Here is a 63,867-nt window from a genome sequence, read left to right as displayed (position 1 = left end):
GGGGGTTTTGTTCCGGGGGTCTGATGACGGGTCGTCCCCCCTCCATGGGTTTCATCTCCGTCCCTAAAAAGCAGCGGTTCCTGTCAGAGGTTATCGGGGTCCCCCCCCCCGGGAGCCCCGTGGCGAGAGGGAATCGCCCCGGGGTGACGGGGGGTCTCAGCCACCGAAATTGGGGGTGATGGGGGGTCTCCACCACCAAAATGGGGGGAGATGGGGTCTCCGCCATGGAAATGGGGGGTCATGGGGTCTCCGCCATCAAAATGGGGGGTGATCGGGACTCAGCCACCAAAATAGGGGGTGATGGGGTCTCCACCATCGAAATGGGGGGTGATGGGGTCTCAGCTGCTGAAATAGGGGGTGATGGGGGTCTCCACCACCAAAATGGGGGGGTGATGGGGGTGTCCACCACCAAAATGGGGGGTGATGGGGACTCAGCCACCAAAATAGGAGGTGATGGGGGTCTCTGCCACCAAAATGGGGGGTGATGGGGTCTCCACCACCAAAATGGGGGGTGATGGGGGTCTCCGCCACCAAAATGGGGGGGTGATGGGGTCTCTGCCACCAAAATGGGGGGTGATGAGGCCTCCACCATCAAAATGGGGGGTGATGGGGGTCTCTGCCACCAAAATGAGTGGCGATGGGGGTCTCAGCCACCAAAACGGGGGGTGATGGGGGTGTCCACCACCAAAATGGGGGGGTGATGGGGTCTCTGCCACCAAAATGAGGGGTTATGGGGGTCTCAGCCACGAAAATGGGGGGGTGATGGGGACTCAGCCACCACAATAGGAGGTGATGGGGGTCTCCGCCACCAAAATGGGAGGGTAATGGGGTCTCCGCCACTAAATGGGGGGTGATGGGGGTCTCCGCCACCAAAATGGGGGGAGATGGGGACTCAGCCACCAAAACACGAGGTGATGGGGGTCTCCACCACCAAAATGGGGGGAGATGGGGTCTCTGCCACCAAAATGGGGGGTGATGGGGGTCTCCGCCACCAAAACACGAGGTGATGGGGGTCTCCACCACCAAAATGGGGGGAGATGGGGGTCTCTGCCACCAAAACACGAGGTGATGGGGGTCTCCACCACCAAAATGGGGGGAGATGGGGTCTCTGCCACCAAAATGGGGGGAGATGGGGGTCTCCGCCACCAAAACACGAGGTGATGGGGGTCTCCACCACCAAAATGGGGGGAGATGGGGGTCTCCGCCACCAAAACACGAGGTGATGGGGGTCTCCACCACCAAAATGGGGGGAGATGGGGGTCTCCGCCACCAAAATGGGGGAGATGGGGGTCTCCGCCACCAAAACACGAGGTGATGGGGATCTCCACCACCAAAATGGGGGGTGATGGGGGTCTCTGCCACCAAAATGGGGGGTGATGGGGTCTCCGCCACCAAAATGAGGGGCGATGGGGGGTCTCCGCCACCGAAATCGGGGGGGGGGGCCATCGGAACCGGCGCGTCCCCGGACTCACGTTGCGGGATGTGCGCGGGCGGTTTGATGCTCTCCGGGTGTTTCGGCGGATCTTGCCGCAACGGGGGGCTGAAGGTCTCGTTACGGATGACGGGCGAATGCATCTTCTCCTCCTTCCCCACCAGGGGTTGGGACTGGACGACGGAGGCGGCTCTCATCTCCTGCCGCCGGGGAAAAAAAGCCCAAAGGGTCACCAAACGTTCGGGGACGCCCTTCCCTCATTCCCCCCCCCACCCCCCTCCAAGCCCATCCCCAAATTCCCGATGCAAACCGCTGGCCCCTGGGCTTTCGGCGCTCGCTCCCAAGCCGCTGGTGGGAAGACGATGGGTCCCCGTCGGTCGGGACCCCCGCGGTTGGGTGCTCTGCTTTCCTTTTTACCTGTTTTTTTGGCTGGATAGTTTGTTGAGGTGGCGACTGGTGGACCAAACCCTGGAACTGCGGCATCTGTGGGGAATGCATCATGAGAGGGGAAGGGGCTTCCCTCAAGTGACCTGGGAACAGTTTGGCATCAATCAGTTAACCGTCGTCACCACCGGGTACGCCAAACATCACCCGAAAAAAGCCGGTCGGCGCACGCCATCAACCCGTGGGACAAACCCTTCCCTGGACGAAGCGTGGTGGCACCGGGATGTCCCCAACGGACCCCAGCCACCTCCTCCCAGCCGGTACCGCCGCCGCGAGCCAACGCCGGAGAGCAGAAGATGCTCCAAGGCTGCGCGGTGGCTCGTCCTGCCTCGGTGATCCTCGTTTGTGGTGTCCCCCCCATAATTCGACCCTTTCTGCTCCTTCTCCTGGTGGTCCATCAACATTCCCGGCTGTAAAACCGCTCCCCTAGGACACCCAAGCGTTGACGCTGCCCTGCCTGCGCTTCCCCCTGCCTGCACCTCTCCCTGCCCGCACTTCCCCCTGCCCGCACCTCTCCCTGCCCAGCGCCACGGAGGCAGGACGCGTTGGCTCTACAAGCAACGGGAGGTTTTTGGGAGCCGGCAGGCTCCACCTCGGGCACCGTGTCCACGTTTGCCACCTCGGGCATCACGTCCAAGCTGCCTGCAGCAGCTCTGCAGGCAGGAGAAGCGGCTCCAAAGCGCTGCCTGCCCTCACCTGGCTCCATCCCTTCAAATCCATGGATTTTGTCCTACCTACGCCCACGGGGGTGACTTCGGAAGCGAAGACCCAAGGGGCCACAACCCGAGGAACCACGCGGCCAAGCAAAAGCAGGAGCGAGACATCCCCAAACCGCAGAGGTTTTATGGATGCCCGGTCTCGGAAGCACGACGCTGCCGGAGTTATCCCGGCCGGAGACGTTCTCCATCGGGAACGTCGGTGGTGGCACCACCGAGCTCACGGCTATCGTGGAGATCTGGGATCTCCCAAGCCAACCTTGAAGGCTGAGCCCCGTGGCCACGTTATCCCGGCTGCTTCCTCTGATTTCTGGGATGGCTGGAGGGCATCGCACCGGGTTTCCCCGCCCCAGATCATTCCTTCTCCTCCGCCCGGCAGCCAGGCAGCTGCGTTATCGGAGGCCGCGCGCCGAAAAAACACCGGGAAACCCCCGCGGGGCAGCCACAGCCCTGACTTGGTCTAAGACCGGGGCGGGGGGGGAGCAGACCCCCTGCCTCCGTGAGAGAGACCACCCAACGCTGGCACCCAGCCAGGACGGCGACAAACGCAAGGCCAGCGCTCTCCGACATCAGAGCCGCGCCGAGACTCAAAAGACCTTGAGGTCTTCAAAGATTTGAGAACCTCGAGACCCTCGAAACCTTCGAGAGCCTCAAAAATGAGATCCCTGAGATCCTCAAAACTTTGAGATCCTCAGAACTTTGAGATCCTCAAAACTATGATATCCTCTAGATCCTCCAAAACTTGAGATCCTCGAGATCCTCAAAACTTTGAGATCCTCAAAACTATGATATCCTCTAGATCCTCCAAAACTTGAGATCCTCAAGATCCTCCAAACTTTGAGATCCTCAGAACTTTGAGATCCTCAAAACTATGATATCCTCTAGATCCTCCAAAACTTGACATCCTCGAGATCCTCCAAACTTTGAGATCCTCAGAACTTTGAGATCCTCAAAAATATGATATCCTCTAGATCCTCAAAAACTTGAGATCCTCAAGATCCTCCAAACTTTGAGATCCTCAGAACTTTGAGATCCTCAAAAACATGATATCCTCTAGATCCTCCAAAACTTGACATCCTCGAGATCCTCAAACACTTGATATCCTCAAATTTTTGAGGATTCGGGATGGAAAGAGGCCTCGCCGGGCGGTTACGTCAGGCTCCGGCTAACTGGGGCTTGCTGCGCGCCCACCGTCGTCTACCAACGGGTGCTGGCGGAGCTCAGAGGACGCACGGAAACCGCCCCGCCGCCCCGTACCCCTTCCTCGTTCACGCAACGCAACTTGGCTTCAAGCCGTAGACTCAACCGCCGTCCCCGACTCCCGCTCACCGGTCGAGTAGGGATCAGGCTTATGGTGCCGCGGCGACGGGTGATGCTGGATGACCTGCTGCGGTTTGGCCGGCTGCGGCGGCGGGGGCGGCGGGGGCGGTTGCGGGGGCGGATGTTGCTGCGGCGGAGGTTGGGGTTGGGGGATGTGGGATGGGAAGGGCATGGGTTGCATGTGCATGGGCCGCGGCGGCGGCTGGTGCTGCAGCTGCTGCACCGCGGGGTGAGCCGGCGGCTGCAGGGGCGGCTGCGGTTGCGACTGGACCTTCACTGAAGGGAGAAGAGGAGTCTGCGGCTGCACTTTTTGCAGCTGCTGAAGGTAGAGCTGCATCTGGCTGGTGCTCAGAGGCAGGTTGTGGTGCGGCGGCGGAGGTTCTTCGTCCTCCAGCAGGACCTGGGGAGGTTGGGGCAGAGGCGGTTGAGGAAGCATGGGTTGCTGGCTGATGGCCGGCGAGACGGCCGGCGGACGCGAAGGCTTCGGGGGTAGCGCCGCGGCTCGGTTGCTGGGTCTCGAGGGCTGCTGAGGCAGAGCGTTGTGCAAAGCTGGGGAGAGAGGGAAGGACACGGTGGCACCGCGGACGTCGGGAGTGGAGAACCTCCCCTTGCCCGCCCACCGCTCCTCCATCCCCGTCATCCTCCGGGAGGAAGAGAAGCCCACCCGACGCCATCCTCTTCCTCCCAGCTCGAGGAAGGGCCCCGCGTCGGGCTTGTTGCCAAGAAGCCGCGCTCACCTGGAGGAGACACCACGGCATGCTGGTTGAGGTGGGGAGGAGTGCTGTGCTCGGGCGGCTGGGGGAGATGGGGCGGCATCTCCGGTTGAGGGAGATGCATGATGGGTTGGGTGAAATGCGTCATGGTGTCGAACATATTCCCCGGCAGCGGGTGCTCCAGGACGGGGACTTGGGCGGGGACGAAAGGCGGTGGAGAAGACTTCATCGGCGGAGGAGCTTGTTGAGGGACAGGCGGCGGCGGGGGCGGCGGCGGAGGCTGCTGGGGCGGTAAGGGCTGCGGCGGTAAGGGCTGCGGCGGCGGAGGGGGCGGAGGGGGCTGCTGCGGTTGCGGCGGCGGCGGCGGCTGCGGCGGCGGCGGTTGCTGCTGCATCGGTTGATGGTGGTGATGGTGATGCTTAAAGGAGGAAGAAAAAAAACCAACACCGGTGAGTTACCAAAACACTTTCTCGGTCAACCAAAACATCTTCCCCATCACCAAAATGCCTTCCTGGTCACCCAAACATCTTTTTGGTCACCAAAATGCCCTCCCGGTCACCGAAACTCCTTTTTCAGTCACCAAAATGCCCTCCCGGTCCCCCAAACACCTTTTCGGTCACCAAAATGCCCTCCTGGTCACCCAAACACCTTTTTCAGTCACCAAAATGCCCTCCCGGTCACCCAAACACCTTTTTCAGTCACCAAAATGCCTTCCTGGTCACCCAAACACCTTTTCGGTCACCAAAATGCTCTCCCAGTCACCCAAACACCTTTTTCAGTCACCAAAATGCCCTCCCGGTCACCCAAACACCTTCTTCAGTCACCAAAATGCCCTCCCGGTCACCAAAACGCATCTCCGGTCACCAAAACGCCTCCCCAGTCACCGAAATGCCTTCCCGGTGTACTTTCAACCATCGCCCCCAATTCCGGGCTGGCATGGGACAGCTTCCAAGCAAAGCAAAAGCCTCTTTGGCCGAGCACGGGGAGGGCATCGACGCAGTCGAGCGCGCCGGCAACGGTTCTGCCGGCGTTCCCGGCGCTGCCGAACCTCCCCGGGGATTCAATCCCAACTCAAACAAGATGAGAAGGACGCCGCGTCTCCTACCTTTTTTTGCTCTCGTCCCGAATGCCCTTTCTTCTTCAATTTCGGTGCCATTTCTGCCAAAAAAGAAGGGGAACAGAGCAAACGTTAGTACCCCAAGCAGTGCCGCTCTACCCCATCGCCCCCGTAAAAACTCAACGGCACCGATTCGGTACCAACGACGGCAAAGGAGAAGGTTTTAGGCATCAATCAAGCCGGATTTCCCCGGAGACCTCTTGCCCGGAGGCTCGGGGTTTTCACCGCCACGCTGTCGCAAAAAGGAGGAGAAAATTGTAGCGAAAAGGAGAAGAAAATGAAGGCGAAGACCCCTGGTCTCCTTCCACCGGCATCGTCGCGGTGGAGAAGGACCCAACGGCCAAGAAAAACCATTGCTCAACCAGACTCAGCTATTCCAGGAATGCCGCCTTGCTCCGAAGGGGGAGATAAGGAGCGAGAAACTTGGCAGAAGGAATAAAAAAAATAAGATATCAAATATCCCGGCTACGCAAACAGCAATTTTCCATCCCCCTTTCCTCCTAAATCCGCGGGTTTGGGTTTGCTGGCTTCCCGCGGGACGATCTCTCACGCCTCCTCCCCTCCGGAGATATTTTTAAAGCATCGTCATCGAAAACAACTGGTTTGAGTTTGGGTCCAGGGCGACGATTTCCCAGGATTTCCTCCGCAAACCATGCCAAGAAACGGCGAATTAACAAAAATACATTGTCCGAGATTGCTTATCCAGCCACATAAATCCCTCGGCGGTGGGATTTTTGCCTTTATTTGGCGCGGTGTTTGGATATGCCCGGCTAAACACGACGGATAAAACCCTCGCGGCGACAATTTTTTTTTGGGGGGGAAAGCTCCCGATCCTCAGGGATCATCTCCCAAATGGGATTTTCCCTTAAATCCCTCCTGAAATTAGATTAATTTCTTAAATTTACTCCTTCACCTCTGCTTTTTTTAATTATAAGGCAGCACCAGTGACCGGTATCAGCACCGGAGTGTGCCCAGACACCTGGTGACGGGCTGTGTTGGGCCAGTGGTGCCGTTTTGAAGCCGAAGTAGATAAAAAAGTAGGGTTTTTTGGGGAAAAATACCAACCAAAAAATGGTTGGGAAGGGGAGAAAGGAAAATCTCAGCCCCGGGCACTCAGCTCCTATTAATCTGCCTGCAAATGTTTGGTTTTAAATATAAAAAGTATTTGGTTGTGAGGTGGAAAAGGCTTTTTGAGCCCGTGGTTGCCGATTCCCGACATTACAGCCTGGATCCGGCGGATCCACGGATAATGGAAAAGCGGGCGAGGGGAAGAGGAAGGTTGCAGGGGATGCCGGCATCCAGGGACGCGGTGAAGAGTGAGACGGGGATTAAAATGCCGCCGGGGTGTTGGGAAGAGGAGAGGTGGGATTCCTCGGAGCATCACGGTGACGGGTTGGGTGCTCACGGATTTGGATGGGCATTTGTGGCTCCAAATGGGTGCCCATGGATCCGGATGGGCTTCCAGGGATCTGGAGGAGCATTCCTGACTCCGGATGGCCATCCGTGGCTCCAGATGGCCATCCATGGCTCAAGATGGGTGGCCGCTGCTCCGGATGGGCGTCCATGGCTCCAGATGGGCATCCGCAGCTTCAAATGGGTGTCCACGGATCTGGATGGGTGTCCGCTGATCCCGACTGTCATCCACGGCTCCGGATGGGCGTCCACTGATCCAGACGGGCATCCACGGCTCCAGACGGGCATCCACAGCTCCAGACGGATGCTGGCTGTGAACCCTCCTTCCAGAAAGACCAAGACCTGACGTCTTCTGCCATCAAGAGGGAAAAGTGCTTTGCAGGACTTCACTGCTCGTCCCACTGATGCCGGGGAAGAAGCAAGGACAAGAAGCGGAGAGAAGTTTCTCCGGCAAACGCTCCCTACGGATAAGAGACGTGTGGGCGCAGCTATTGGGGAGTGGAGGCGGCTTCACAGAGCTCCCCCCAGTTTCCGTCTCATCCTATTTAATCAAGATAAAAGCGCTCACGGGACGGTAAAGAAAACCCAGAATCGGGAGAAACACGCAGAGCGCAGGTGTCGGGTGGGAAGAGAGAAGAAAAGCTGCGGACTAAGCCGGGATCAGGAGGGATTAAGCATCGGTTCCCAAAAAAAGCCAGGCGATAGGGCTGAGCACATCCCTGCTCCCATTTTGGGTGGGAAGAGGAGCTGCTACAGCTCAACCGCGAGCATCTGCTGCTCCAAAACCCACTTCTTCTCCGGCGTTGCTCCGTCGGGGAAGACGGTTGCGCTCTTCTCCATCCATCCTCTGACGTGCCACGACCCGGCTGTTCTCCCAGGGGAGCTTTTTTGGCGTAGGCTTTGCCATCGTTCTTGGTACGAGCCAAATATCGCCACAACGAACCGAGGCAAGACCTCGGAGCAGGATGGGTGAATCCTGCCACTTGAATCGCCCAATCAACCGTGACCGCGGCTGAAAGCATCTGCCGGTGAACGGACGCTTTGGGAGACCCTTCACCAAGAAGACGAAGCCAATGGAGACCATGAGTGGCAAAGCCACAACGGTCCTGGGGGGATCACCCGGTGGCATCGGTGATTTCAGAGACGCAATGAGCTTGGCTAACCCAACCGAAGGACGAACCTTCTTCACCGGTGAAGACGGTTGTTGGGTTACAGTCGGTATCGCGTGGTTCAGCATCTCCCCGGGGAGCAAGAGCACCGAGAAGAAGCCCCGTCCCATCTCCGACCCCGACGGCATTTCACGCTGGCCAGAGATGTCTCCACCGAGAAGACGAAGCCAACGGAGACCACGAGCGGCAAAGCCACGATGGTCCCGGGGGAATCACCCGGTGGCACCGGTGACTTCGGAGATGCCAACCCCACCGAAGGATGAAGCTTCTTCACCGTTGAAGACGGCTGCTGGGTTACAGCCGGCGCTGTGTGGTTCAACATCTCCACCGGCGTCTCCCCGGGGAGCAAGAGCACCGAGAAGAAGCCCCGTCCCATCTCCGACCCCGACGTTGTTTCACGCTGGCCGGTTAAATCTCATCCGTGGGGCTAAAAATCACTGGGATTAAAGAAAAAGGTAATTTCCGTGATGTCATTTCGAGATGTTTTTAGAGCAGAAAGGTTAAATCGGTGCACGAGGCTCCGCTCCTGCCGGCGTGCTGGCAGCCACGTGTATGTATTTTATTTTACCCTAAATCCTCATCTTTTACTCCCACCCAAATTTACCCAAAATAGCGAAACACCGACATACAGTTCGCTATCAGCATAATTTCCACATTACTGGTTAAAATTCCATGATTATACAAAAAAGTGCATTTTCCGTAGCAAGCCACTTTATTGATTTTATTATTTAAAAATAAAAATATCAAAGCTATACAGTTTTTCTCTTTTTTTGGGGGGGGGAGCAAAGAAGCTGGTGGTTACATGGCTGCGAAATCCCGAAGCATGCAAGAGAGAATATAAAAATAAACAGATTTATATAAAGTATTTGTAGCAGATCAAGGTTAAGTGGAAAAAAACAAATCTAAATAAAAGCGGTTACGGAAACAGCTTGTTCGTAGTTAAATTCATCCCGATTTTCCAAGTCTGGTGCGTTCAGGAAAAAACTAGATCTAAAATTACAAGTTTGCTAAAAACATGCAGTTACACATTCCAATAAAATCACGATCCCACGTTAATTCCCCCTGCGTCTCCCGGGAAAATAACAAACTCATTTGGGGAAAATGTAACAAATGCTAAAAGCGACTCGAGTTTAAAAAAAAAAAACCCAAGCCCACCCAAAAAGCAACTTTTCGATATGATACGGGTGACAAATATCGGTTTTTTGGATAGGAAAGGGACTCCCTATCCGGTTTCAGGGCAGCAGAGCCGCGACGGGGCCTCCTGGATTTGGCAGCGGATGACGTTTTTTTACTGGAAAATATTCATTTTAACTAATTCTGCTCTTGGAGACCGGAGCGGTGGCTTCATTCACCCCACGGACCCCGCAAATCCCCCCAAAACTGGGCACGCCGGCGACTGCGGCGCTGCCGGAAGAACGACCGGGTTGGCTGTTATTCTCCAAATCCCATTAAATACACCAAAATTTGCCTAATTTGACCCAAAAGCTGCTTGACCGGGTGCTGGATACTACACCCAAGGAGGGGATGCTCAACCCGGAGCCGCTCCGCCGCAGCAAAGACGCGTCGCCGCCGGCAAAGTGGGACCCCGCAGCGTAACCGCGAGGTGCCGTACGGCGCTTGGGCGTCTTTTCGGTGAGACTCAACCTCAAGCAAAGCGATCGGGAAGCGTTTTTAGGGTAAAACTGAAGGGATTTGGGTTTTTCTCAGCACTGTTATCGGCACCGAGGTGCTGCCTGCAGGCAGGGCTGCCTGCGGCGGTGTAAAGCCACGTGATGCCTCGCTGCCTGTTGCCTGACTCCCTGCCTGCACGCCAACCATCCGCCGACGATGATTTGAGTTTCTTCTAAGTCAAGGTTAACCGGCACGGCCGCGGTTCCTGCCTGTACCTGTGCCGTGGCACCTTGCCGTGGGGCAAACGCGGCTAAACCGAGCCTAACAGATCTCTCTCCTCTCCCGCCGAGCGCCAAAGCTGGCGATGAGCTGGGGGAAGACTGCCGTTAGACCAACGAGGGACTCTTAAATCCTTCCTATCGTACACCACGGCCGAGAAACCGAGCCTGGGAAGGGGGCAAAAAGGAGCAAATTATTTCCACGGGCACAAATCGACTTGCAAAACTAAACGCTCGGGTTAAATCAATCCACCTCTCTCTCAAACTCCAAGGAAAATGGATCGAGGACTCAAACTCACTGGAAGAAACCAGCGCACGGAGGACGCGGGGCGTACCGCGGTGGCTGGGACTGAGCTGCGGCAGCACCCACAGCCGGGGGTACCCGCGGGTTCAGCCCGGGTGCCTGCGATTTAAACCGGGGTAGCTGGGAACGAAACGCAGGCACCTGCGGATTAAACCTTTACATTAAAGCCAGGTGCCTGCACATTGAACTTGGGTAGCTTTGAATTAAACCCGGGTAACTCTGAACTAAACCCGGGTATCCACAAATTAAACCTGGCTACCTGCGGATTAAACCCATACTCTGAATTAAACCAAGTACCTGCGAATTAACCAGCATCCGCAGATCAGGTCTTTGAATTAAAACCAGGTACCTGCGAATTAAACCCAGGTCTGAACTCCGCAGATTACCAGGTACTTTGAACTAAACCCAGGTATGTGCGAATTAAACCTGAGTACTTCTGAATTAAACCCAGGTACCTGCAAGTTAAACCCGAGCACTTTCGAATTAAACCCAGGTACCTGCGAGTTAAACCCGAGTACTTCTGAATTAAACCCTGGTACGTGCGAATTAAACCCGAGTACTTCTGAACTAGATCCAGGTACGTGCGAATGAAACCCGAGTACTTCTGAACTAAACCCAGGTACCTCTGAATTAAACCCGAGTACTTCTGAAGTAAACTCAGGCACCTGCGAATAAAACCTGAGCACTTTCAAATTAAACCCAGGTACCTGCGAATTAAACCTGAGTACTTCTGAATTAAAACCGAGTCGAATACCTAGTTCGAATTAAACCCAGATACCTGCGATTAAACCGAGTACTTCTGAACTAGATCCAGGTACGTGTGAATTAAACCCAAGTACTTCTGAACTAAACCCAGATACCTCTGAATGAAACCTGAGTACTTCTGAATTAAACCCAGGCACCTGCGAATGAAACCCAAGTTCTTTTGAATTAAACCCAGGTAGCTGCGAAAGAAACCCGAGTACTTCTGAACTAAACCCAGGTACGTGCGAATTAAACCCGAGTACTTCTGAACTAGATCCAGGTACGTGCGAATGAAACCCGAGTACTTCTGAACTAAACCCAGATACGTGCGAATTAAACCCGAGTACTTCTGAACTAAACCCAAGTACCTCTGAATTAAACCAGACACTTCTGAATTAAACCAGTACTGCAAATTAATCCGACTACTTTGAATAAACCCAGGCACCGAGAATTAAACCTGAGTACTTCTGAAGTAAACCGAGGTACCTGTGACTTAAACCCGAGTACTTCTGAACTAAATCCAGGTACCTCTGAATTAAACCCGAGTACTTCTGAAGTAAACCCAGGTGCCTGCGAATGAAACCCGAGTACTTTCGAATTAAACCCAGGCACCTGCAAATTAAACCCGAGTACTTTCAATTAAACCCAGGTACCTGCAAATTAAACCCGAGTACTTTCAAATTAAACCCAGGTACCTGCGAGTTAAACCCGAGTACTTTCGAATTAAACCCTGGTACGTGTGAGTTAAACCTGAGTACTTCTGAATTAAACCCTGGTACGCGCAAATTTAAGCTGAGTACTTCTGAATTAAACCCAGGTAGCTGTAAATTAAACCGAGTTCTTTTGAATTAAACCCAGGCACCTCTGGATTTAAGCAGGGTACTTCTGAACGAAAACCTGGGCACCTCTGAAAGAAAACGTGGCTACCTGCAATTTAAACCCAGGTGCCCCCGCATGAAAGCCGGGTACTTTTTGAATCCCAAGAGGTACCCGCTAATTAAATCCGACTCCTTGCGATTTAAACCCGGATACCTCCGAAGGAAACCTGAGGGATCTTCAGCGCCGCGACGCCACGACGTCCCAGCCGGCGATTAACCCAGCCGGACGTTAACGCCTCTCCTCCTGCAGACAGGGCCGGTAACTGCTTAGCAGAAGCACTCAAAAAAGATTTGCTGAAAGCAGCTCCCCGACCCCAGAAACGGGTTTTCCGGCATCGCTGAGCCAGCTCCAACCCCGACTTCTAATCCTTCACACAGCAGAACCGCGCTGCCGCAGCCTTCGGCAAGCTGCAAAGCCTTTTCCTTTACGCAACCGCGTGAACCACGGCGGATAAATGCAATTTTCCTTCGGGAAATTTCAGCAGGAAAGCAAAATTAGCAACCGCAAACTGACTGAGGCGCAGATTTAATCGCTGAAGTTTTAATCGCCGCTATTAGTCACTGCAGCTGCGTGATTTCTCTCCCCGACCGCTCTTTCGGGGATCCTGGGAAGCATCTCCCAAAATATCCGAGGGATAAAATAACCCCGCTCAGCCGAGCGGCGAGGACGAACAGGCAGAACCCGCCTGGTTTGCCGTTAAATAACCCCAAATTTGGTGCCTAACCGAAAATAAGCCAGGTTTTACGTTGCCCGAGCCCCACGACAGCGGCACTTGCCGAACCCCGGCTAAACCGCCGTCCAGCCCAAGCGCCAACGCTTGAAGCCGGGAGAAGCATCCGAGATGCTCGGAGAGCTCATTCCCAGCCGTTTGCAAGCAAAAAAAATCCTACCTAGATGCTTCCAGGACGGCGTTTGGGGTCATTTGCATCCGCTAATTGCTAATTACAACAAGTTAAACCGGAATAACTCTCTCGATCGGCACCTCTGGTTTCCCAGAGCTCAAGGCAAAGGCTCAGTCCCATCTCCTACGCTACAAAACCGGTATGGGTTTTTTTTTTTCCCCCTTCCCTTTGAAGCCTCCCATTCGCAGAGTTTCAGCAGATTTTCGGCAAAACGCTCCCGATTTAATAAAACAACGTGTTTAACTGCCAGCTACCCGGAGGGACGGAGACGTCGCATGGATTCCAGCGGGTAAAATAAAAAGAATTCCGCTTTTAAAAGCTCTGCGTTGCAAAAAGGCAAGAGGCGGGCTCACGGGAGCCGCCGCCGAGCGGCAAAGCCACACTTGACCGAGAATAAAATGGAGCCGCAATTAATTCTAGCTTACAATTCCATCGCGTCCGCGTTCGCTTAGATGCGTTAGCGCTAACCGCCTCTTTTTTTTTTTCTCCGATAAAGCCAAGCAAATGCAAAAATCAAGGTTAAAAAAAAAAAATCAAATCCACGTTATCGACTTCCGCCACCCGTTTTCAAATCACAAAGCTCCGCCGCACAACGGAATCCCACCGCACAGCGGCTCGGTGGGCAAATAACAGCTTCGTTAATAGAAAATAAACGGTTAAGATGCCGGATCTTATTAAAAATTGCAGGGTACATTTTGAAGCTTACCAGCAAATTTTAAATCTAATTCTCCGCTTACGGCAGCGCAGGTATTGCCACGATTATCCTCCCGGGAAAAGAAAACAACCAACCATAAATAGATGAGTATTTTACAACAGCAAAACGAACCGCCTCGTCCCGCTCGGGGTCGTTAAGAGACCGTAAACTAACAGGACAACGCTCGGTGTCAAAAATACGTCTGAAAATGTCTTAAAACTTCTTAAAAGGTCTTTTAGAAGGTCTTAAAACCTCTTAAAAGGTCTTAAAACCTCTTAAAACATCTTAAAACCTCTTAAAAGGTCTTAAAACCTCTTAAAAGGTCTTAAAATGTCTTAAAACACAACTCAAAAGTGATTGAATGGTAACGTTGCAAATACCGGGATGGAGAAGATCTACCGGATTTTGGGCAAATCCCTGCGGTCAAGGGTTTTCATCGTGTATTTTACCCGAAAGAGGCGGAAAAAATGGTTTAGGAGAGCAAAAACTCATTGGCATTGGAAATTAATTGAATCAAAGAGATTAATTCTCGTAATTAACCTCCTACCCGAAGCGTTACGGGTCGGATTCGTCCCCCGATGGCGCTAACTCCGGCGTAGACCGAGGGTATCCGTGCCGGAGCCGCGTTGGTTAAGCCTCTTCCAAGCACCGGGGCGGGAGCCCAACCTGGATAACGTCGGTCTACGTCGGCCAAACAAATCCTAAACGCTCACAGCCAGGACGGCAAACGCCGGAAAGATGTCGGATTTGGGGAAAAGCGGCCAAAAAGAGGACAAAAGGATTTAAATACTCAAACGCAAGAGCAACCCGCCCTCCTCCGCATCCACCCAGCCACCGTTTGGGGAGAAACACTCAAAAAAGAGCATTTTTCCGTTCTATCGGAAGCTGGCTTTGCCGGAGCGAGAGCGGCACGGAGGAGATTTTGGTGCCTTTCTGGGTTTTAATTAGCGCCGCTCATTGTAAACGAGAAGGGTTTGGCACCGGCGCATCCTGAAAATTCCCACCTTACGTCTCGCATCCCCGCCGCCGCGCTCCGGAGGGATCCCCGAGATCATCCCTATAAATCATCACGCGAAACACAACCTAGGGCGAGGATCCTGCTACGCGGCTGAGGATCCGTCATCGGCTTTGAGGGGGGGAAAAAGAGAATTTTAAATAAAAACGCAATTTGGGGATTCGTAGCGGACGGGTTTAGCGGGTAAATTTTATCGGCCGGGTTCCATTTGGAAACGGGACGCCGGGATGAAGGCTCTGGATCGGGGAGGAGTTGACGTTGGCCAAGATGAAGGTGACAGGGTAAGGTGGGTCGCAATCGGCTGGTCGCTCCGGTTTATTTTGGTTGATGTGATCGCGAGCGCGGCGGAAATAGAGAGAAATCAGATAAAAACGCGGGGAAGGGCATAACTACGGCAGCTTTGGCTTTCCTCCGTCAAGCCAGGGCCGAATTTAGCGCCAAATAATTTCATTTTCTGATTGCCGAGAGTCAACCCTCAACACTCCATCAAAACCTTTCAATTTCCTTTAAAAAAAAAAAGAAAATAAAGCCCGATTCGATTCAAAATACATTAAAGCAGGTAAATATGTTCAAAGATAGCAGACTCCGGACTTATCCCAGACAAACACAGCCCTACAAAGCGGAGGATCGCTGGGAAGCGTTGCTAACACCGGCTCAAAGGCGAGTCCGATCAAATCCTGCTTTCTTTTTGGGGGGTTGATTTGATTTTGGGGGGATTTCTGCTCCTTTTTGCAGTGCTGTTTGCCCAATGCACCCAAGCCAGCTACGAAAAGAAATCCAAATTATTTTCTGCCATGTGCATCTCCTGATTTTCCAACCCGTTGGAGATGCCAAAGCCTTACCGTTGACTTAAATGCTGCGGTAAGCCCAGCTTAACTTCCGGAGTCCGAGCTGAGTTAGCAGCTAGGAGGAAAAACCGGCTTTAAGTGACGGCACAAGCTTTGCTTCCCTAAAAGCAAGGAGGGAACGCTAGCAAGGAAAGCGTAATCATGAAGAAGAACGTGAGAACAGCCTAATTTAAGCCTGAACGATGGTGGCGCGAGGGAGAAGCAGAGTTACGCGGAGCAGACGCCGCTCTGGTGATTTAAAATTTAAACTTGAATTTTAAATCCTTTTCCCTCGAGATCTGCCCGACGCCGTAAAATAAAAAGGCTTTTGACGCGTAAAACCCCGTTTCCTCCGTCTTTCCCCGTCCTCTGCGGCGCGAGCGGTGCCGGGGACGACGTTTTAAACCCCTCCTTTGAGGGAAAAATACAGCGTTTTTTTCTAAAAATACAAATCTAGGTCCTTAACCGGACAAGGAGCTACCTTGGCGCACGCCGGTTTTGTTGGCACCCGCGCTCACGTCTGAGTTCAGCAAGGAAAAGCTTACGGAAAAGCATCGTGGCGGGCTTAAGGATCGCCACGGACAACATGGCTACCGCCGAGCTGTCCGCGGCGAGCCCAAAACCGAGCAACACGCGGCGGCGTACATTGGTTTTTTTTCATTGGAAAGACCAAAAATAAAATAAAATAAAATAAAATAAAATAAAATAATTAAAAGACCGAGCCAGGAATGAAAACATATTTATTTATACAGAAACCAGGTCTAGGACTGAGTCGTTAAATAAGCTGCGTCTAACCTGTTTCTGAATCTTCGCTGTCGGAGGAGCTGGACTCGCTGGTGCTCTCAGACTCTGAGGAGGAGAACCCCTTCATTTTAGAGGAACCAGCAATTACATCCACTTTCTCCGCTGCAAGAAGACAACAGTGCGACATCGTTAAAGGCTAATTAATAATCCCGAGTCCTGCCTGCTCCTCCCAACCCTGCCCGCTCCTCCCAACCCTGCCCGCTCCTCCCGTTCCGACACCAGCGGCCAACTCCGGGGGCTGCGCAAGACCTGCAGCGTCCCGATATTCCTGCGGATGGGCCGAGCCAAGCTTTAATCCTGCGTCTCCCGCTTATTTCTATCGCTGATCCGCGCTAGCTGGGATGCAGCAGGGTCTCCGAGGTTCTTTGGGGTGATGATTTTTTTACGGGGCGGAACGCGCCGGGGGCTGTCCCCTTGTGTCACCATCCCAAGCGGGATGGGGACGTACCGAGGGGAGCCGGCCGGGATTTAAGCCCGTCCTAGCGGATGTTCGGCCGCGCGACAGGCGCTGGCTTGCTCAAGCGAGGACGTTCTTCATCCTCCTAAACCCCTCCGGGGTAGAAAGGTCTGGCTTTATCCAGCCGCTTTAGGCTGGCCTAAAACCAGGGGGGTGTCTTCTCCTCCTCCCTGCTCGTGCCCAGCCAGGAGCCGGTGCTTAATCCCGCGTGGCTGCGCGATACGGGGCTGAAAACTCGTTTTTTTCTTTTTAAGCTGCCTCAACTCGGCGGTGTGAGGAGGTGGCGGGAGGCTGAGGCAGCGGAAAAGTACAAAATTGCCTTTTTTTTTTTTTTAAAAAATAGCTTAAATGAGAAGAAAAACGGGCGGCTACAGCCTAGGCGTTGCTCCAGCCACCGGCGACGCTGGAGCCCTTCACTAAAACCCTCAAACCCTACAGAAAAAAAAAAAATATCTACACGTTTCGCTAGGGTACGGAAGGATAAAGAAAGCCGCCAGGATTTGGCCGGGTTTGTTTTCCACTCGGATTTTATCCCGGGAAGTCATCATTACCCCCCCGGCCACCGGAAATCAAAGCGATTCCCTTTAAATTCCCTTATTTCTCCCCCTGTCGCTGCCACATCCCCTTTTGCTGCGGGCAATTCATGTTAACAAGCGTTCAGCTGGTTTTTGGTAATTAGTAAAGATGTGTATTTATTATAGAAATACGTATGTTAAAATATTTTTAAAATTATAATTTAAAATTATTAAAATATATTGAAAAATAAAAATGAGTATAAAATATAGATGTAAAGGGAATTTATGGATATAACAAAAGGATATAAAATAGATCTTTAAAATAGAGTAAAATAGTAAAATAGATTAAAATAGATTAAAATAAAGTGTATCAAAATATATCAAACTATATTAAAATAGCCGCTAAAAAATGTATTAAATGTATTAGATTATATATGTATATGTATATGTATAAATATTATATATATGTATAAAATTAGACGTATTAAAAAAAGGGGGGAAAACCCTCTTCCACCTCCAGAAGCGGAGGCGGGAGGCGCAGGGAGCCCAAATCCCGCCAAATTCCCGAGCAAAACCCCCGCATCCGCCATCCGTCCGGTACGCCGGCGTCCCACGGATGCCGAGGGGGAAGGAATCGGTTTTCCCTCGCCTCGCCTCCGCTCCCCGTCCCGAAACCCAAAGCTCTGCCGCTCGTCCGAAAAGATCGTTAACGGACTTAAGAAAAAACCGCTGGCGTCAGCTCGAGACGTAACCGTTCGCGGCTCTTCGTGACAACGCCACTCGGAATTAAAAGAGGGATTATTCCGGGGCGCTACGGGAATTCGCGGCCTCGTATCAGCGCCGCTCAGCTCCAGCCCCGCGGCAGGATTTAATACACGTTGATGTGTCATCAGAGAAACGGTAAATTAAATAAAACGAAAGGAATTCCAAGAAAATCCTCTTTTTCACTGGACAAGGGTATCGAGCACCTCAATACCTGCCCCCGTCTTTTTTTTCCTACCCCTCTCTGGCTCGAGCCTGGGAAAACATCGTCGGAATAAGGAAAAAAAAACAGATTTTGAGGCTAAAAGGTACCTTGAGGTTTCCTCTTCTTCCGTAAACACGACGTGACGTATCTCTCCAGCTCCCGTAAGGTGGATGGTTTTAACGTCTCAAAGTCAATCTCGATCTCGTCGGGATTGGAGTTTTTGAGCGAGGGTTCTCTCGACTGGATGATATGGACAACTCGGCCCAGTTTCTCACCGGGGAGTTTATTAATGTCCAGGCTCAGCTGCCTCTTCTCCTCATAGGACATGGGTTTACACTTCTCCTCCTCCTCAGACTCGTAGGCTGGAGGGGGCTTGCTGTTCTTCACCGTCACAGGCTCCTTCTTACTACTTAAGAACAATTATAAAATGTTATTATAGAACAGATCCTAACGCCGAAAAGCAGCCGCTTGGGTCTAACCTCTTAAATGTAACCGCTAAATCGCTCTACTCCTAATATTTTCCCTTTCCATCCTGGAAACGAGCGTCTTTCTCATTTATAGCTTGAGCTTGAAGCTCATCCGTGAGGCTGGGATGCAGAAAGTTGAGCTCAACCTGCTGGTAGACAAGAAAGCTGAGCTCAACTTGCTCTTAGACAAGAAGGCTGAGCTCAACTTGCTCTTAGACAAGAAGGCTGAGCTCAACTTCCTCTTAGACAAGAAGGCTGAGCTCAACTTGCTCTTACACAAGAAGGCTGAGCTCAACTTGCTCTTAGACAAGAAAGCTGAGCTCAACTTGCTCTTAGACAAGAAGGCTGAGCTCAACTTGCTCTTGGACAAGAAGGCTGAGCTCAACTTGCTCTTAGACAAGAAGGCTGAGCCCAACTTGCTCTTGGACAAGAAGGCTGAGCTCAACTTGCTCTTGGACAAGAAGGCTGAGCTCAATCTGCTGTTAAGACAGCCAAGGCTGAGCTCAACTTGCTCTTAGACAAGAAGGCTGAGCTTAACTTGCTCTTAGACAAGAAAGCTGAGCTCAACTTGCTCTTGGACAAGAAAGCTGAGCTCAATCTGCTGTGAGACACCCAAGGCTGAGCTCAACTTGCTCTTGGACAAGAAGGCTGAGCTCAACTTGCTCTTGGACAAGAAAGCTGAGCTCAATCTGCTCTTAGACACCCAAGGCTGAGCTCAACTTGCTCTTAGACAAGAAGGCTGAGCTCAACTTGCTCTTGGACAAGAAGGCTGAGCTCAACTTGCTCTTAGACAAGAAAGCTGAGCTCAACTTGCTCTTGGACAAGAAGGCTGAGCTCAACTTGCTCTTAGACAAGAAGGCTGAGCTCAACTTGCTCTTGGACAAGAAGGCTGAGCTCAATCTGCTGTTAAGACAGCCAAGGCTGAGCTCAACTTGCTCTTAGACAAGAAAGCTGAGCTCAACTTGCTCTTGGACAAGAAGGCTGAGCTCAACTTGCTCTTAGACAAGAAGGCTGAGCTCAACTTGCTCTTGGACAAGAAGGCTGAGCTCAACTTGCTCTTAGACAAGAAAGCTGAGCTTAACCTGCTGTTAGACACCCAAGGCTGAGCTACCCGTCCCAATGATCGCTCTCCCAAAGAGCTGAGCGGCTCCAGGAGGTAATTCAGCAAGACAGGAGCAGCTCCGGAAGGGAATTCCTTACATCCGCACTCGGATGGACCGAGGCTCAACCGATGCCGCCTGCTTCTCGCCAGGAAAGGCAAGAGGTTGGGCTGTTTCAGAGCCTGACACCCCGTACGGAGAAGTAAAACCCAGCATCCGTAAAAAACATATGTTCCTAAGAAGGGGAAAAAAAAAACCCCAACTACGGGGACTCCTTGACGTCGCCGTCGGCGTCACCTACGCTTCGGGCACCTCAAAACCGACGGAGGTAAATTTGGAGATATTTATCCCACCGTTTGCAGCAGATCCAGTGCTAACGCAGTCACTGAATGAGGTCTGGGTAGAAAATCAGCCCAGAATCAGTAAAGGATGAGGTTACTGGTGTCACAGACGGTCCATTTCCCTAAAATAATCCGCTGCCGTGCCCGCCGGGGTCTACGCAAAGTCTGAACACGCTACGGTGAGGCCCGAGGACAGAGACAAGGCTCCAAGATCTTGCTCGTTATTTCCTTCCTTCTTAATTTCATCTCATTACAGCTAAATACGCCAAACAACTCCTTTTGGCCTCGGGTTAAACACCAAGCTCCTGCCTCCCCTTCGAGCCGGCAGCTGACAAGCGGTAGCGACTCAGCTCTCGGCATCTTACCTCTTAATTGAAAACCTACAGCTTCCAAAAAAAAACAGGGAGAGGGAGGAAAAATGAGAGGATTCCAGGATTTGAGATCCGACAGAGCGACTCCACGTGATTTTTTTTGTTTGCTTCCCTCCCTCCCGTACTCGGCAGCAGCCCCGCAGAAAAGCAGCAGCCCCGAAAACCCAAGCTAAACTCATGGTTGGGACCTGACCCTGAGCAACGCCTCCGGAGGCGAGGGGCTTGCTGCGAGTCGGGCCTAGCAAAGGCGTTACTCGGCAAGGATCCTGCGTAGAATTAAGTTAATTAGCGAAGGGGAAAGAAATAAATTAAAAAAAAAAGTCAGTGCCGTGCGGTAAAACAGAAGGATGACGTGCCGGAAGAGGGACAGGGCTGACCTGGAGGTGCTGCTGTTGCTGTTGCTTTTCTTGGCCTTCTTGGGTGGCGGTTCCTTGGCTTTGCTTTTCTTGGCGTCTTCCAGCTCGTCCTTCTTTTTGTGCTTCTCTTTCTTCTTCTCCTTCTTGTCTTTCTCTTTTTTCTTTGGTTTGTTCTGCTGCGGCTGGGACAGGGCTGCAAGCTGTTCGTGCACCGCTTTAAGCTGAGAGGCAGACACACACACACGCACACAAAGATCAAGATACTTTGGCCCAGCACCTCCTCCTTTTCCATATTAATTAACTTTTTTCTCTGCTGCCTAACGCCTTCTTATCTTTTACCATTAATTAAGTCGGTTCTTCCAGCTTTTTATCACACTTTTCTTTCTATTAAAGCATTGACCACTGCAAGAGGAAGGAGACAACCCCTTTAGGGTTATTTCTCCCCGCTAAGGCAGCAGTGGGCTGCTCGCTTCAGCAGCACTAGCGACGCTTTAACACACGATGCAAAGCACTAGCGACGCTTTAATTACCAGCACTAACGACGCTGTAATTACCAGCACTAACGATGCTAATTACCAGCACTAACGATGCCAGGACCGGGGAAGATGCGGGAGATAAAGCCGAGGGTTGGAGCGCTGCTCCTTATCTCGCGGGTTTCCCCCTCGCTGGGTAAATCCTCGCTCCAGCTCACGAGTTCAGGCAGCCCTGGAGCGTCCTGCCTGCTCAGGGGTGTCCTGCCTGCTCAGGGGTGTCCTGCCTGCTCAGGGGTATCCTGCCTGCTCGTGGTGCCCTGCCTGCTCAGGGGTGCCTGCCTGCTCAGGGGTGTGCCTGCCTGCCTGCTCAGGGTGTCCTGCCTGCTCAGGGTGCCTGCCTGCTCAGGGGTGTCCTGCCTGCTCGTGGGTGTCCTGCCTGCTCAGGGGTGCTGTCGGGTGTCCTGCCTGCTCGTGGGTGTCCTGCCTGCTCGTGGGTGCCTGCCTGCTCGTGGGTGTCCTGCCTGCCTCACGGGGTGTCCTGCCTGCTCAGGGGTGTCCTGCCTGCTGCTCAGGGTGCTCCTGTCCTGCTTCAGGGTGTGCCTGCTCCGGTGCCTGCTCCTCACGGGTGTCCTGCCTGCTCAGGGGTGTGCCCTGCCTGCTCAGGAGTGCCCTGCCTGCTCAGGGGTGCCCTGCCCTGCCTGCTCACGGGTGTCCTGCCTGCTTGCGGGTGTCCTGCCTGTTGACGGGTGCCCTGCCTGCTCAGGAGTGCCCTGCCTGCTCACGGGTGCCCTGCCTGCTCACGGGTGCCCTGCCTGCTCACGGGTGTCCTGCCTGCTCACGGGTGCCCTGCCTGCTCACGCGTGCCCTGCCTGCTCACGGGTGTCCTGCCTGTTCATGGGTGTCCTGCTTGCTCACGGGTGCCCTGCCTGCTCAGGGGTGCCCTGCCTGCTCAGAAGACACCAAGCAAGCGCAGGCAGCAAATTCCTGCCGCTGGGAACCCCCTCGCGTGTCCTAACTGGAAGGACCCCCCTGAAAAGCATCAATTCCTTCGTCTTTCACTTGAAACCGAAGCGTTTCGGAGCCCTTGGCAGCTGACGGTCACCATCGCACAACTACGCAAGGCCAGGGCTTTGAGCCAAGGCCCCGAGGCCGCCGAGTTCAAGCAGAAGGACACGTTGGACACCCCCGATCCGTCCGGAGGGACGCGGTACCTGTTCCTGGAGCTCCGCTAACCGCTGAGCTCGTTCTTCCTCGGAGTCGTCGGACGAGCTGTCGCTGTCGGAGGAGCTATCGCTGCTGCTATCGCTAGATGAAGGGGGAGCCACCTTGGTGGGAGGCGGCACCACCACGGGAGAAGAAGCCGGAATCACAGGTTCTTCCGGTTCATCCGGCATCTTGGCGAAGCGCATCTCGAACACATCCTGAAAACACAAGGGAAAATAACGTAAGGTTTGGGAAAGCAGGAGACGACAAGCGTGGCTGCGATCTCCAGGGCGTTCCCTACGGATTTGCGGACTCTACCCGAGCAATCAACACACACCCCGCAGACCAAGATCATTTCCCAAAAGCTCCAAGTCCACATGGAATCCTGACCGTCTCCAAGATGGTTTTGGGGGAAAAAATTACCGGCAAGAAGGACAAGACTCATTTAAAAGCCGCATCGTCCAGGTCCTTGAGATCTTCTACATCTTCTTCCGCAAGGGATTCGCAGAGAGCTCAGGGCAGGAACTGCAGGCGCAGCTCCGCGGTTGCAAGCCCCGCTCCTCTTCAGCCTGCCTGCATTTTCCCAACCCACGTCCCGCGAAAACCACCTCGATTCCACCCAAACGCCTGCGCGAGGACGTCTCCCCGTTCTCCTCAAGAGCAACGGGTGCAAAGCCGGTTCAATTCCCGTTATCCCACTGATGTGAAAGCCCTTCTTTCTCCTAAAGCCGGATAGGAAAATCCATTTTCATTTAAACCTAAGACAAGGCAGATAAGGTGGGAAAGCCTGGTTCTAGTTAAAGCCTGGTTGTATTTAGAGCCTGGTTCTAGTTAAAGCCTGGTTCTAGTTAAAGCCTGGTTGTATTTAAAGCCTGGTTCTAGTTAAAGCCTGGTTGTATTTAGAGCTGGTTGTATTTAGAGCCTGGTTGTATTTAGAGCCTGGTTCTAGTTAAAGCCTGGTTCTAGTTAAAGCCTGGTTGTATTTAAAGCCTGGTTCTAGTTAAAGCCTGGTTGTATTTAGAGCCTGGTTCTAGTTAAAGCCTGGTTGTATTTAAAGCCTGGTTCTAGTTAAAGCCTGGTTGTATTTAAAGCCTGGTTGTATTTAAAGCCTGGCTGTATTTAAAGCCTGGTTGTATTTAGAGCCTGGTTCTAGTTAAAGCCTGGTTGTATTTAAAGCCTGTTTCTAGTTAAAGCCTGGTTGTATTTAAAGCCTGGTTGTATTTAGAGCCTGGTTCTAGTTAAAGCCTGGTTGTATTTAAAGCCTGGTTGTATTTAAAGCCTGGTTTTAAAGCCTGGTTCTAGTTAAAGCCTGGTTGTATTTAAGCCTGGCTGTATTTAAAGCCTGGTTGTATTTAGAGCCTAGTTCTAGTTAAAGCCTGGTTGTATTTAAAGCCTGGTTCTATTTGAAGCCTGGTTGTATTTAGAGCCTGCTGTATTAGAGCCTGGTTCTATTTCTTGGTGCCCGCTGATTTGAAGGACGGGTTTGAGCGCGGTTTTTTAGTTTCCCAGACGAGGAACGAGCGCCTCTTGCACCCCAAGAGATTTTTTTCCCCCCCAAGGTGCCGCCTCGTGAAGGGCGAAGCGCTGGCAGACAAACCCGCCGTTGCTTTGCGGCTCCTACAAGGCCAGCGAGACCCGAGAACGGGCTCGATTCCCTTGCTTTTCGGTGTTTAGAAGTCAGGCGCTTATTTCTGAGCTCAGCAACTCGCCCCGGGCTCCTTTCGGAGCCCGCAAGGAGACCGGCAACTCCCAGAAGATGACTCAAGCGACGGTGGGAAGGACAACCCGAGGGCGGCGCAAGCGTCGGTGTCCGTCTCTTCAATACCGAGTCCTAAAAAAATACCAAGATGATTTCTCCTCCCGCCCGAAGGTTTGCCTTTCAGTCTACAGTCGCTATTTAGTTTTCCCATTTTCCGTGTCCCGGGGGCGCGGCTGTGACCACAAACCCACCAGACGAGGTCTCGGCCTTGTTTCTAAAACCCTACGGACTGGAAATATTAACCGCGCGCCCTTTCGTATAGATTTATCCGACTTATCCGAAACCCTTCAGCAAGTCAAACACCCCGGGATACCGAACCACGCCGATTCGGCTCATCGCTCGAGCGCGGGAGCCACGTTTGCCTTCCCGAAGGCTTCCAGCTCTTCTACTTCGGGCTCGCCCTTGTGATCTGAAGGACCCGTTGGGTTCGCCTTCACCTCGCCATACATTATTTTTCCACCCTCCTTCTTAAAGGCGAGCAGGCGGAGCGCCGCCGGACCGCATTTCGCCATCCTCAGCCTCCTCCTGCCTTTATTCGGGGTTTATTTTCAGGAGCGACGGGTTTTTCCAGGCGCCGGAGCTGTTGCTTTGCTGCTTCCATCTGCTGGCAGAAACGCCGCTGACTTCATCGACGCGCTCGGGCTCAAAATCGCAAGGGAAGGAGGAGAAAACGCCGGAGGGAAAGGAGAGATTTCCGAGCTCCTCCAGCGACGGCACGGCTCGCGGGAGGACGGAAGCACGCACGTGTGTTTGTCACCGAATCACCGCGCTTAACGAGTGTTTCCAACCTAATTATTGTTTTCCACGAACCAGAAAGGCCGGTCCTTGATTATCACCAGCAGGCAATGCTACACCACCGTACAGACTCCCATTTTTAAATTCTTTAGGGTCAGAAATAAAACCTTCCTCGGGTTTTTTTTTAATACCTACCTAGTGCTTTTAATTAACAGGAAGGTTAATTTAAAGTTCCTTTGTGTGAAGTTAAAAAAAGCAATCCATCAGTTCAGAAGCACCTGGGTTATGAAAAGCCCTCAACGTCCGAAGGATCCTTAGGAATCCACCCAGGAACGGACGGAAGAGAAAAGCCTGTGAGTAGATAACGAGCTAATTAACGCCTTATTAATCAGGGATTCTCACTGCTGCTGTTTCGTGCATCACCGGTACGGCTGGGTTACGGCTGACCCGTCCTCCCTTGGACAAACATAAACCGTAAAGCTCTTCCAGGAGCTGGCGTTAACCCTGAAAATCCAAGAAATCATCTTCTGACGATGAAATGGTAACAAAAAGCGGAAAACCCGAGTTATTTCAGCGGTTGACGTTTCCAGGATGGCGGGATCACACAGCAGGCACCGACCGGGGCTCTCTGTTAAGCAAGATGCCGCGTTTCTTGTTTACGGGAACTCAAGTTCAAACTTGACTCCTCGGCTTTGTTTCCAAACCTCAGCAGCGCTCCAGAAACCTCCCTTTTTTTTAAAATTCGATTTCGGAAATTCCATTTTCCGGGCACGGGGAAAAACAAACGGAGAGATGTCACTTTGGTCTCAGCCAGGCGGGGAGCGGGATCCAGCTGCTCTTTCGGTACCCACCTCCATCGCATCGTCGCTACGGGACCGCTCCGTAAATTTAACGCCCATTTTCCGGGGACTATTACGTTCAAAAACCACTTTTTTCATCTTTACGTCAGAAATAAAGTTTCCCGAGCGCTTGCTCTGCGCGGGGACGTGTTCCCGAGCCTGTCCACGGGATTGATGCGGATGAAATCCTGATTTCATCTAGTCCTTTGTCCAGAAGGCGTCACCTGGCAATGCCGGTCGCTGAGGATTTTCCCCCCCCGGTAAAACGGGGTGAAAGAAAAGAAAAATCACAACTTTCTGTGAAACTATTCAGTGCTCGGCAGCCTGCGCCGAGAGCGACCGGAATTTCAGATCGGATATTGCCCTTTCATTCTGCTGTTGGTTGGAAAACGCTCCAAGACGTCGCTTAAAGCGGCTGCGAAGTTCTTCGTTTAGACCAAACCAAGAAAGAGCGAGCAGCCGGAGGGTGAGGATCGCGTTTTCCAGGTGTCTATTTACCACAAAATCCAGAAAAAACACAAAGAAGATGATGGATTCTACTAAATTCATGCTAAAAGCAAGCCGAAACACACATTCACTCAACATACATTCGTCTCGAATTAAGCCAGCCCAAACCTGAGCTGTATTTTTATAAAAGCATCAGGAAAAAAGACGAGCGCCTAAAGACCGAGGACACATCTCGCAGGCCGCGCGTCCCGGCTTTGCTCTCGCTTCTTTTCCTTGACCCTTTTGTCGCAGCTTCCCATCCGGACGGAAGCAAAACAGCCGGTGGCCTTTTTACGAGCCGGTTCTTTCCTCGAGCGAAATCCCTTCGACTTCAGCGGAGGAGGAAGCTGCCTCACCGCCGAGGTTTTTACGCGAGGTTTCCAGTTAGCAAAACCCAGCAAAATTATTAATATCCAGTCTCTCCCTTTTTTTTGGTCGTTTCTTGAGTCAAACGTCCTGCAACCTAATACTTTTCTCCCCAATTTAATAGTTTTTCTCCCCAATTTAATAGTTTTTCTCCCAATTTAATAGTTTTTCTCCCAATTTAATAGTTTTTCTCCCTATTTAATAGCTTTCCCCCCAGTTTAATAGCCTCCCCCCCCAATTTAATAGCTTTTTCCCCAACCTAATAGCTTTTCCCCAGCTCTCCGCTGCTTTCTGCTGTAACTCAGATCCCTTCTCAACCCGTTTGCCGAAGGTTAAAGCAAAGCACGCCGATCTTCTTCTCCTTCCGTGCAGCGAGAGCCCCGCCGCCACGTCGTTCTGCTCCGTGCCGCCGGAGCCGCGCTTTTCTACGCTAATAAAACCTCTTCCCTTAGGGATTCGGTTCCCGTGTCCTGGCGTACGTCTCGCATCCCGCCGAGCCCATCCTGCCTCCCCTCCTCGTCGCGGTCGAGCCGTCTTTCCGGCATCCGGCACGCAGCTCCACGTGGATTTGGGGGGGATTTGGCCGCTCGGTTGGTATCAAACGCGACACGGTGAAGTTATTAAGGAGGGAGCGAGCGACGTACAGCAGGAAACCTTATTTCTTTAGAAAACGACTGCGCCCACAATCCTCCCAAGGCAAAAAAAAAAGGAGAAATCAGCATTTAAGGGAGCGATCTGCCTGAAATCCCGGATATGGGGAACGCCCGAGCGTTTTTAACAATAAAAAATCAAACGCAAGAGCTCTTCATCCCCTCGCAGCGCTTCTCGGCGGCTGCTGCGAGCTCCTTCAGCGCCGAAACGAGCTCGGTCTCGCCCAGATCCGCTCGGAGCAAAGCGATTTCCCCCGCTTCGGCCAGGCGACCCCGCGTAGCAGCTCCGATTTACCGAGAAAACGAGGGAATCGAGATGGTTTTTCGGAGCGGCGGAGCGTGCGCAGTAAGCCAAGCGCTTCACTCGAGACGCGGGGCTCGTTCATTAATTACAAACCCTTCAGGAACGAGCGGAGAGCAGAAAACTTCACCGTAAGAATGACGGAGGAGGTAACTAAAGCAGCACGACGCGGCGGGTACGGCCACTTCTTTTCTCTCTAGGCGTTTTGGGGAGAAAAGTGACAGTTTGGAGCCGCGTTTTTCCTTCCTACTCCTTTCTCAAAAAGCTAAGAGGACACAAAAAAAGACGCTATTAAACAAAACAAGAGTTTGAAGAAGCAAATTGGGCTAAGTCAGCTCACTCCTTGCATCACTTCCACAGCAAAAAGTATCATTTTTTTAACCGTTATCCACCACACTGGCATTTTTTAACGTTATTTCAAGACTACGTGGCCGTTCCGCTGGAAAAATAAGTCAAGAGAGACGCCGGCGCTCATCGAAAACTGAAGCGGGCCACGACAATGCGCGTCCTTACCTGCAGCTTCCGTGCCATGGCCACCACCTCGTGATCAGCGGGGTTGTACTTATAGCAATTGGAGAACATCAATCGTACGTCCGCCGCAAATTCCTGAGCATCTCGGTATTCCCGGTTCTCCAGTTTAGACTAGAAAGGAGAGGGGGGAAAAAAAAAAACCACAACAAAACTCTCCGCTATTAACAGCGCAAACACACCAAATCGATCGATGGAATAAATACAGCTCCGTGGCGCCCACGGATTTTGCGCACCCGTTTTCTCCCTACGTTGGAACGACTACTTTTGGTTAAAAGAACGACTACTTTTGGTCAAAAGAAGGCCTAATTTTGGTCAAACGAAGGCCTAATTTTGGTCAAACGAAGGCCTAATTTTAGTCAAACGAAGGCCTAATTTTGGTCAAACGAAGGCCTACTTTTGGTCAAACGAAGGCCTAATTTTAGTCAAACGAAGGCCTAATTTTAGTCAAACGAAGGCCTACTTTTGGTCAAACGAAGGCCTACTTTTAGTCAAACGAAGGATTGCAGCTAGTTTATAAAAAATTAGAGCCAACTACGGGCATCCTCGATGAGGTTCAGAAGAGGACTAGGTGCTCTCCAAGCCGCCTTCTCGCCGCCTCCGCGGCTGCCAGCAGCTAGGCGGTTCGGATGAAGAACCCAAGGGGGATGCTGTGTTGAAGAGCGGTGTTGAAGGCCGGGAGTACAAACCTGACCTCAACCGAGAAGGGCTAAGCCTCCACGGGCGCCCAAGGTGGCGCGTCAGCAGAAGACGACGGCGAGCTTTGCTCAGATCGTGCCCCTAGAAGGAAGATCTCACGAGTTGCGTTAAGGGTGTAGCCTGGTTGGAGGGACAGAGGACACCAGGGTGGTCCTACACCCAACGCTGGAAGAAGATGACAGGCTTTGTTGACGCAGGGGACAGGATTCAACCATCTCACCTCCTTTCAACCATCCACCCTTCCTCCAGGAACCAAACTGGTGTCTCCAGAGCTTGGATCTCCAGCCTAGGAGGGCACAGACCTGCTCTACGGCTACCTGCTCCTGTCCCAAGCCTATGTGGAGCTGGAAGGACTGATCCGGGCGGAGAGAGCCTCGAGACGACCCCTCATCCCTCCGAACGCCGCATCCAGCTGCGGCAACGCCAGCTGAGCCAAGAGAAGCTTCACGCTTCCTTCTCCCTCCCTGGGAAAGCGGGGTTGAGTTGGACAACTGGAAGCCGGAGAACGCTCACCAGCTGTCCCGGCAATATCTGCCAAGGGTGAGCTCAGACAGGCAGCCCTGCCAGACAGTTGGGCAGCGAGATGTACAGGCAGCTACGGACGTGCAAGACCTAATGCTCACGGCCGGCCAGGCCGGAGAAGAAAGGAGAAAGCCAAAGCCAAGAATTTAATTTGGCATCTCCGAGGTTTGGCCCACCAAGATCCTACATCTCCGAAACGCCGTCACGAAGGAAGGGCCGTGATCCTCGTTGGCTTCAGCCCTGGCGTAACCTCGGCAAGGAGCGGGCCGCGGGAAGGGAAAACTCACTCCTCCGGTTTTAAAACGCAGGCCCAAATTGGGCGAAGCAGGAGTTAGAGCTAAGCTTAAACGGCTGGCACGGGAGTTTATCCCGTGGCTAAAAAGTTACCGACTTCTAAATAATGAATCGAGGTTTGGTAACTAAAAAGTTAAAGACTTCGAAACAAGGAATTAAGGTTTGATAGCTGAAGTCGGGCTTCTGAATCATGAAGTAACGTTTCAAGGGGAAACACGGATGGATTTGCAGTCGCTTTTTAAAATTAAACAACTCCAATAACGAATTAACGTTTCAAGGGGAAACGTGGATGGATTCGCAGTCGCTCTTTAAAATGAAGCGATTTTAAACTAGAGGGAACTACCTGTGCTTAAGAGAAGACTGATTTCGACAACTTCAGAAAGACAGGCCTTGATCTTAAAAAGAACCGAAAATGGAGTTGGTTTAAATCAAATCCCCTTATTCCTGTGATCTGTGCTCTCTGAGGCCACCTCCTGGGCTAAAAAAAAAACAATAAAAAAGGGCAGATTTATACAGTAATGGAAATTTTCTATAAAAAACCCGTGCGAGCGTTTCCTAAGAACCCTTCTGGAAGGATGCCGGCTTGTTTGTTTTTCCCAAATGTCAGGCTAACAGCAAGAGGAGAAGAAGAGAGACCGAATGTACCAGAAACCTACGGCCAAAATAAAGCTGGCAGCCATCTGGAGACGCCCGGCGCGCACGCGCGGGGAGAAAAGGATCTTTTTTTTCCGCTCGGACCCCGGCCTCCCCCTCCTATAAACCTGAGCTTACTTTGATTGTGCTCAGATCCATGGGATGTTTAATGATATCGCAATAATCGTGCAGTCCCAGTGCTTCCACATCCACAGGTTTGTAGAAGGGCCAGGCGTAGGCAGCGTGTTTCTTGGCGAACATCTCTTTGATGATCCCGCTGCAGTATTTTAACTGCTCGGAGATTTTGCTACTCTTTTCTACCACGTGTTGTTGAGAGTCTGGAACGTCCTTCTTTGGAGGCTTTACCGGGCGGCTGCTTTCCCGACGCGGACCCAGCTTGGTGGATTTGGGTTCGGTGGGAAGCGATGACGATTCATGAATTGGGTCGATGGTCGTTGGCGTCGTGGTGTCTGCTTTCCTCTTCACCCCTTTTTTTGTCTGTAAGCGAGCAAATAAAGCAATATTAACTCTCGGCATCGTACTTTTGGCTTCAACCGAGCTGCGTTTCTTGTAGCGTTGCCTCGGATTCGCCATCGCTAGTGACTCAAGCCTCATGGCAACGCTACGAGAAGGACGTTGGAAGCCCTTCCAAAAATATTCAGCTCTTGTTGGTCTGTACTGAGCTCTACAGAAAAACATACGGGTTCTTTCTGTCGCGCCAGCAAAGCTCAAGGGCGTTGAGTCACTTCAGCAAGTCAAGATTTTCTTCCTGAGTCACACAAAGCTCAAGCAAGGAAGGTTTGGAGAGGACGAACGGGGTTTCCACGCAAACCTGGGTGGAATTCATCGCGTCCAACTTTAACCGGCGTCAGAGGGGGTCACCGCAGGCTCCTCGCGTTTCTCAAAACATGAATTTTTTGACCAAACTGCGGCCGTTTGCCCTCAAATGCGACTCGAACGGCAAAGCAAAGGGCGACCACCTGACCCACCGCGGCGTTTCGACGCCGCGAAGATAATTTAAGCCGTCACGTTCAGATAATTAAAGAATCACTCACCTTCACGGGCTGGGCGGGTGTTGGGATAACGGGAGGGTGAGGTTGGATGGGCTGGGGAGCCGGGGCCGGCGGCGCTGGAGCCTGGGGAGCAGGCGGAGGCGGCGCAGGAGGTTGAGGAGGCACCATCGTCATTACCGGGGTCGGGACGATGAGGTCAGGGGTGACGGAAGGAAAGGAATGAGTCGTCTGCGCGGACTGGAGGTTTTGCTGCGGCGCCTGCGTCTGCGCCGGGGACGACGCTTGGGTTGCGTTCGGTACCGTGGATGATCCTGGTTTGGATGTCACTGCCAAGAGAAAAGAAAGAAAAGGTCGCTTCTCTCTTCAAACTTAGCTGTTTTAACGGGAAAAACAATTAATGTTTCGTAATAACGCCATTTAAAGAACATTCCTCATGAGATAATTAGTATCTTGCAGTTCCTGCTCTTGAGCAACCAGTCAGGGACAAACCCTCACCACGTTTTCCTTCACGAGGATTATTTTTATGGCTCGCTAGGTGAAACGGTGAAGCAGCTCAGGATCTAACCGCGCCAAAACCCCGCCAGAAAAAAGACCAAGATCAGGCCAAAGGCGTCCTCCTCTCTTCCCCTTCCCTTCACACAAGGTTTCTGGCAGGCAGGGCAAGGACTCGAGCGCATCTTTTCCTGCCTACCCTTTTTTCCTAGGCAACGGTTCCTGACTATCAGCATTCGGGAGCCCAAAGTGGGCAGCTCTTTCCTCGGGAGCCGTTTCGTGCTCCGTTATCAAGGAGAGTTTCTTAATTCTTGGTGACTTAAGTCGTCGCGGCGGCTGCTGCTGCTGCTTTCCGGGGGGAAATCTCTCCCAACGGCTGCAGAGCGAGGTCCTCATTAGGTGATTTCAAACACGGAGCAACCGTAGAGGTTGGGACACGAGGTTGGAAACGTCAGCGCTGTCCTTGGACCTTCCGGTCTCCCTGGGGACGTCACCTCCTTGCCGGAGCCGCTGCTGCTTTGCAGGGCAAAGCTCTGACCGAGCTTCCAAACTTGCCGGCGCGGTGAAACGCCCTCCAAAGGGGAACGCTGCAAAGCTTGGATGACGCTGGGACACATCGCCATGCTGCCGGCAGAGCTTTAAGACGGAGGTATCAGCAAAACGAGATCGATCCCAAAGTCCGGAGAAGGTTTGGGATCAGCAGGTATTACAGGAGCGCCTTCCGTCAGATATCAAACGTACCTCGTCAGCAATAATCGGATTCGTATCTTCAGCAAGAAGCGAGCTCGGCGTTTTTTAAAACATGGGGACTATCCTTTACGCACGCCCCGAGCAGGGAGCAATCCCACCGCTCGATCCGTCCCCGCGCTCACCTCCCAGGCTGCGGAGAGTGGATTTCGGCTGCTCGTTCATCGCCCTCTCAACAAGGAGACTCTCCGGAGCGCGATGCGTCAGCTGTATGTCCTGCCCTGCCGGCTATCCAACACCTCTTCCAAGAATCATTCCCAAAAAACAATAGATTAGAAAAGAAAGGCAGCCAGATTTGCTTCCAGTCAGTCCCCGGGAGCTGCAATTATTGCAATCCCACTGGAAAAATGTTTATTTCCACTAAAAACGAAACAGCAACCTATTAAGAGAATAAAATCGGGAGTTTTCATCCCGTTCTCCTTGCAAAACGACAGCAGAGTGCTGATGTCTCCGAGTAAGGTGGGGACTCGTAGCCAGAGGGATCCCGGGGTCCTGCTGGGATCCTGTGGTCTTGCTGGGATCCCGGGGTCTTGCTGGGATCCCGGGGTCCTGCTGGGATCCCGGGGTCTTGCTGGGATCCCGGGGTCCTGCTGGGATCCTGTGGTCTTGCTGGGATCCCGTGGTCTTGCTAGGATCCCGGGGTCCTGCTGGGATCCCGGGTCTTGCTGGGATTCTGGGGTCCTGCTGGGATCCCGGAGTCCTGCTGGGATCCTGTGGTCTTGCTGGGATCCCGGGGTCCTGCTGGGATCCTGGGGTCTTGCTGGGATCCTGGAGTCCTGCTGGGATCCTGTGGTCTGCTGGGATCCTGTGGTCCTGCTGGGATCCTGTGGTCTTGCTGGGATCCTGTGGTATTGCTGGAATCCCAGGGTCTTCCTGGGATCCTGGGGTCCTGCTGGGATCCCGGGGTCTTGCTGGGATCCCGTGCTCTTGCTGGGATCCCGTGCTCTTGCTGGGATCCCGGGGTCTTGCTGGGATCCCAGGGTCCTGCTGGGATCCCGGGGTCTTGCTGGGATCCTGTGGTCCTGCTGGGATCCTGGGGTCTTGCTGGGATCCTGGGGTCTTGCTGGGATCCTGCTGGGATCCTGTGGTCTTGCTGGGATCCTGTGGTCTTGCTGGAATCCCAGGGTCCTGCTGGGATCCCGGGGTCTTGCTGGGATCCCGGGGTCTTGCTGAGATCCCGTGGTCTTGCTGGGATCCCAGGGTCCTGCTGGGATCCCGGGATCCTGCTGGGACCGTGAAGCAGCTCGGCAAGGCTTAGGCAAAGCCGACGCTCTTCACCTCCCACCCGACGGAGGAGCCCGAGGTTCCTATCGGAAACCCGCGGGGATTTTGCAGCAAAGCTTTCCAGCCAGCGCCAGCCCTGGTTTTTCATAATTTAACCCCAAATGGGTTATTAGACGCTGAAGGATTTACCGCACAGTATGATTTAACAGGAGGCGGAGCAGACCGGAGGAGAACGATCGTGCAGGTCCCTGAACAGATATTCTAGATAGTAAATATAGAGTTATTTTATTATTCTCTTGTGTTATTATCTTATTCTAGATAGTAAATCACAACGTAGAAGCGCTGGGTGTGGGACGCCCCAGACTACGTATGCGCGATATAGGGTTTCCGGATGAACCTATGGCTCCCTTCGGAACGCTGGTCAATACTAGAGGTGAAGAGCTGGAGGGTGATGAGCTCAGGCGGGGACCTACACATTCTATATGCTATAGGGTTGCGGCGGAGGAAAGGAGACCTGCGTTTGTAAGCGCCTCTCCACGCCGTGTAGGTAAAAAGATCTTCTCTACGGGCGATTTCATCGCTTCTGCTTCAAAGAGATGCTGAGAAAGGCGACGGGCAGTCATGTTCCAACCAAGGAGAGCTTCTCCCTGCACACAGCAATGGAATATCAGGGATAGCGCCTCAAAAAAAGAACGATTTAAAAAAAAAAAAAAATCTCGGCTACAAGTAATCACGACTTGGTCACGTGCACGAAAAAAGCATCCGTTGGGTTGGCCGGGGCTTCAAAACCTGGATTTCACGAAGCTGAAAGGCTCCACCGACACGGAGGGGAGGAGAACGAGAGCCGCGCAAGAAAAGCACGCGTGGGCACACGCGCAGTCCTGTAACGGAGAGAGAGGCGGACGGCGAAAACCTGCCGAGGGAAGGGGAAAGAAAATAAAGCCGAAATAACGAAAGCGGTTGGAGATGTTCGGCTTCATGACCCTTTCTTTGTCCCTCGGTGTTTTAGACGAATAGGTGTTCTGAAAATGGTACGAAGCCCCTCTTCGTAGAAAGATGACGACTGTCAGTAATAAATTGGGGTAGACTCGGGGGATTTAGCAAATATCGCTGCTCTGAATTTGCCCTCGCTGCCCGGGTGATGGCAGTACAGAAAGGTTTTCTCTTCCAACAGCAACGACCGAAGTCCGATTCCAAAAGCAACTACAAAAGTCCAATTTCTTCTCTATTACCCCGACAACTGGTCCCCAAAGCCTTCGAGGCTCGACCCTCAAGCTCCCTGCAAATCTCTTGCCGATTTTCCAGTAAACCTCGGAAAATAACCCGCTGGGATCCCAGCACCACCAGTCCGAGGCTGAGACGGCATCGGAAGAGACGCGAGGATTCACAAGCGTTCCAGAAGGGTTGCGGGATGCTCAGGCCAGCTCGCAGGCAGTAAGTACGGTCCAAGCATCTTTTTTTTTTTGGTGACACGAGCTCGGGGACGCTCCTCCACGTGACATTTTCCTCGGTATCGCAGAGCGTTTGGGTTAAAAGAATGCGAATGATACAAGACGGAGAGGAAAGATGTTTCAGATCAAGACGGGGATCTCGAAAGCGGCCGTGCGTCTGACGAGGTGTGGTTGAGATCCAGTCACGGCCAGGATGTTCTCAACCCTCTGACGAACGATCCGACGGCGTCGGCAGCCCGACGTCGAGCCTAGGGAACGGTTCGTATCCCAAAAAATGAGCTAATGAATCTTGAGGTATAAACGGGGGAATCAAAAGGCTATTTTACCTCTAGGAGCAGTCATATCTATGTCCAGTTACGGTGTCAACAGTTATTGATGTGAAAAACCGGAGAGGGTTCACGGAAGAGCCGTAAAGGAGGACTGAGAGATTGGAAAAAATTCCTCGTAACGGAAGAATCCGATCGTTACGGAGAACAGAGAGGGGAGCCTGCGGAACAACAAAGTTATTTAAAGAGGAGAGGGTGCTGCAGAGTTCAGATCAGAAACGTACGGGGAAAATACCTAACTCGGCAGCCAGTGAGCGCGCTCCTTCCCTGAACCACCAGCAGAGATTTTTTGTTTTTAACAAACCCAACATCTGTATTAGATGTTTTTCTACGAGACAGAGCGTAAAGAAATGAATCGGCGGTTGAACTGCGCTTTTATATCACGTAGCAGAGAGAGGATTGGATTAAAGGCGAAAAACGGTGGTTTTCGATCCTTTCAATTACTAATCTGGGAGCAAAGCTTCAAAAAAAAGCCTACATCGTTAACATAAAGTCTTAAGGGAACAACAGAGACCAATACAGAACATCAGTTTACCAATTTCTAACCTTAAATAAGGTTGCAAACCCTGCAGTTCAACTTTACGCAGAGCCTAAAGCGTGCAGGTTAATATTTCAGCCCCGAAAAAGAGCAAGACAAGGTAAATCAATCAGTTTGGCCGCCAAAAAAAAAAAAAAAAAAGGAGTTTCTGGGATTCTGGCCGAGCACGGGTCAGGGCTGCACGAAGCGACTTCATCTTGGGGAAGCGGCGTTCCACCTCGCTCGGGGCAACGCATCCTTTCGAAGGACGGTAAGCTCGTCGAGGATCATTATCTATCCCCAATCATCGTAAAATTCATAAATGAGGCGTGGAAATTATAACTTGAGGGAGTGATACGGAGGACAGCGGTGGGTTGCGATGCTCGGAACCGTTTTCAGGCGCTCTCCGCGCCGGGATTCCCCCGTCGGTCTGTCGCCGTCACGTTGCGATCGGTTCCTCTGGCGTCAGCGGTGCTTTTCTAACGGGACGCAGCTTTTTCACGACAGCGAGTCCGTCCGGGAGGACGCGAAAAGCAGCTGTGAAACTCAAAATAGTCCGATACAACAGAAGTTGTGCTGCTTTTTAACAGCTGTATTTTACCCTTGAGGTATTGCGAGGGCTATTGCATCATCTCAGCTCCCCGACAGCAGAAATCCAACACTTTTACTATCGCTCTCAGCTATTTAACCTTCGCGGAAAAGCCGGGAACGACGACGTTTCACCAGCGCTGTAAATACACGTGCCTTAGCAGCGCTCTATCTACGGCAGTCTGTCCCCAACGCTCCTCCTCCTCCCCCAAAAACGATGCCCAGAAGCCACCGACGAGGGACTTTGAAGACATCACGCAGCCCTGCCTCTCACCAGAGAGCGTCTCACCCAGCTAGGCAAGAGCACGAGGCAGCCGCGCTCCTTCCCGCCCGATCGGAGACGCTCTACGCAATAAAGCGAGGCACCGAGAACACCGACGACCACGGCAATCCCCGCGGAAGGATTGGCCGGCTTTAATTAACGCTCTAATTTACGGAGGATGAAACCGGGTCCGGGGCTTGCGGTCAAGACGTCCGCGTGAAGCCGAGCGTGGCTTAGCCGCGAACGTTTCACGAGCGAGCGTCATACCTGCTTCCTTCCGCGCGCGTCCTCTGCCTTTCGTCTGGGCGATAACGATTTCCGTTTCCTCCTGGGTCATTTCGGAGATTTTCTGCAGGAAAAGCTTTTCTAGAGCTTCCGCCATTAAGACTATGTCATCCCCTGGCTGGAGGAAAAACAGATACGATAAATTAGGCACAGCATATATTTCCAGAGAAAGGATTTTGTATTTTCACCCTCCTTAGCGCTGCTGTTTCCATTACGGCGCGGCGGAAAAGCGTACGGGATACCGTCGCAAGCGCCGAATGCACGGACAAATCCTCGCCCTAAAGCCCTTACATATTTTATAGGTAAAACCAGATGACGGGCAGGGAAGTCACCGAGGAGATGCACCGGAGAGTAAATCGACGCAAGGTGTTACCTGCAGGCGGCAAAGGCTGCTTTCCAAATGAAGGGAGGAGGGAAAAAGAGGGAAAAAGCGGAAAAAGAAAGAGGTGGATTAACGCCAGCCGGCCGTTTCCACCACGCAAGATCCCCCTGACTTGGTGGGTCTCATGGAAGAGGTCTCTCCGTAGGGAGTAAGAAGAGCTCGGCACGGGCCTGCAAGGAAATTTCCTCCCTGAAAAAGGCGGTTTGTAAGGAGGAAGTTGACCGTTGTGAGCCTTTAACGTGTTGCTAAATCAGCGTGGAAGGAGAGGACAGCATTAAGCGGTCCTTACGGATCCGGAGGAGAAGCCTGTATTTGCAAAGGTGAAGGAAAACAGGAAGGAGGACACCTAGAGAGGATGAGATCTGCCCAGGGGCACCCGGCAGTCGTGCGGGTGAGAAGAGACCAGAGACACGAAGGTTTGAAGTTGTTTTGCGAACAGCGATAGAATTTGGCAGGGAGGGAAAGGCAGGCAGCAACAGAACGAGAGTCCGGATTGATGCGAAGACGATAAACCAACGGCCATCGCTGTCACGACACGGCGACGCCAAGAGAAGGCAGCTCCGGCTCCGCCATCGGCACCGGGACGGTTCAAACCACGCTCGCCCGTCGGACGGCGCGCAGAAACCTGCCCAGCTGACGGTCTGCAGGCTCGGCGAGGTCCGCAGGGATGTTTCTTTAGCTTGGATGCTTTTCTGCCTTCCAGCCTGGAGGAGACGGGTGAAGATCAGGGAGGACAGGGGAGATGAGGGAGAAAGCTGGCGGGGGGGGAAGACGCCGCGGTGGGAGAAGGCGGCAGAAGACTTTAAGGCACGTCCGAATAATCTGAAGCCTTCGGGAGCCTACCCTCATTCCAGTTGCATCACGCTGGCTCCAACCAGCAAGGGCAACGGCCAAGGCGATGGTTTTGAAGGACCAAAACTGCTAACGACTATTTGTTTGGAACGAACCAGAAAGCTCTTGCGCAATATTTCTGAGAGGAGGAGGGAAAAAAAGGTCAAAGCAGGCAAGGGTGAAGCAACGGGGACGGAGAGAAAAGACCCGTGAGGAACGAGGAGGGCAGAAACCGAACGGGAACCGAAACACTCGGGCAAGCGGTGGAAAGGGCGGAGCGGCGGGGGAAGGAAAAGGCTGGGGGGAAGGCTGAGGCTCTGCCCGCGTCTCGCCGACTTCGAGGACGGCAGTAAACCCTTCGGTTGTTATTTGCTGTCCTCTTGCTATTTAAGAAGACAACGAGCGAGCCTCTTGCGCTCAGTACAGCCTGGTACCGCCTCGGAGAACCTCCTCCAACTCTCCAAGCTCCACCAACGCCCCCAGGTTTTGGCCGACACAGGCCGCCGTCCCACCACCACCGTTTCTGGGAACGCCCCAGGATGCTCCTCATCCCTCCGGATATTTTTTTCTGTGCCCCAGGCGGTCACAAAACTGTTTATAAAATGGTTTTCAGGCTGGTTCTCACTGGCTGGAGAGGAATCTTTTAGGAGGTCAGGGTCAGGCACGACAAACTCAAGGCGCTGCTCCGTATATCCCTGGGTTGTTCCTTACCCGATTTCAGAGTTTCAAAGCAGCCTTAAGTCGGCTTCTTAACAAAGCCAGAGAAAACACGAAGCGCAGATCTGCTTCGCAAGGATTTGTTTGATAACGTTTGGGGCTCTGCTCAAGTCAGACCCTAAGAAAATCTTAAAAATTTCCTTTTAAGAACAAAAAAAAAAAAAAGAAACGATGTCTAGACTGAAGAGATCTGCTAATAATTCTTCCGGGAAGGGAGGCCGCTAAGCCAGCCCCGTCTGCGTCTTGCTTCTCGGCAGAAGCCAAGATGCGCTTGAGTTCCCATCGGTTTAATCCCGTTTGTTTTCCTAAAGAAGGCGATCTCGGCAGCGGTTCCTTTTAAGGATCGTTCGAACAAGCAACGCCTGCATTTCTACGCCGGTCCAACGAGGACGCGGCACATTTCCCTCGGAAAAACGCAGATTCGGGAACTTTTCGTACCTTATTGTAGATGTAGCAGTTTGTAAACATCGTGTTAAAATCCTGGATACATTCTTGAGCGTTCCAGTAGTAGTTATTCTCCAAGCGTTTCTTTATTGTTCCCATATCCATCGGAGTTTTAATTATCTTATAATAATCCTGCAAAGGGCAAAGAGGGAGAGGTCAGTGTGGGAACGAAAACATCCGCCACGTTTAAGGACCGGGATTCCCGAATCTCATCCCCGGACCCACCTGGGTGAGATCCGCCAGGCCCGGCAGATACTCAGCCACCAGACTTTATCCCCGTCAGCCTCTCAAGCTGGGATATTTAATTAAACACAAGCACAAACCTTTGCAGAGAAGTCATTTAACCCCAGAGGCACCAAAATTTCCCGATTCTGGGGTTTCGGTTGGTAACGGCGCCGAGTAATTCCGAAAAATGTTATGGGAAACGAATGACCCTTCGCAGGAGGTCACACGTTTAAGGCAGCGACGTGAGAAGTGGGGCAATCAGGTTTATTACAGCCCCCTAAACGCATCCGGATTAATACAAAAGAAGTCGTTTCTATTTTTAGGTGTAACGTTTAGGGGGAGGGGAAAAAAGGCGGGGGGGCTGGAAACGGCGTTGCTATAGAACCGACGCTCTCCGCAGGCAACAGGGAGCTCGTTCCTGCCGTGAGGAAATTAAATAGCCTAATGCTTGGGTAAAGAGATTGTATATTTAGAGCTATTCTACCTTCAAGGTAAAACAGACAAGGAAAGTGGGTGTTAGGCAGAAACCTCTCTCTCAAGGGAGGGAGGGAAGAAACCTCTTCTGCGGGGAGCTGGAAGGGTCCCAACCAGACGTGCAGGAGAGGAGATGCCGCTGTGATTTACTGTAATAAATGATCTCTACATTACAGTCCAATTTTTGCCGGCTCTTTGGGTTTTATTCTGACTTCTCCTGGTGACGGTGCCCAGGCTGAGGGAAGGAGCGGGCAATGGGAAGGGCTGCACCGTTCCTTTTCCCGTCCGTGATGTGCCGGGCAGGACACGGGCAGGCAGCGATGCAAGCCTTGCGGAGCCGGAGAAGGCTTCCGTGACAATTTAGAATCGTCGAATCGTTTAGGTCGGAAAAGACCCTTAAGATCATCGAGTCCCGTCGTTAACGCGACGCTGCCGACTCCACCACCAAACCACGTCCCTCAGCACCACCTCTGCACGTCTTTTGGGGACGGTGGCTCAGCCCCTTCCCTGGGCAGCCCGTTCAATGCTCAGCAACCCTTTGGGGGAAGGAATTTTTCCTCCCATCCCATCTAAACCTCCCTTGGCACAACCTGAGGCCGTTTCCTCTCGTCCTGTCGCTTGGGAGAAGAGCCCGGCCCCCGCCTCGCCCCAACCTCCTTCCAGGGAGCGAGGAGGTCTCCCCTCGGCCTCCTTCTCTCCGGGCTAAACCACCCCCGTTCCCCCAGCCCCTCCTCCTCTCGACCCTTCTCCTTGTTCTCCAGCCCCTTCCCCAGCTTCGTCGCTCTTCCTTGGACGCGCTCCAGCCCCTCAGTGTCTCTCTCTTGTAGCAAGGGGCCCAAAACCGAACACGGCGTTCGAGGTGCGGCCTCACCAGTGCCGAGTACAGGGGGCCGATCGCTGCCCTAGTCCTGCTGGCCACGCTATTGCCGGCACAAGCCAGGATGCTGTTGGCGCCTTGGCCACCCGGGCCCGCTGCCGGCTCGTCTTCAGCCGCCTGTCGACCAACACCCCCGGGTCCTTTTCCGCCGGGCAGCTTTCCAGCCGCTCTTCCCCAGGCCCGTAGCGTTGCCTGGGGTCGTTGTGACCCAAGGGCGGGACCCGGCCCTTGGCCTTCTTGAACCTCGTGGAATTGGCCCGGGCCCGTCGCTCCAGCCTCTCCAGCTCCTCTGCAGAGCCTTCCCGCCCTCCCGCAGATTCATCCTCCCGCCCCGCTCGGCGTCCTCAGCAAACTTACTGAGGGTGCGCTCGATCCCCACCATTTACTCCAAATTAACTTAAAACTGGCGTCCCTTATGAAACGACTCGTGCGTTACCACTGGCGCTGCGAGGCACGAGAGGCACAGCGGTTGTTTGAGCACTCGGATGCTCCGCGAAAGGCTCCGAGTGTTTTAATCTCCGAAAAAAGACTCTGCTGATGAAGCAGCAGAGCTCAAGCAAGGGTTTGAGCGAGGCACAGAAAAGCACGCCGGGCTTCGGGGAGCAGTAAGGCAGAGCCCAAGTCAACAGATGATTTGCTTCATCATCTTTGATGCTTAATAATTTCTGGTGCTTAATAAGTTTTGGTGCTTAGTAAGTTTTAGTGCGTAATAATTTTTGGTTCTTAATAAGTTTTGGTGCTTAATAAGTTTTAGTGTGTAATAATTTTTAGTTCGTAATAAGTTTTGGTGCTTAATAAGTTTTAGTGCGTAATAATTTTTGGTTCTTAGTAAGTTTTGGTGCTTCATAAGCTTTAGTGCTCAATAATTTTTGGTTCTTAATAAGTTTTGGTGCTTGGCTGGGGGACAGAGGACTGCAGACTCACCCTCCCTGACTCCTGAAATACTATTCCTACTTTCTTCTCTGCGTCCCGGTGGAAAGAGAGGGTGGTAAAGGGCAAAGCAGTAGCTGAGCCACTGGAGATTCCTCCTCGTGTGTGTATTTTCTAAAAGATCATAGAATCATACAATCATTTAGGTTGGAAAAGAGCCTTAAGATCATCGAGTCCAACTGTCAGATCATCGAGTCCAACTGTTAGATCATTGAGTCCAACCGTTAGATCATTGAGTCCAACTGTTAGATCGAGTCTAACCGTATCAAGTCCAACCGTTAGATCGAGTCCAACCGCTAGATCATCGAGTCCAACCGTTAGATCATCGAGTCCAACCGTTAGATCATCTAGTCCAACTGTTAGATCGAGTCCAACCGCTAGATCGAGTCCAACCGTCAGATCATCTAGTCCAACCGTCAGATCATCTAGTCCAACCGTTAGATCAAGTCCAACCGCTAGATCGAGTCCAACCGTCAGATCATCTAGTCCAACCGTTAGATCATCTAGTCCAACCGCTAGATCGAGTCCAACCGTTAAGGATGGATTCTGCGATTTCAGGAGAAGGGCGGCCGCAGGCGCCAGGCCCCAACGCTCTCACTCCTTCCACCGAGAACCATCGCCTGGTCTCTCAACCTCTACTTACAGGGAGGTTCAGCTTGACGGCGTCCACAGGCTGCTGGAAAGGCCACGCGAACTGGTGCTTCCATAGCGTCTTCAGCACCACCTTGAGCAGATACTGCAGCTGGTTGGTCTGTCGCTTGGGTTTGTTGGGGTTGGAGGTCTCCGGCGGAGGGGGATTAACGCCTACAGCACTGCCTTGTTGGGGTTGAGCCTGTGACTGCGTCGTAGACATTTGGGTGGTTTCTAGTCCATCCCCCATTACCGGCAAATTTCTCAGTCTCGTTCCAGGGCCGCTCTCCGTCGACATGCTATTGATCCCATTGCATTCCTCACCGGATACCCTGCAAAACAAGGAGGAGGGAGAGGAGGTCGCTTCAATCCCAGCTTTCGCTACAAGGCGCTGCTTAAAAATAAACCGGCGGACCTCCGCCAGACTAGCTCGGGCAACTAGACCTTGCGCCCCGCTCGCTTAGTGACAGCGTTGTGTTGTCCCAACAAATGATGTCAGCATTCCGCATCCCGGGGTAAGAAAGGATATTCCGAGGCAATCTGCCGTCTCTTCCACGCCAGGCGGCGGCGTTGCCTCTCCGCTCCTTAGCGAGCGTGAGTTTTATCCTTGTTCTTGCCTAATCCGGTCAACGAGGACTCCAATGGTCTCTACCATAAAGAGCCTTCGTTGCCTCTAAACGAGGCTCTAACGAGCAAAACGCTGCTCGCTCTCGGCAGGTACCAGCTTCAGCTCCAAGGCTGGGTTCGCCTACACCGGGAAGAGAAGTTAAAGTTGGTGTCGGCCAACTTTTAGCTCCAACTAAAGGAGCGCAGGGCGACACGCTTGTCTCCTCTCAGCTTCTCGGCAGTCCCCACCCCACCACCACGGGTCAGCTCGCCCCAATTTAATGCCAAAGTCTGCCTTTTAGGTGAACGCTGAGCTTCGGCGGGATGCTTCGGCTGAACCATGCAGTGGACAGACCCACATTTAATTAATTCATCCTATCTGCTTTCGGTAGATGATTTAGGTAGATAACAACTTTAGGTAGATAATTTAGGTAGACAGTCTTTAGGTAGATAATCTTTAGGTACATAATAACTTCAGGTAGTTAATTTAGGTAGGTAATCTAGGTAGAAAATGTAGGTAGATAATCTTTAGGTAGATCATCTAGGCAGATCATTTAGGTAGATAATCTAGGTAGATAATCTTTAGGTAGCTAATTTAGGTAGCTAATCCTTAGGTAGATAATCTAGGCAGATCACCTTTAGGTAGATCATTTAAGGTAGATCACTTAAGGTAGATAATCTTAAAGTAGATAATTTAGGTAGATAATCTTGCAGTAGATAACCTAGGTAGATAATCTTAAGGCAGATAATTTAGGTAGCTAATTTAGATAGATAATCTTTAGGTAGCTAATTTAAATATCATTCTGAAGACCAGAAACTTGGGAAAAAAGGCATTTTCTGCTAAGCCTACGGACTTCTCCCAGGGCATATTTCCTCCAAAGACCACACGCAGCCCGTCCGTCTTCTTAAGCTACGGCTGCGTGAAGGGGTCACCACCGAGCCAGGACCGGCCGCCGTGAGCCGGCAGCTTCACCACCACCACACGGTGAATCCCCACCCTCGCCGGGCCTGTGGGACCTTCCTCGTGTAAAGACACCCTCCATGACGTGCGCCCTTCGTCTAATTTAACGCTGAGCACACGTAGCACACGTTAAGCTGAAGACATGCAGCTATTAATTAGAGAAGACCACTATATATTGTGCGAGATGAATTACGAGCCTCGTTATTCACCAGTTTCGAGTGACACCCGGGGGGAAATTGAGGAAGAAAACGTCTCCCATCCCTCCACTCGTGGGGTTATCGAGTGCTTTCTCAGCTGGGGCAGAACTGATTTGGTTTAGGACTGCCAGCCCTGCGTGATCTGGAAAAAAACCCCACCAGGCGCCGAGGCGTTAACCTCGGCGGAGCAAACCTCTGCACGTATACTTGGCCTTGAGTCAGTATAGAAGTATCTATAGGTATGTGTATGCTGACGACAAGCATCTGGCCACGGGTTTGGGTTTTTATTCTGATGCCGTAGAGCGGCCCCGTGTCTCTGGTCGTGGTCTGGACGCGCAGACGTGGTCTCCGCACGTGTCGCAGCAAGGGACTAAGAGCCAGAGAGATGAAGCGTCTGCGCAATTTTACCTGCCGCGTCCCTCAACTGCTTCCGAGTCCCGGTAAAACCTCAGCCGGTCTGAAACCCCTGCTTAAAGTCTGCGGTCCATTGCTTTTACTGGCCTAAAACTAACACCGACCGCCGAATACACCAGGGCGACATCAGATTTTGGTCTTTAGATGATGGGTTTTAACTTTTCAGGGCTCCAAGCGAGTTGAAGCATCGCTCGAGCGGCAAGACGGTTGCGGCAGCCTCCCTTCATTCCCCCGGGATATTTTACGGGAGATTTTAGAGCTGTGGATACAGGAGTATCGCGTTCAGAGAGCTGTTAGCTCAGGTGTCCTGTGAAACCTCTCCACCCCCAGCTTTCATTTTGCTCCTGATTTTCTTCCCCATCAGCAGGGTAGCCTGCCCGCTCTCCGCGGGGGAGATCTGACTCGAAACACGACAAGATTTGGAGGCAATATGGATTTCCCTCTCTCGCAAAATTCCTTGAATTTTGCTTCGGGGTGGTGCTGATTCCTCTAGGTCACGTATCAAAGGGAAGCTCTCGAGTGCTCAACTGTTCTTAGCAAGTGGTGGCCAAGCAAAAGGAAGCTTCTTTACTCACTGCAAGGGGCTACATTACCTTGTAGGATACATTGCCATATAATTTTGCCCCAGAAAATGATGCAGAGTCAGAAGTTGCTTGGCTTGTCCATCTATCTTCCGTGGCTTCAGGCACAAATGCCTTTAGATACTGTATCTGATGAAACAAACAAAGCAATTAATCTGAGGCATCAACCCAAGGCATCAGAAATGACGGCTACCTCCAGAGAATTCTATATTTTTTTCATGTACATCAACAGCCCAGCGAAGCAAAGGAGTCTACAGACACCCGCAAACACGAGACGCCTATGGAAAAACGAGGAACTGGCACCAGCGTTTAAGTTCTCCCCCAGGCATTTTTCCACCTTTAGGGCAAGCTCCTTCCTGAAATTCATCATTTCAAGGACTGCGACCGACCGATTTCCTTCTGCCCCCTCGGAATACAATAGCTCTCCCAGAGCCAGCCGTAAGAGGAAGCCAAGGAGTTGTGGGTTTTTTTTTTTAAAGAGGAGGGAAAATATTTCATCGTCGGTTTAATTTCTTCCCCTTCCACTTAAAAGCGAAGGCTCTAACCTCCCGTCCAGGCGGTTAAGTATTACATCAGATTTACCCTCCTCTTTTCAGGTATCTTATCTATCACTTGTTGAATTCATCCCGTATCTTTTCCACTGTCTCCTCGTTCCTTTGGAGGGATCCTACCACTCTCCTCTTGCTTTTTCAAACTCCAGTGACTTTTTGTTAAGGGATTAGCTGAAAACACACCAATTTACACCATTCTCCTCCTCTCTCCCCCAATAAAAGGATGCTTTTATTTTATACGCGCCACCCGTGTACCAAAATACCAGGAAAAAAATCAGGAAATTTCCATTTTTAACGGTTGCCCAGCCTGTCTCGACAGGCCGAGGCTTCGCAGCCCCATTTCACCTCCAGGCGCGCGCCGTCTCGCCCCCAGCAGCATCGCCCCGACTCATCCCCAGCCTCATCTCTCGCCAGAAATACGGCTATCGCCGCCGGGTGCACGCTCGGGATGTTCCCCGGAAAAAAAAAAATACAGTTATCGGTACGGAGAATCTTCTCTGACACGGAAGACAAACGTCGGGGAGTTCAAAGAAATCGGGTTCGACAGACGCGTGTCTCCTCTGCGGTTAAAAATCAGCAGCAAAATCAGAAAGAAGAGCTGGAGGATGGAGAACGTAAACCCAGATTTTACTGTACAGTAAGGTATAATCTATAAATCTGATCTATATTATAGATCGCGCTATAGATGCTACGTCAGGGCTTCCTTAATCTGTAAAGGAAGCGCTACATTGGGGTTTTCTTCACCTAATCTATATTATAGATTAGAAATCCAACCTGGATTAGATCAGAAGTCTAATCTGTGTGATAGATTGCGCTACAGACAGCGCTACCTTCGGGTTTTCTTAATTTCTTAGGCTTGAGAAAACCCAAAGGTAGCACCACCTTCATCTACAGATTAAGACAATAATTAACAAGAAGAAAATAATTAATCCGTAGATTAAGAAAACCCGCACGTAGCACCCCCTCAAGATTCGGTGACCAGAAAGCCTTCGTTAACCTGACCGACAAGAGCCAGAGCGACGTGCCCCACGCCGTACCTTCTCGCGTGGCCGAAGACAACACATTTATTCACGGCAACGTGGGAAAACCAGTAAAAACGCTTCCTTGATTACCGTGATTAAGGTTTACGCGCTTCATTAGGCAAAGGTATAAGGGAGACGTGGGAGGACGGACCTCGCTGGGATGGTAGAGAAGTTCAAATTCACCGGGACGGTGCTCCCTCTACTTGGCTGGATCCACGTGATTTTAACGCTGCCTGCCAACAAAAATCCTGTTTTTTTTTTTCCTCCGGGGAAGAGGCGGGAAGGGAACGGGCTGTAATGCGGCACAGGAGCCGGCAGAGGGAACTGCCAGGCCAGGAGGAGCCCAAGACCTGCAGAAGGATCTCTCCTTCTTCTACCCTAAACCTGAGCTGGGGGAGACGGGGACAGGCGGAAGCAGAGACGATACCGGGGGGGAAAAAAAACAAAAAAATGGGGAAATGGGTCTGGAAAATTCCCCATGTTGATGGGATAAAAGGGAACACGGCCACGGGTCCGGAGGAGGAGGTCAGCTCCAGAGGACACCCGAGGTGGGGACCGGTCACGCCAGGCAGAGGAATCACAAGAGGATAAATTCGACGGCTTTGCCGGGCACGAGGCAGCGGTCGGGAAGCAGAAAGCAGAGAAACCCCTCGCTCTACAGAGGGAAAAACAAAGCATTGCTGAAAGAGGAGCGACACGGGCAAAGCCGGAAGACGGAGGTCCGGAGGATGGAGGACGGTGATGGAAGGAGGGATCGTGGGCACGCTCGCCTAAAAACAAAAGCAGGAATATTTTTCCAGTTGTAAAGCGGGAGAAATTAGTAAGCGGGAACACACGGCGGGCTGTCACAGCACCAGCCTCTGAAAACCATCTTGGGAGGGGAAAAAATCATCTCCTAACAACTTGGAGAGGGTGGTACACGCAAGAAAACGCTGCTTTTTATTTGGGCAGATAGATTATTTCAGGCTGGCTTAAACGGGCAGACGTTTGAGACTGAAATAAGAGGCAGATCGGCGTGAGCAGAGCTGATGGAAAAGAAACTCCATCGAGGATTCACTTGATCAGGGATGTATCCATCTAACGGGGGAAAAGCTGAAGACAACTCCACCACCCACCTTAGAGGAGCGACTGAGAAAGACGCTCTGAGATCTGAACGCGCCAGCGGCTGCATTCGCAAGAAGCCACCCTAAATGCTCCTCCTCGCTTGCCTCAGCCTACGCAAACAGACGAAGAAATTAATCTTTAAAAAAGCCCCTGAGAAATGAGCGTTATCAAGTAAGAAGGTGATTTTGTAGGGTTGGTTTTTTTTTAAACGAGTTACTTGGAGGTTATCTGCCTGTCCTGGACAGCGCTGAAGTGGAAAATGGATTTTATTTGATTTTGAATTAGTGATTTTGAGTTGGTGATGTTTAACTAAGGACGTTAAACCCAATTATTTCTGTCGCACAGACAGCCGGACGCAGGTGACAGCAGTATTTGCAGTGCTGGATCCATCCACAGCAACTTCACTCTCATTTCAAGAAAAGAAGAAATATTTAAATCCCGCTTTTAGAAAACACACAAGGTTTAGGATGCCCGAGCAGCAAAACGAAGCCGGTACGGTCTCGCTGGACCGCAGCACACGCAAGGGGAAGCTGGGGCAGGTGTGAGCCTGGATTATCGACTGAATTTAATCTTAAACCCTGTTGCTGCTCTGCTAACCGGACCGTATCACTGCTGCTCCACTCTCCACGCTAACCAGCTAACTAGGCGTGCACGTCTACTCCAAAATCAGGGCGATTCGGTGGGTAAGAAGTGAAATCGGCTTATAAAAATTTAGCAGAAGAAGCGTCACGCCCCAGAAAGTACTGAAAAATGAAGCGATCTGCATTTTTTCGTGCTCTGGAGTGAGATGATCCGCTCCCCGGGGGTTATCGGGAAGCGAACCAAATAGGATCGACAACACGAACCAAATAGGATCTACGTCGTCCTCCGATTTTGGGCTGAACGTTTCCCTCCTGTAAATCTCTCGTTCTTCACAGTCGTCCCCTGCGGTACTCACCCCGAAGCGCCGACTCACTCTGCCCGCAGCGGCGCAGCCTCAAGTCAACTTTTCAACCCTTCGCAGCATGCAAAAGCCGCATTTTAAAGCAAAAATAAAGCTGTGGTTTTCTCCTGCGGGCGCGCAGGAGGAGGGAAGAGCTGGAATTTGGTTTGTCGAGGCAAACCCAAGCCCCAAAATCCAAGACAAGGGTGGTATTGCAGGAAAAGCGCAGAGCCGTGAAACATAAAACCGGACTTCATGGTTAAATTGCATCATTACGGATCCCACCCCAGGATATATTATCTACAAATAGCCTGGAAAAGGCGGCTAGGCTGGAAAATCCAGCAGCTGAAAAGAATAACTAGCGAATTTGTGGTGGCCAGCACTCCCTTTAATTCTGACCCTGCTGAGCCAGGAGACGGGGATCAACACGTGCAGCCACCATCCCATGCCCTGAACAGACAAAAGGGAAGGGAGAGAGGGAACGTTAACGGCTAACGGCGCATCCAACGCTTCCTAACCTCCAAATTCGCCGTTTAAGACTTAATTAACGACATTCCAGCCTGTTTTAGTTGATGCTTCTGGTGAACGCTGCCGGGAAAAGGCAGCGGCTCCTTCCTAACCCGAGACGTGGACCTTCAGCTGATGTTGTTAAAACTTCACCCGGAGCCTGCCCAGCATCCAGTCCAGCACGTGCGGGAATAAATTGCCAACAAAACAACCCTGCCACGGAAAGTTTCATCTGAAAATGCCCAAGAAGCAGTTTGCTTCCAGTTCCCCTGTTAGTAAGCGTTATTTCTGTTTGCATACGCATAGCACGACGAATACGGGAGAGGACTGAAGAGCAGTATTTGCTCCTCGAGGACCTGCTTGGTATCGGTTTAAAATGAAGTTTAAATCTCGGCTCAAAGAGCTCCTCTCTTTCGTACAGCTCCCGCTGTCCTCCATGTCAGGAGTCACATCTCAAAGCCGCAACCTGAGCCCGAAAACCCACGTGAGGGGAAAACTCCCACCCCAAATTCACACAGGGTGAGCGAAAGGAACCTTCCCCGTCCCCAAAACTCAACGGCGGCACAAGGATAACACGTCGCATCCACGAGCATCCCGGGAAGAGCGGCTTCGCCTCCCGCGTCCTCCTGCGCGCTACCAGCAACCTGCCACGAAGCTGCTCAAAAATCCCGGGGGGATAAATGGGCGAGAGGTCAGCGCATCCTCCTTTTCTTAGGATGCGGGTTGGGAAACCTCCCGGAGAGAGAGACAAAGCGAAGGGGCTGTCCGTCCGTCCGTCCATCCCAGCCTGACAGCAACAAAGACCTGCGTACACACTATAAACAAGCCTCATAAAACATTCCTGGAGATGGATGAGGGCTGGCTCGTGCCTATTTTCCCCTCGAATCCCTACTACGCTTTAAAGAGATGCTAATTATCTCCATTAACACGTGGAAACGGGGTCCGGATTCCTCCAGGATCACCCAGAATTCAGAATTATCGCTTCCACGCAGGTGAAAACGGTGGTTTCACAAAGGTAAAGTTGGAAAGACCCAAACCAGGAACGGTTTTTGATATCGATGTATTTACACACAAGCAGTGGGGATTAATTAGTTGGAAAGTGAGGCGGTGTCGGTGCGTCTGTACTGGAAAAGACTCGATTTTTAATGGGATAAAGGAAAAATAGAGCCCTCGAACGGCTGCGAAGGAAAAGCCTTGCAGATGGAGAAGAGGTAAGAAAAGAAATGAGGGCTCTGCAGAATACAACAAGATCCAAGAAACTTTCCAAGGAGGAAAACATGAAATGAGCTTTTTTCCCCAAGCCACTGATCTATTTAAAAAAAAAAAAAAAAAACACCATACTTCCTATAGGGAAAAAAAAGGTACAAGGTGCTTTATTGTTATTTTTGTAAAAGGCGGTTATGCTTTTATTAAATGAGAAGATAAAAAAGAGATAATTGAGATCCTCTTGCCTCCACTAACGACTCGCACCAAGCCACCTTTGGTAAAGCCTGGCAGCGTCATTTGAAGCGTGAAATGGGGACAACGCCGAGGACGGGTCCCGAGGTGGCGGCTGTTCCCATAATCCGGGTTTCAAAGTGTTTGATCTCCGCGTTTTCCAAAGCCAGGCTCAGTTTTTTGCTGCAGGACGCACAAAGCACCAGCCAGCAGAAATTACCCGCACGCGGCCGCGTGCAAGAACCACACCATCCAAAATATCTTTTATGAGTGAGAGAACGGGAAACTCGTTTCCATCCGTCATCGTTAACGGCATTTAGGAAGGGATTGGAAAAAAAGGAACGAGGAGGGTGCCGAGTTTGACTTGATTCCACGATGCTCACGTGGAGACCGTAATCGAGACCGAGGATCGCCTTCTTCCCCGTTGCTGCAATTATTTTGGGGGGGGAAATAAAGCCGCGGGGTGTTGGGAGTGCAGATGAGTTCATTTTCGGCGAGACGCTGGACTGAGCTGGGGACCTTCACACAACATGCAGCGGGATACGAAGGAAAAAAAGAATCCACCTTTTGCATCAAAGCTGCTGTTGGAGCAAATTTATGCCGTATTAACTGAATATTTGAGGGTTTAGCTACCGGGATTATACAGCAGCATGTAAGTTTTTCTTAAAAAAAAGAGGCGTTCAGGAGTGTTTCTACAGCGCTGTGGTTTTTCAAGCGGTCCAGACCTCTTCTGTATCCATCTTACACGCCATCGAGTTACATCAGATTGATTTATCCAAGGCATCCAGGCCCCAAATTCCTGGACACGAGGGTGAAGAAGATCCTTTCCTCCTGCCAGGTACCCGCAACACAAGACCAGGCGCTTCAGAAACATCTACGGTGACATTAAAACACGCTGGGCGCTGCAGTGGATTAACCGAATCCCCAGGGAAGCGTCTCCATCCAAACCCCGTCGCAGACCAGACGCAGGAGAGAAGTATTTTACCCTAAATTAGACATCCACATCTCGTGGGGTTGGGTTTGTTTAGCGTGATTGGGTTTTTTTAGTGGGATTCATGCAAAAAAAGAGATGCCCCAAGCGGTGCAGACATTGGTGTATAAAAGGAGAGAGAGAGAAATCCCACCTCGGTATCTCCCTTTACATATTAAGGCGTAGAAAGTGGTGCTGTTGTTTAAATATCGATTAATAAATATGTAAACTTTGCTCTTGCCTTAAACTCTGCCTTTTTTTTTTTTCCTTCTCCTTCTCCTTTGCTCTCCTGGCCAAACCGCTCCAGCTCGCCTTCCCCTCGCAATTTCAGAGCTAGTTCTTCTTGAAACTATTTAATGAAACAGCACAAGGCATTCCAAGATAAGATACAGAATATTTACAAACGAAAATATCTCTAAAACATCACGAGATCCGAAGGCTGAGTCGTCGGGCGCCGACCACGAACCTCCTTTTTCAGGAGGCGTAGGGGACGCAGCGCCCCTGCAGACCTTGACGCTATCGCCGTTTAGCAGCAATTTCTGCAAGAAACGGGACGTTTCACCCCGCAAAAGCCGAGGTCGAAGGCTCGAGCTCGTCCACAGCGCGGCCACATTTTCACCAGGCTCTTGCAGAAACTCCCTCGCACCTTTGTATTTCTTTATCCCTACCTGACCCGCTGGTGCAGATTCCAGCGCAGGAATTACTTTGCTGCTGCTCTAAGTTAATTTATTTACATCCAGAGGAAGAGAATTTGCAACCCGTTCCCCGCAGCATCGCTTCCCACCTCCCAGCAATCCCCGTTTTGATTTCCGTTTTATTTTTTACCCGTTTCCCGCAGAAACGGGACCGTGAAATCCTCACGCAGCAGCTTGCGGCGGATATTGGGTAGCTGTTGCGACCCTTCGTAGCTCGATCGCACCCCGGCTCTGAAGACGAACCCGCTCGCCGTTCACTCGTGTTCCCACCGCTCCGTTTTAACGACGCGATCTGTGTCAGCGGGGATTTACTTTTCCATCTGACCGATTTCGGCAGCTGGGGAGCGCGGGCGTTCACGCTGCCGGCCCGGCGGCATCGGCTGGATCCGGTCCAACCCTCGCACCGCCAGCGGCCGTTAGCAGCATCCCTAATCCACGCTGCCGGCGACGCTGACCTCCGCAGCGACCTGTGCCGCCTTGCTTTGTTCTTCTCCCCCCTCGCCCTTTCCCTCTATCCCTGTGGATGTTATCCCAGCACTTCCCGGCTCGTTTTAGCTCCGCTGGCACCTTTTTGTGCCCCACGGGATGCGTTCGGGAGTCAAGACGTTGAATTCTGCGATCGCTTCGGTCCGCTCCGCGCCCTAAACACAGCAGGTTTCCGCGCCACAGGAGTTTTATTTATTCTTGTGCCCTAAAGCACAGGGCTTCCCTCGGCTTTTTCAGGACATCTACGCAGCAAGAACAACATCTTTTAAGTTTATTTCGTTGTCCCCACTATTTTGGGGGGGGAGCAGCTATTTCTAGGCTCTTTTTTCCACGGCTCAAAGGAAAAAAGATTAACGTTGAAGTGGAATCTGCGCAGTTTTACACCAGACATAAGAGCTAAAATAGCCGCAGACCCACGCGCTTTTGCACCGCAACTCCCACCCGCTGAACAGCGAACAAGTCCCTGCCACAAAACCCAGCTACGCGCCAGAAAGATTTTGCCTATTTCAAAGAGCAGAGAGTAATCAATTTTTATTGATTACTACCTTACAATATTATTACAAAACTATTGATTAGAAAGTTAGGCTGGACATATTAAGCAGGAGGAGAGAGGCAGAGGTGGTTTAATGCAGTGTTCGGGTTTTATACGTCATTTTAGTGCAGATGTTCAAGGACGACGGGTGTATAAGCCGGCACGTAAGTTATTTGAAACGGCAAGTGGCTCGCATTTGGTTCAGGCTCCCAGTTTGAAGGCGGTGTTTTGAGCCACAGGAAACTCTTGGTGAATATTTTATCGGCTTTCTCCCCTGGCTCAGCACAGGCATGTATTTTATTTTACAACTCAAACAGATCCTCTGTGCACCCACGTCCGGTTTCCAAGATAACTCTGGGCAAGATCCACTTCTGCTGAAAAATGAATGATCCCAGAAACCAAAAAAACATTTGTAAAGGGTGATTTATACCAGAACTATTCCCTACCAAACGTTAAGCTAGACTTAAGGGACGAAGAGCCACTGCCTTAACCCTAAACTGTCCCCATCCAGCGGGATCAACGGAGACGTCCCCAGCACCACCGAGTGACAGGTCCTCTGTCCACGATCCAGAGGTGTGAATTTAAGGCCCAAGTCCATCGCCGACCCAACCTCCTGCAAGCCTGGCACCACGTCCTCACCTGCGAGGTCCACGGTGGAGCAGGTTGTCCCCCCTGCAAGCCCGTGCAGGTCCACGGTGGAGTAGACAACCCCCCTGCAGCCCATGGAGGTCCACAGTGGAGCAGGTTTCCACCTTGCAAGCCCATGGAGATCCACGGTGGAGCAGGTTGTCCCCTCTGCAGCCCATGGAGGTCCACAGTGGAGTACACGACCCCCCTGCAGCCCGTGGAGGTCCACAGTGGAGTAGACATCCCCCCTGCAAGCCCGTGAAGGTCCACAGTGGAGCAGACATCCCCCCTGCAGCCCACGGAGGTCCACGGTGGAGCAGGTTTCCACCTTGCAAGCCTGTGGAGATCCACGGTGGAGCAGGTTGTCCCCTCTGCAGCCCATGGAAGTCCACAGTGGAGTAGACGTCCCCCCTGTAGCCCATGGAGGTCCACAGTGGACGAGGTTGTGCCCCCTGCGGCCCATGGAGGTTCACAGTGAAGTAGATGCCCCCCTGCAAGCCCGTGGAGGTCCATGGTGGAGCAGGCTTCCACCCTGCAAGCCTGTGGAGTCCACGGTGGACAAGGTTGTCCCCCCTACAAGCCCGTGCAGGTCTGTGGTGGAACAGATGACCCCCCTGCAGCCCATGGAGGTCCACAGTGGAGCAGGTTTCTACCCTGCAGCCCATGGAGATTCACGGTGGAACAGGTTGTCCCCTCTGCAGCCCGTGGAGGTCCATGGTGAAGCAGACACCCCCTGCAGCCCGTGGAGGTCCAGGTGAAGCAGGTTTCTACCCTGCAAGCCCATGGAGGTCCACAGTGGAGCAGGTTTCTACCCTGCAAGCCTGTGGAGGTCCAACAGTGGAGCAGGTTGTCCCCCCTGCAAGCCCATAGAGGTCCACCAGTGGAGCAGGTTTCTACCCTGCAGCCCACAGAGGTCCACAGTGGAGCAGGTTTCTACCCTGCAAGCCTGTGGAGGCCCACGGTGGAGCAGGCTGTGCCCCCTGCAAGCCCATGGAGGTCCAACAGTGGAACAGGTTTCTACTCTGCAGCCCGTGGAGGTCCACAGCGGAGCAGGTTTCTACCCTGAAAGCCCATGGAGGTCCAACAGTGGAGCAGGTTTCTACCCTGCAGCCCGTGGAGGTCCACAGTGGAGCAGACATCCCCCCTGCAAGCCCGTGGAGGTCCATGGTGGAGCAGGTTTCTACCCTGCAGCCCATGGAGGTCCACAGTGGAGCAGGTTTCTACCCTGCAGCCCATGCAGGTCCACAGTGGAGCAGGTTTCTACCCTGCAGCCCATGGAGGTCCACAGTGGAGTAGACATCCCCCCTGCAAGCCCGTGGAGGTCCACAGTGGAGCAGGTTTCTACCCTGCAAGCCCGTGGAGGTCCAACAGTGGAGCAGGTTTCTACCCTGCAGCCCGTGGAGGTCCACAGTGGAGCAGACATCCCCCCTGCAAGCCCGTGGAGGTCCATGGTGGAGCAGGTTTCTACCCTGCAGCCCATGGAGGACCCCACACCAGAGGAGGGGATGTTCCCTGAAGGAAGCTGGGACCCCGTGAAGAGGAGCCCAGGCTGGAGCAGGTTTGCTGGCAGGACCTGTGACCCCGCGGGGGAGCCACGCTGGAGCAGTCTGTTCCCGAAGGACTGCGCCCCGGGGAAAGGGCCCACGCCGGAGCGGTTCGTGAAGAACTGCAGCCCGTGGGAAGGACTCGCGTTGGAAAAGTTCGTGGAGGACTGTCTCCCGTGGGAGGGACCCCACGCTGGAGCAGGGGAAGAGCGTGAGGAGGAAGGAGAGGCAGAGACAACGTGTGATGAACTGACCGCAGCCCCCATTCCCCGTCCCCCTGCGCCACTCGGGGGGAGGAGGTGGAGAAATTGGGAGTGAAGTTGAGCTCGGGAAGAAGGGAGGGGTGAGGGCAAGGTGTTTTAAGATTTGGGTTTATTTTTCATTATCCTTCTGACCTTTGATTGCCAATAAATTAAACTAATTTCCCTAAATCGAGTCTGTTCTGCCCATGACAGTAACTGCTGAGTGATCTCCCTGGCCTTAGCTTGACCGATCAGCCTTTCATCATAATTTTTTCTCCCCACCCCGTCCCGTCAAGGAGAGGGAGTCACGGAGCGGCTGGGTGGGCACCTGGTGTCCAGCCAAGGTCAACCCACCACAACCCTAAAGCATCCCCATCCAGTGGGATCAACTGAGACGTCCCCAGCACCACCGAGCGACGGGTCCCCTGTCCAACAGCCCAAGATCTAGAGGGGGGAACTTACGGTCCCTCCACCACTCTACGACGCCGTCCAAGCTCGGTACCGTGTCCTCGCCTGCCGGCACAGCCCAAACTGCCACCGGCTCCCGTTACGGCAGACAGACAGTGCCAGAGGATACGGATTCGCACATCGGCGTGTCTCACCGTAGCTGCCCCGTGAGCAAAGCCCAAACTAGCTGGCTGCCGGTTATCTTTGTAGTTAACTTATCACGTCTGAGCCTTCCCCCAGTTATCTATTTCAAGACAGCAGCACCCAACGTCGTGATCCCAAACTCAATTCCATCAATCCCCAGAGCACTCAAGCGCACCGAGGCGGATGGAGAAGACGGCAGAACCCGGGTGTAGGTGACTACACAACTCAGAAAAGCTGTTGAAGAGAGCTTTATCTATTCCAAGTCAGAAAAATGACTTTTTTTACCCATTCTACTATCAGTTTTCAACTACAGTGCCAAATTTAAGCATCCTATAGGTACGACCCCAGCGTGCGCTATTTTCACCCCTGCAGTTCGAGAACAAAAAAGATTTGATGCCCACTCTCTACTCCAGCCTAATACTCGCAAGAACTGCTCTTTTCCTGGAAAGATGAAGGGTTTGGGTTTTTTTTCCCCCCAATTTTGCTTCTTGCTGTCCACGAACAAAAAAATCCTCCAAGGTCAAGGCATTCCTAGAGCAGCCGGATATTTAAAATACGGCCTTTCCCACCCGAGACTTCAGAAAGCCAATCGCTCATCGTGTCTGGGCTACGTCTGTAACCATACAAACCTTGGAGATTATTATTATTGGAGATAATAAATTATCGGACAGAATAAATCCCCAGTCTTGGCAGAATATTCAGATTCAAAGCCAACCAAGTAGTTTTAAAGCTGAAGTCATAAAAAAAACCCCAATAGTTGTGTGTTTGGGGTGATTTTCCCCATTTATTACTGAGCCTTTTAGGGCAAACTACCAGAAAAAAAGAAAACCCACACTTAGAAGAGCGAGTTCTGGGTAGAGACACCAAAAAACATCACAGTTGCATCCCGTTTTCCTGAGCTGGGTGGGATACAAACCCCCAAGAGAAGGCAGCTCGGCACAGCGCTGCCTGACGGGCATCCGGGACGGAAGCAGGCTCCCCAAAACACCCAACTGAGCAGAAAGCGGCCAAATTCGGACTCGGTGGCAGCCGTGGGGAGACCACCTGGACTCGCTCAAAGCGTCGGCCGAGGGGTACGGGAGATAGAGCTGTACGTGTACGTGAAGGGGAGCAAAAAAAAGCCCCGTGTCTGCTATTCTTAAATACCAGAGAAACACACCAAGATACAGAAAACTCTGAATTATTTCATGTGTGTGAAGCTTCTCCCTGACCTCGCGCTCTCACCTCAGCTCTCCGCTGTTTCTGCCTCTTATTTTCCCTGCCGGAATCAGCTCCCTTGGTAAAGGGGATTTAAATTCTGCACCTAATGAAGTATCAGGACAATCAAGTTTGATCCAGCCTTAATGAAGCCAAAGGTTCATATAACTCGGTCTCTACTCACTCGCATCGGCAAACACCTATCGGTAAATCCGGCAAATCCAGGGATACGTTCGCTGCAGCTTGTACGAGATCTACTCAATCCAAAGCACCCGAAGGCAACGAGCGCAGCTCAGCCCCGGCTGTAATTCATTCCTGCAGTCCTGCTTTACATCACCTTCTCTCCGGTGACACCCCCAAAAGAGACGTTACTGCCCCAAAACGCTGGAAATAAGCCGCACCCCGTAAATCATGCACTTATCGGCACAGGAGGAAAATTCAGGATAAGTTACCTGAAATCAGAGTTGACCCTTCGAGGTGTTCGGTTCTCCTTCACCAGCTGAACCCTCTGACCTTCATTTTCGAAGCTACTATTGAAAGAAAGATCTGTAAGGAAAAGAAACGCGGGTTAATTCAGAAGTGCAGCCAAAAAACATCGCTAACTTTTATCCTTTGCCTTTTTCTTCTCCAGATTTCTATTTTTAGTTGTAGGAAACGCTACGTATGAGCCAGAAAACCAGGAACCTTTGATGATGAAAGGCATCGCAACGCAGATGTGGACGGGTGAAGGGATCCAAGACAACGGTCCAGACCGTCATCCAAAGCGTGCATGCTTTGGAATTTAAATATACTGAGAAAAATGATTGAATTTGAGCTAACCAACCCAAAACAGCTCTTTCTGAGAACTTCAACAAGCACAGGTCCGTTCCCTCGTGTTAACCTTGCCCCAAACAAAAAAAAAAAAAAAACCCTGCAGATTATTCAAAAAGCTCTTTCCAGCCCAGAAAGTCCTTTCCAGTTAGTTTAAGCCGGTTGCAAGACCTGGGTTTAACCAAACACCTGGGACTGCTGCCCAGCTTTAGGCATCTCAAAGCCTGGCTTAGCAGCTTACAAGAGGTCTCGAACCCATCCGCAGCCCAACGCAAGAACAGCAATCGCTCACGCTCCAGCTTTTCACAGAAATTACCTAAAAAAAAAGCACCAAACACGAGATTTCAGCTTCTACCTCAAAGACAATCTCTAGGAAGATGACCGTAACCACAACCAACGCCTTTTTAACATCGCTTGCGCTCGTGGAGTACTCACCACACCTGCAGAGCCAGCTCGCCTTGTATTAGAGCCAATAAACAAACTATTTAAAAAAAAAATAAAAAATCCTTAATTCCATTTTCAGGGGCAGGACAGACCATAAAGGATACGGGAGACGCGATGCTTTTTGCCCCCCAGCAAAGGGAATTCAGCACCTAGTAACGCATACAAAACCTAAGAGGCCAAAGGACCAGCTTAACAGCTCTGACTAACTTTAAGCTTAGCCCTAGCAAGCGGGCAGGGAAGATTTAGCTAAGGCAAAGCAAGACTCACCTGCCCTTGGGTGAGAAATACCGAAGGCTGAAAGGGATGTCTGGAGGTCCCCGTAGGACCGACTTCAGAAGTTCAAACAGGTTGCTCAGGGCTTTGTCACACCACAGCAATTACTGCCAGCTTTTAATTGACATTTTAGTGCTGGTTCTTCAGAGGTTAAACTGATCTTATGAGTGCCATACTCACTCTTTACTCGGTTGTTTGCTGCCGGTTCGGCTTCCTAACAAAGCCCACCCTAGAGGAAGGTGGACACCAAAGCAGCTCAAAGGATAAACCACGTCCCAAACCCTGCACCCAGGCTAAACGAGCTCGTTAAATACTCACAACGCTGATTTCTTCTCAGAGACGACCTAGCAGCTCCCTGCAGGCAGGTAAATCCACCGAAAGCTTGAAACACCCAGCGGCGTTGCGTGCTTCGCTACCTACGTTTTCCGATACAACCCGTGGTCCGTTCTGGCCACTTCTGGTTCTTTTTAGTGATTATAAACCTAAACCAGCCCTAATTCTGCCAGCATCGCTGTTTCACAAGTATCACCGTTAACAGACCTGCTCCGTGAATGCCACCAATCCCAATTATATCACTAATCACACTTATCTGGTAATATAAAACAAATTAGATCTCAAATACGGGTTGTTTTTTTCATGCAAGTACTGTTTTTTTTCTTTTTTTCCTGCTGACTCCAGCTAGTGACAGCCACAGCCTCGAACAGATGCAGACGGGACTTGTTTTCATCTCTGGTTCTCAATAATCAAACTCAGAAGCTTGGAGGAAGAGGTCGTTTGCTTAAAAAATATTTAAGAACATAGTTTACCTTCTGTGCGTTCAGTGGCTTTTAAATTTCCTTTGGGAGGGGGAAGGAATAACTCCGAAGAGCGACTCTTCCTTCAGCAGCAGAATTCACGCGTTTCCTACAAAAACACTCCCATAGCAAAGTATTGAACAAAATAAATGCGTATTTTCTGTCTTCTAAAAATCTACACGATTTGACCTCTGTAGCGCCAGTAATTTAAATTTTCAGACTTGTTCAACGAAGTTCTTTCTCCGGCATCCTCTGTACGCTTCCAGAGGTTAAGACCTCCACGAACAGCACTTACTCACAGGAGTAGTAAGATAAGTAGTAAGACGCCAGATCTCCTAGTAAGATTTGCAACTACAAAAAACAAACTAAAAATCAGTAACGTAAACCTTTTAAATCACCAATCTTTGCTGTTTTTTTCCCCCCATCGGGATAAATCTGAATGAGCAGGTACTGTTTACAGGCTGGCAATCACGTTAGCTTGGGAGGAAAAATGTTTCAATCCCGATTAATGGGTGAATTCAAGTCAAGGCTTGAAGAGTACGGGGTGTAAGGGATGTCACAAAACCCCCAGAAACAGTGAAAAGAAGGATTTTACCCTAAAGAAAGGCTAAGGCCAAGAAAAAATCCACTGCAGTACTAACAAATGATTCATGTAGTATCTGAAAATAGAGTTACGCTGACTCAAAAAGGTTGGCATTTGTAATTTTGTCGCTGTTAAATTACAAAGTTTTCCTCCAAATTCACTTTTGCCAGCAGATCCTGACTTTTTAATACCGAATTAGCGAAATCCAAGGTATCGTACAAAAACCCTGGTTGCCTGCTCTTCAGAAACAGGCATTTGGGTATTAAAAAAAACCCCAAAAAACCACAAAAATCACAAAACTCGGGACGTTTATGTTTGCTAAAGGAGAAGAACACCCATCCTGCTGCATCCCAGGATTGCGGGTGACCGTTTCTCTCCCAACTAAACTGACCGCACGGCGCAGACCTCTAATTTCTGCAAGAGCAAAGACTAACGACCCGAGCCAAACGAGTTACAACCGTTCCTGGTATTCTCATACACCAGAAAAATCGGATTGTGTTTCATCACCTCCACATTCAACCATCACACACAGAATTTTATACTCGAAGCACGTACAGAAGCGTAACGTGATTAACCTTAATCTTTAGTGTGCCATGGCTTTACTAAAATTATTTTACTGATGTTTTAAGCGTTCTTATGTTTTCCACTAAAATTCACCCCTCAGCTCCTCCCTAAGACTCCCCCAAATTTTCCAGCAACACGCTGGCTAACAAGGAACCTGCTAATATTGGCCCTAGAAATGATTTAAGTGCTCCTCCTCACCTGGAAGCTCCTATTTTAAGCCGATTTAGTTGCTACAAATCCATCGAGGTCCCATCCACATTCCTCTAACGAGGAACAACATCTGGGAGAAGGCGAGACAGCGCTCACCTAGCACCGAGAGGAGCTGCCAGCTCTCGTAGGAAAGCAAAAAACACCTTTGCAGATACGCCGAGGAGATGAATACGATGGCAAAAAGGCAGATTCAGATATTGCCGAGGCTTGCTGCTCCCTCAGCTTCGGATCTGCAGAGCAGGGAAGGTCTTGGGTCTCTCCCACCGATGTCTCCACCGCCGATTGTCCATTCTGGGATAGTTCTCCAAGCTCCACAGCTCGCCAAGACCTCTCAGGTTTGGGTCAACCTCAGAAGATTCCCCATTTCAAGGCTTCTACACTCTTTTTTCACTCCTGGAGTGTCCTGAACCTCTCACACTATCACCAGAAAGGCTCGAAGAGAAGCGTCAGAGCAGAAGACCCTCACAAAGACGTCTCTTTCCAGCTAGCGCATCGTGTCCGGTCCGCAGACCGCTCTTTACCTCTCGAGTCTCTTCTCCATTTAAGCGGCCGAACGATCATCAGCTGAGAGGAGGTCACCACCAAGAGATAGCCCAGGCTTCAACATCTCGCCTCCGTGGGACAGAGCAGCCCCGGCTCAACGCACAAGGCCACCTGACTCCGCGCCTGCCAAAAAGAAAAAAAAAAGAAAAAAAAAAAAAAAAAAAAAAGAAAAAAAAAAAAAAGAAAAAAAAAAAAAAAAAAAAAAAAAAAAAAAAAAAAAAAAAAAAAAAAGAAAATCGACGCCGAGAGCAGCTATCTTGCCAAAACCGCTTATTTTGTCTGGGGAATCTTATCTCGGCAAAGGCTGTTGGAGCAAACGAAGGCTGCGCTCCGCGGGGTTCGTCCAGCTCTGGGACAAAAAAAAACCCAATTCAGTTGAAAACAGTCACAAGACTCAGTATTTTCCACGTGCTGCGGTTGGATTTCGCTCATCCCAAGCCACCGCTAACACACAAGCGATGCTCTACCACCAAGATCCCCTGCTAGGATTTCTACGTGCCTATAAATTAGTAGTAAAACCTCAAGTTTCCCAGCAAATCGAGCGGGGGAAAACCCCACCCGAAACGGAGAACAGTCAGCATACGTGTCCGAGAAAATACGCATCTCAGTTTGTCACAATCATCACAAAATAAATTCCAAGGTCGTGTTGGGTCCAAATCTTTGTGCAAGTACAGAAAACCGCTCCAGGAAGCACCACGTCGTCCAGCGGTCACCGATTTCTTCTGGCAAGTGCCCTCTGATTTTCTAAGAGCCACGACAGCCCGCGCAGCTCTGCAGTAACGCAGCGGAAAGCTGAAGTTCAGTTCCATATGTACATACGTACCTCTTCTATATGTTTTTCTCAGCTTGCGGCCACACGCTTTATCTTCCGAGACTCAGTGCTGGCACAGGGGTATCTCAGCCCTCCAGATCCGCATTAATTCATCCTCCTAACGAGCCTTGCTCCGGAGGCTCAGACACTTCCAAAACAGATTCCTCTATTAATTAACGCTTCCCAACTTCTCACGTGTAGCCGTTTTTCCCCCCTTAATAGTTGCGGTTTATATTGAAAGTCCAATTTCTTTCGACTTCGGCGCTCCTTTAATAACGCCCCGCGTTTGACATTCGAATGCGAAGCGGCGACCGAACGACCCTTGATCCAAGGGCCCTTCCCAACACCGCAAACAAAGGAAAGGAAAATATTGAATTCGATCCAGGAATTGAATTTGAAAGCTTCAGTACGAGACGGTTTGTTCGTAGAGTCGCTGCTGAATTGGTCCTGGATACCGACTGAACGAGAAGAGTTGACTGCTGGGAAAATAAACCCCATTTTTGCTCAATATATCACTTTTTGCTCCTTTTTTTAACTCCACGACCAGGCTGTTCTGTACCGAAAACAGCCACCACACTGATCAAGATAGGAGCGTGCGCGGGCGCCATCCGATTGCACAACTTGAAAACAGCTTTATCTCTCCGTTGGCTTTCATAAACCCTGTAAACACCAAACGGGGAAGCAACGCAGAAGGAAACGGGGCGGATTTAATTAAAAAGATCGCTGTCGCAGTCCGGGACAGCCACTCTCATGCCGTTTTGTGGTCAGAGAAACCAAAACCAAGCGCTTT

At 51.6% G+C, this 63,867-nt stretch overlaps 2 protein-coding genes across 3 annotated transcripts in view; both read right to left on the bottom strand.

Annotated features, from left to right (window-relative positions):
• ECSIT (ECSIT signaling integrator) overlaps positions 1-2,333 on the bottom strand; it is a 4,046-nt gene extending 1,713 nt beyond the window's left edge. Inside the window, exons 1-3 of the mRNA XM_050914398.1 lie at positions 1,850-2,333; positions 1,473-1,632; positions 7-63 (exon numbers count right to left, since the gene is read on the bottom strand). Of these exons, the coding sequence (XP_050770355.1) occupies positions 7-63; positions 1,473-1,632; positions 1,850-1,933 (301 nt within the window). The 5' untranslated portion in view covers positions 1,934-2,333. The remainder of the gene's footprint in view (positions 1-6; positions 64-1,472; positions 1,633-1,849) is intronic.
• Positions 2,334-16,301: 13,968 nt separating this feature from the next.
• On the bottom strand, positions 16,302-58,591 carry BRD4 (bromodomain containing 4). 2 transcript variants are annotated; one of them, XM_050914418.1, is made up of 11 exons: positions 58,498-58,591; positions 42,873-43,191; positions 39,718-39,855; positions 37,332-37,467; positions 31,500-31,783; positions 30,583-30,942; positions 28,282-28,410; positions 22,641-22,850; positions 20,978-21,177; positions 18,429-18,730; positions 16,302-16,484 (listed from the first exon to the last, which is right to left on the bottom strand). In XM_050914418.1, the coding sequence occupies exons 2-11, from the start codon at positions 43,155-43,157 to the stop codon at positions 16,369-16,371; spliced, it is 2,160 nt and encodes a 719-aa protein (XP_050770375.1). In that variant the 5' UTR covers positions 43,158-43,191; positions 58,498-58,591; the 3' UTR covers positions 16,302-16,368. The 2 variants fall into 2 exon arrangements, with proteins under 2 accessions (XP_050770375.1, XP_050770376.1); XM_050914419.1 differs by having other exon boundaries at positions 18,429-18,727.
• Between the last annotated feature and the right edge of the window lie 5,276 nt (positions 58,592-63,867).

The sequence above is a fragment of the Gymnogyps californianus genome, unplaced genomic scaffold (assembly GCF_018139145.2).
Source record: "Gymnogyps californianus isolate 813 unplaced genomic scaffold, ASM1813914v2 HiC_scaffold_40, whole genome shotgun sequence".
Classification (NCBI taxonomy): Eukaryota; Metazoa; Chordata; class Aves; order Accipitriformes; family Cathartidae; genus Gymnogyps; species Gymnogyps californianus.
Note: the sequence above shows the minus strand (reverse complement) of the source record. Positions and strands in the feature narration are given on the sequence as shown.

Bases quoted from the DNA above. Each gene is read 5' to 3' on its own strand.
- BRD4 (XM_050914418.1), bottom strand. From the start codon at position 43,157: ATGTCGACGGAGAGCGGCCCTGGAACGAGACTGAGAAATTTGCCGGTA. The intron at 21,178-22,640 runs GTACCGCGTCCC...TCTGCCTCTCAG, and splicing joins TAGCGGAGCTCCAGGAACAG to CTTAAAGCGGTGCACGAACA. The intron at 16,485-18,428 runs GTACCTTTTAGC...GTCTTCTTGCAG, and splicing joins GAAGAAGAGGAAACCTCAAG to CGGAGAAAGTGGATGTAATT.